Source organism: Mobula birostris, chromosome 1 (assembly GCF_030028105.1).
Source record: "Mobula birostris isolate sMobBir1 chromosome 1, sMobBir1.hap1, whole genome shotgun sequence".
Classification (NCBI taxonomy): domain Eukaryota; kingdom Metazoa; phylum Chordata; class Chondrichthyes; order Myliobatiformes; family Myliobatidae; genus Mobula; species Mobula birostris.
The window spans coordinates 35,225,542-35,297,630 of NC_092370.1; the positions used below are offsets into that span (position 1 = coordinate 35,225,542).

Genomic DNA, 72,089 nt, shown 5'->3' on the forward strand with positions numbered 1-72,089 from the left:
ATCTCCGCTCAAGGTAGCAGCAAACAGCCAGACCTACCCAGTGGAGGCGAGGGCACAGAGAGACATTTCCCAACACAAGGTAGCAGCAAATGACCAGGCCTACCTAGCGAAAGCGTGGACACAGTGACAGTTCTGAACTCAAGGTAATGGCAAACAGCCAGACCTACCTAGTGAAGGCGACGACAGAGAGATATTTCCAAACAACACAAGACAGCTCCTTACCTAGACACAGCAAGGCCCCAGTCTTGCCCTGGCAGTTGAACCTGACAGCGTAACAAGTGAGACTTCAGTCGAAGGTAGCAGGCGAGGCTTCAGTCGAAGGTAGCAGGCGAGGCTTCAGGCGAAGGTAGCAGGTGAGGCTTCAGGCTAAGGTAGCAGACGAGGCTTCAGGCAAAGGTAGCAGGCGAGTCTTCAGGGGAAGGGGAGGGAACAGTCCAGCAAATGAAGCTGAACCCAAGAGCTATTTACATAGCCAGCCCAAAATGAGAATCATGTGCCTCAATTAAGGTACATGACAAGGGAAACCGGAAAACCTGGAATACGGATCGATGGACTAGACCATGAAATGGAATGTGGATTTCACAGACCGGACCATGACATTCAGGGTGTACGCTATCCTTATTTGGAAACATATTGTCGTTCTTTCCACATTTGTGTCTCCTTACATCATACAGGGAGCCCTCCGAGCCTATGCTGCTCATAGAAAAATCCCACTGCCCCACAAACTTTCCTTGTAACCTATTCTCAATACAGTCCCATCAATTCTTGGCCCAATTCTACCATTCACCTACACACCAGGGCAATTTACAGAGACCAAATCCATGAGCTTGGGAGAGGATATTTAGAACAACACAGCGCAGGAACAGGCCTTTCATCCCACGATGTCTGTGCCAAACATGATACGAAATTAAAATAAATCTCCCCTGCCTGTACACAATCCACATTCCTCCATTCCCTGCAGTTTCATATGTGCATCTGAAACCCTCTTAAATGACGCAATAGTTTCTGTATCCACCACTACCCCTGGCAGTCCATTTCAGCACCCACCACTCTCTGCATTAAAAACTTGCCCTTAAACTTTCCTCTCATGTCTCAAGTGCATATTCTCTAATATCTGGAATAGAAGAACTAAGAAAATCCAGAGAGATTTTAAAAAACATGGTCATAAGGAGAACATGCAAACTCCACACAGACAGTACCAGAGGACATGATTGACTCTGGGTCTCTGGAGCTATAAGGCAACAATTCTCTCAGCAGTGGTACAGTGTTGCTGGCTCTACAGCCAGGAGCTGTAAGATACAAGATACAAGATGCTCATAGGCGGCCTTAGCTATGTTTCACCCGTTTCAACTGTAATGGGCCCAACCCTCCCAGAAGCCCCCGACTGACATGCAAAAATTTAATGCACAGCTCCCAGATGCCACAATATTCTCCTGCTATTGCCAGCCAAACCACCAGTGGGCGCTCGCTGATTGACATCTGAGAAAATACATTAAAATATTTACTTCACTTGTAAACATAGCTCCTAGCAAAGAAAGCTACTTTTCAATGAGAGGAAAATGAAACGCTCCTATCCTAGTGGTGCTGAAAAATGGAAAATATTAGACAACAAAACAAAATGTCTAAATAGTCTCCCAAAAGTTACATCGTTCTTTGATCCAGCATCTGTAAAAGGCCCGCTGACTGCAGTTGCTACTGCACCATTGTCACAGCATGGGGCTGCAGTGCCAAGTGACAGTGTAATCGGTACAGGAGGTGTTGATAATCAGGGCAATGAAAATGAGAAGAACAATTCTACTCAAACAGATGGCGATAATGATGACCAATCTTTGTTTGAAGAACAAGCGCCACAGCATGATGACAGTCCTGCAACTGAGACAGGTGAGGGAGATGCCGTCACCAGCACACCAGACAGACAGAAAGCCCCAATAACATTCACAGAGACTGATCCAGCACGTTGGTCAACGCATATTACCAGTGACCAACGGATCAACATTGTTCAGTTAGAGGAAATTAACTTCCCACAGAGCCAATCATGCCGTTGTTTTACCAAGGACAGATATCTTATGAAGATGAAAAATGGAGAAACCATTCATAGGTCGTGATTAGTGTACTCAGAATCATCTGATTCAATCTTCTGTTTCTGCTGTACCCTATTTGGCAAGCGAAATCACAGTCTCACTTGTGGAGGTTTCAGAGTGTGGGAGCAACTCACTATCACACTCCAGGATCATGAGAAGTCAAATGCACACAGTGCCAACATGGATAGCTGGCACGAGCTGGAAACACACTTAGGAACACACAGTGCCATTGACAGCACTTACCAAGAAATGCAAATGCTGGAAAAAAAACACTGGAATGATGTCGTGAAGAGGTTCATTGCCATAGTCTGTCACCTTGCAGAACAAAACCTTGCTTTCCGTGGCCACAATTCCACCCTACATGAACCAAATAATGGGAACCTTCTAGGTCCAGTGGAGCTGCTTGCCGAGTTCGACCCAGTGATGAGTGGACATATCAGACGAGCACAGAAAAAAGAGATTGCTGACGACTACATGGGGAAAACCATACAAAATGAGTTAATCACACTTATTGGAGACAAGACACTGGAAGCGATAACAGAGAGAATAAAACAATCACATTACTACTTGGTGATAATGGACTGCACCACTGACGCTGCACATATAGAGCAGCTCTCTGTGACACTGCGCATTGTCACGGGCCCAGTAAATGTCGGAGCTACTGTAAGTGAGCATTTTGTCAGTTTCCTATCAATGCTTGAACAACAGGTGCAGGCCGAACCGACATCTTCTTAACGCATATGGAGAAGTTAGGATTAGATATCTCAAAATGCAGGGGGCAGGCATATAATAGTGGGAGCAATATGTGGGGGAAAATAGCGGGGTGCAGAAGAGTGTGTTAGATATTAACAAAAGAGCACTGTTCATGCCATGCGCCAGCCACAGCCTAAACCTAGTCATTGTCGATGCTGCAAAATCAACAGTGGAGTCTGTGAGCTTCTGTGGGGTGCTGCAATGTCTATACACACTATTCAGCTCATCGACACAGAGATGAGAGCTTTTCAAGGAGAACGTGCCACACATAACCCTCAAGGCCATATCCAACATGTGATGGGAGTACCATGTGGAAAGTGTGAAAGTCCTGCGCTACCAGCTTCCCGATGTTGGCAATGTGCTCCTGTCACTGATTGAACATGCCACACGGAAAGGTGACAGTGAAACCACATCTGCAGCCAGAGGCCGAGAATAGGAGATCATGCCATGGAAGTTCCTGCTGACTGTTATCATCTGGTACAACGTTTTACATGAGGTGAAGCGTTATCAGCAAGCTGCTCCAGAGCCCACAAGTGGGAATCGATGTGCTACAGCGCAAGGTGGAATATGTTCTGAAATTTCTCAAGGAATATAGAGAGAATGGCCTTTCATCTGCCCAAACAGATGCCAGAGACATAGCTGAAGAGATAGGGATGCCAATGGTCTTTCCAACTGCATGAATCAGAAAACCAAAATGCCAGTTCCAGTACGAGTCCCAAAGTGCAGATCCTTCCCTGACAGTGGCACGCGAGGAACGGTACAAGAGAGAAGTTTTCCTTCCACTAGTGGACTCTGCCATCACAGGTATTAGTGAGAGCTTCAAGCTGATGGACTCGTTTTACAGTCTGTTTGGCTTCATTTATGGAAGAGAGGAAATGAAAAAAGCCACCCAAAGTCGCACACTGAAAGACAGCTGCGTAAACATGGAAAGGACACTTGGTGATGTGGATGCTGAGGATCTTTTGCACGAGGTGTCGGCTGCTGTCAGTGCCGTGCCTGCAAAAGAAACCACTGGCCTTCAGATTCTGAGCTACATTTACAGCAACAATCTGGTTGAACTGTATCCTAACTTCACCATTGCTCTAAGACTCATGCTGACAGTGCCTCTGACTGTAGCGAGTGGAGAGAGAAGATTTTCGAGGCTAAAGCTCATCAAAACGCATCTGAGGACAGCCATGCTCCAGGAGCTTCTGTCAGCTCTTGCTCAGCTATCAATTGAGCATGAAATAACAAGATCACTGGACAAAGATGAGCTCATTAAAGCATTCTAAACACTCAAGCACAGGAAGGTGGTGAAGTTCTAGTAGTATACCTTTTAACACATTTTTAGCAGAAATAAAGTTTCTAATTAAAATAATAAAATAAACCACGTATTTCACTCAAAATGTGTATAGGCAATTAGGTGGCATTTCCACAAATCATAATTTCTCTCTCCCACTTGCGTCCCATCTCTCTCTCTCACTCTCCTGTTTGCTCTCCAGACCTTACGTGAGCTGTCCGTGGTGCTGAAAGAGCGCGAGACACAGTTTGTCATAAACCTCCAGTAGTTAACTTTCAGACACTGTTCATTGAATAAATAAAGGTTGAATTTTCATTAAATATGACATTGCTTTTGTTATTAATTTAATTAGAGGGAAATTGTTTAAGCTGTTCTAATGTCAGCTGATACCTAACACATAGTGCCACTCAATGCAGACTAGTTGCTGAAAAGGGCGAGGCTTCTCACCCCAAAGCAAAAAATGTCATTGTTTCAGTTTTTAATTAAGAGAATTCTTTGGATTATGATTAGCTGTCTGTCCATTATGCTGAAAGTGCATATAATGCATCAATGTTTAACTCCGAAATTAAACTATTATTGATGCAAACCAACTTGAATATTTGCTTTTTTTCTTTTTTTTTTGGGAAGTGGAGGTAGGGCCCCACATTAACTCTGGAAATGGGCCCCCAGATGCTTAAGGCCGCCTATGAAGATGCTAGTATCTTTTCTATAACACCATGGGCTCTTACCTTGACATGTGGCACCTTGTCAATAGCCTTCTGAAAATCCAAGTAAACTTTCCAACAGAAAGCTGCAGCATTTAAGAAGGTGGTTCACCCATATACAGTAACTGGATTGGAAAATATATCCTGGCAAGAAACGTGCAGATCCCAAAAAAAATTAGTTAATAGTAAAAAGTTATTGATGGAAGTACTCAAAGGGAGATGAGCAAGGTTAATAGGAATCTGGAACTCACTGGGGCTCATGATAATGTAGCCATTAGTGAGAAGCTATTACAACTCCGGACATTGGAGTTCAGAGTTCAATTCTGGTGTTCTCTGTCAGCAAGTTGTTACCTCCCTTCCTGTGTGCGCATGGGCTTTCCCCAGATGCTCCAGTTGCTCCCACAGTCCAAAGACATACCAGTTAGTTTGTTAATTTATCATTGTAAATTACCCTATGATTCAGCTAGGGTTAAATCAGAGGGTTGCTGATGACCAGGAGGACCTGTTTCGTGCTGTATCTCTGAAGTTCAAAAAATTAATTAAGAGTGGTAGAGGCAGAAACCCTCATTACGTTTAATAAGTACCTGGATGAGCACTTAAAGAACCACAGCATGCAGAGCATTGGGCTTAATGCCACAAGATGATACTGAGCTATCTGACTTCTTTTTCTGACCTGCACAGATGCAATGGACCAAATAGCCTTCTCTTCTGCCACATACTTAGTATATTCTACAATTTTATTAAACTGAGAAACATGAACATGTATATACAAATTAAGATTTTATTGCTTATATTTTCCTCAGTCGGGTCTCTATGTGTAAAGAATAGCACACAGCAGCTTCACACAAGTGATGAAAGCATCACAAGATCTATTGAAACTGTGTCAGTGCAGTCATTCTCTACAGTTCTACATTTCACCACAAGATGTCACTTGATGCTTGCTACGTTATGAACTCACCAGGTTATTTCACCAAAAGACCATAAGATATAGGAGCAGAATTAGCCCATTTGGCCCACCACATCTGCTCCAACATTTCATCATTGCTTATCCAATTTTCCTCTCAGTCCCATTCTCCTGCCTTCTCCCAATATCCCTTCATATCCTTTCATTCCCCGACCAATCAAGAATCTATCAACCTCTGCCTTAAATATACAATATCAATATACATACAGACTTGGCCTCCACAGCTGCCTGTGATTCACCACTCTCTGGCTAATAAAATTCCTCCTCATCTCCATTCTAAAAGGACGTCCCTCCATTCTATTCTCAGACGTTAGTCCTCGGATAAGTGCAGATGTTAGAAACCAGGTGCCTCTGAAACTGTGCCTCCCTACATGCAGCATGCTGAAAAGAATTCTACAACTAGATCCTGGATTGCTTTCCACTATTCCCCCTAACAACTTCCTACAGCCTGTAGTAACAACCATAGAATCTTAGATCTCCTTTCTACAGCCTCTGAACTCGTAGTTCCCCAAGACCAAACTGCCCATTTCTACCTCCTACCCATGATCCACAATCCTAAAGGTCCATTTGGTCCATTGTTTCTGGCTGCTCCTGCCTCACTGAACTCATATCCTTCTATTTTGACTCCACTTTGTCCCTCTTGGCTTATCTCCTAACCACCTGCATTTGTGATATTTCACATGCTCTCCACCACTTCAACTATTATCAGTTCGTTGGCTCTAACTGCATCATTATCACCATGGACATCCAGTCCCTGTACCCTTCCATTTCCCCATCATGAAAGCCTCAATGCTCTCCACTTCTTTCCTGACAATGCGCCTCCTACTCTCCATCCCTCTCCATCTGGTGGAACTGGTCCTCACTCTTTTGGTTTCTCACCCTTTCTCCAGATCAAAGATGTGTAACCATGGGCACACACATGGGCCCCAACTATGCCTGCCTTTTTGTCAACTACCTGGGACATTCCTTATTCCAAGCCTACATCAATAATTCTCCCCAACTCCTCCTGCACCACACTGATGACTGCATTGGTGCCATTTCCAGCACCCATGCTGAGCTCTTCAATTAATCATCTTCGCCTTCAACTTCCACCCGGCCCTCAAAGTTATTTGATCCATCTCTTGCACCTCTCTCTCCTTTCTTGATCTCTCTGTCTCCACCTCCATTATCAGCTATCCTACCAACACCTTTACAAACCCACTTGACTACTCTTCCTCCCACCCTGTCTCTTGCAAGGGTGCTATTCCCTTCTCTCAGTTCCTCCATCTCCACTACAGCTGTTCTGATGGTGAGACTTTCCCTTCCAGGAGATGCCCTCCTTTTTTACTTCCATTGCTATCAATGCAGCCCTCACCCCTGACATAACAGGGATAGTGTTCCCATTGTCTTCACCTACCACCCCATGAGCCTCTGCATCCAACATATCATTCTTTACAGCCTCTGCCAACCCCAACAGGGTTGCATCCCCAAGCACATCTCCCCCTTCACTCCCCTAACCACTTCCCACAGGGGTCCATCTTTGCGATTTCCCTGTTCATTCCTCACCGCCAACACACCTCCCGTCCCAGCACTCAACTCCACAACCATTGCAAATGTTATACCTGGCCCTTCACCTCCTCGCTCACCACCATTCAGGACCCTAAACAGTCCTTCTGGCTGGGACAGCACTCCCCATGTGAATCCATCAGTTTCATTTACTGCAGCCATTGATGAGACCTGACACAGGTTGGGGGATTGCTTCGTCGATCACCTTTACTCTGTCTGTTATAGCCAGGAGCCACCCGCTTTAATTCCACTTTCCATTCCCACACTGACATGTCTGTCCACGGCCTCCTCTACGGTCCAGATGAGTCTAGATGTAGATTAGAGGGACAGCACCTCATATTCCGACTTGATAGTTTTCATCCTGATGGCACCAACATCAATTTCTCTCACTCCTGTTAACCACTGCCCTGCCCCTTTATATTTTCCCTCATCCCTTTAGCCCCTCCCCACCCTCAAGGCCTGCCCATTTTCCACATCTTCCTCTCTCTTGTTTCCTGCCTCCCCTTTTATTACACAGTCTAATATCCTCTGCTGTCAGAGTCCATCTTCTTCGGTCCTTTGCCTCTTCCGCCTATCACCAGCCAGCATCTCATGTGATTCCCTATTAAACATTTGATGAGAAGGAATTAACCCAAGACTCAGTGCAGGACTCCGTGGTCTCAGACTTCATCAGATATATTCCATTATGTCATGACATAGCAGGTCTCCTAAGTGTTGAAAGTCCTGCCTCTGCCTGGATGAACCTTGCCATCCACAGACTACATACACGACACAAAAATCAAGGACAAGGCAACCACCCTGCACTGCCTGTCACTGGACAGCACATGCAGGCCAGACCTTTCTCCCTGTGTATGAGGCACACAGAGGAAAGCATGGAAAACTGTAGATTCTAAAGAACACACAGGCAATCCATATTTCATACACTTGAAATGGTTTCTGGATAAGTAATATTTTAATTTAAAACCCCTTATCTCTGCTTTTGGTTTGTTCATAATGGAAATAAGGGCTGCTTTTGATAAGCACATAAAATGACTCTCCTGTGTTTTATTCAAAAAAATCCAACAATATTATCAGCATTGCATAACATGTCTATTAGATATGTTGAGGATGTTTTATTTATCTTGTCGGTTCGCCAGCATGACTGCTTGTATCCATCCCAGCTGTTGTATATGTACTATTTCCACAATATTTGAGTCGCTCTGTGTACGTATATATATATTTTTTAGATTATGAGGGCACTCAGTCCTCTTTTTATTGTCATTTAGAAATGCATGCATGCATTAAGAAATGATACAATGTTTCTCCAGAATGATAGCACAGAAAACAGGACAAACCGAAGACTAACACTGACAGAACCACATAATTATAACATATAGTTACAGCAGTGCAAAGCAATGCCATAATTTGATGAAGAACAGATCATGGGCACGGTAAAAAAAGTCTCAAAGTCCCGAGTCGATCGACTCCCGAGTCCCCGATAGCTGGTGGCAAAAGGGAGAAACTCCCTGCTATAAATCTCCAGGCACCGTCAACTTGCCGATGCCTTGGATGCAGCCGACCACAGCCGAGACTGAGTCCATCCGTCCGAAAACTTTGAGCTTCCGACCAGCCTCTCCGATGCAGCCTCCCGAGCGCCTTCCTCTGCTGAGCGCCTTCGTCCTTGCCCCGGCCACTGAAACATGCAAAGCCAAGGATTTCAGGACCTTCTGCTCCGGAGATTCCGTTTACCACACAGTAGAAGCGGCAGCGAAGCGGGTATTTCAGAAGTTTTCCGGATGTTCCTCCGTGCTCTCACGTCTGTCTCCATCAAATCAGAATTGTGCATAGTCCCCTACTTGACAGATAACAGACATAACCACCAAAGTGGCCGCACATGCTGTTGTTTGATTAAGCAATATTGTTTGTTTAAATAATTAATTATGAGTTATATGTTAAAATACATTAATTGCATATGTCATCACACTACCATGTGATACATGTGCACCTCGTTTAAAAGTAAACTCGAACTACACCCATATTTTTGGCCTCCCACAAGTTTCTTTGAATGAGTTTAATGTTTTGAAGTCATAAAAAATAACATTGGCGATGAAGTATTTTAAAATGAACCCAACATGGCTACCGACCTGTTAAAGTGCAACAAGACATTTGAACTAAGGAAAATGCGGAGGAACGTCGAGTAAAATACCTAGTCCAGCACATGCAGCAAGATGGCCAAGTTTAAAAAAGCAGCACAACACATATTCTTCGGTAGGGAAGACACAACCAAGTTTTTTTTTTAAAAAGTAAGAAAGCAGAAGAATTCCAGGTTTATTAACTGTGAGTACTGGGTGATACTAATCATTAAAAAATTCAGAAATGATTGGCTACATTGGAAAGATCAATAAGTTTGAATACACAATGGGAATTTGGCTCATGTATATTGAACTATTGGAACTGTATTGGCAAATGAAATAGCCAATGCCAATTTTGCTGAGTGCATTAGGTTTAAAGGCTGCCCCAACCAAACGATCAGAAATGAGCTTTGCTACTGTAGTCAAAGTGATACAGGAACACTTAGAACCCAACCCATTGTTGATTGCAGAGTGCTTTAGGTTTCATAGTGAAATCAAAAAGAAGGGAAATCGATTTCAGCATATGTGACTGAATTGAAGAGATTGTCTGAGCATTGTCAGTTTGGTAACGGGCTTAATGATTACTGAGAAATAATTTAGTTTGTGGAACCTTAAAAGAAAGCATTCAAAAATAACTGCCAGCTATTGGAAATTGCTATTTCAATGGTGACTGCAGACAGAGACAGAATTGAGGAGTATTGTCTACACAGAAACCGGCCTGCCTAAACAAATCGTGTTATCGTTGTGTCAGAGGCTCACATACACCAAGCAAATCTAGATTTAAATTGAAACTTGCAGAAAATGCAACAAAGTAGTACATGTACAAAGAGCAGTCAAAAATAAATGGACTGCTCAGGTAGAGTCAAGCAGCAGTTTCTAAAAGAGCAATAATCCACGCGCCATTGATGAAAATTCTGACAATGATGAGAGTGACACAGGATTGTGTCGCCTTGAGATTAACAGTGTGAATATTAACAATAGCCAAGAAATATGGCTTATGCCAGAAGTGAATGATAAATTAAATGGAATCAGACACTGGTTCAGACGTTTCAGTCATTCCTCAAATGAGTTTAAATGACATTTCAAAGATACTGTACTAAACTGAAGCCTGCAGATTTCAAAGAACCTGTTCTGAAGAAAAGATAACTCCTGTTAGATGACATTCACAGCAGTGAAATACAACCACCAGTAAGCCACATTGAGCTTGTCTGTGGTAAAAACAGGAGGGACAGCATTGTGGGGGCATGATTGACTGAGACATCTACAACTTGATTGGAGATCCATCCACTATTTGCATGCAACATCTCCTGCAATGAAACCAACCGAAAGCAAATTAAGAAAGGTACTGGATAATGCCACAACTGTCTCCTTGAACTGTTGCCCAACAGAGGACAAACGGGTGTTGGGGCCAACCTTTGTGTCTCTGGTTAGAAAGCATATTGAACCAAGGGAGGACCATGCCGCTCAGTGGAAATGTGAAAGTGACAAAAGCAGTGGTGAGACTACAAGTTTTTCTAGGCAACGTATCCGAAAAAGCTTCTGATTTATTGATTAGGCAGTTAATTGTGAAATGTGGCTATGTTTCAAGCTGGAAGAAAGTTCAAGGAGCTTCAGGAAAGTTGCAAGCTCTTGGTTTTTGTGAGTACATAGAACAAGTGACTACTCTGTGTACGTTATTGTTATTGTATGAACTAAAATGGAAGGCTAAAAGGAAAGGAGTCAATGGAGATACGAAAACAGAGAATCCGTCAGATGATGTTATGGATGAGGAACCAGGAGGAGTGATCAGATCGTAAAGGGAGCAATAGAAGGATTAGTCAGAGAATATTCCAGAGAACTTAATGCATCTTCCCAAGATCAAGATGCACAAACTAGAAGAAAAAAAGGGAAGTGATGGACAGTAAGAAAGTGAACGAGAAACAGAATGGTGTTAAAGATGGACAGAATGTGAGAAAGGACATGACAAAGAAAAAGAAAGTGATCGAAGTAGATCCAGAGAAAGAAAAGAAGAAGAAAGATCTACATAGATGTTAGAACCACTTTATGCAGTCTAAGAGTCAACTCCTACAACCACCACAGAGGAGACCCCAGAACCTGAGGTTGTGTCTCAGCCACAAGTCTTAGCTGCCAAGTAGAGTGATCCACCTTGTCAGGAAAGACTTTATCCCACAAGAGTATGAAATCCTCCACAGCAATTAAATCATTACGCCTGAATAGGACAGTTTAAAATTTACTATGCTGTGAATGTCTGTATGTAGTAGTTGTATTATATTATATACTATGTATATAGTTGAGATGTATTCTCCATTGAGTTGGAGTTTATAGCTAAGCTGGGAGGAGCATTTTGATAACACGAGTAACCTTGTATATATTGCTTGATTAAACATTCTTGCTCATTCAAATAATTCATTATATGTTATATGTAAAAATACATTAACTGCATATGGCATCAGACTACTATGTGATTCATGCATGTCTCCCTTAAAAGTAAACTCAAACTACACCCATATTTTTGGATTCTTGTGAATTTCTTTGAATTAGTTTAATGTTTTGAAGATACGAAGCATAACACCAGCCTTGACTTGCTTTTCTGGGCTGAGACTCTTCCACAGCAGGATCTGTCAGTAATCAAACATGTTTACAAGGTGGCTCGGAATACTATGGGCAAGGTGCCACGTGTTGCTCAAGTTCTGCAGCTGGCAGAATAAAATGATGATGGAAATTCACACTACCCAAAGACTCTTGCAGTGCTTTGGTAGTAGCGAGCAGTGGAAAGTCCATAATCGAGGTGACTTTTGATGGCAGGGATGTCGCACCTTCTGCGGTGATGTAGGGGCCGAGAAAGTCAATAGTAGACAACCCGAATGGGCATTTAGTGAGGTTAATAATTGGCCCATGTTGGCTCAAGGGCTTGAAAATGGCATGCGTAGAAACTCAACTAGACCAAACATGGCATGCGTAGAAACTCAACTAGACCAAACAGGGTTATAACAGCAGTTTTATGAACGTCCTCAGCGTGCCCAGGCACCTGGTGGTTGCCCCCGACTAAGTCCACTTTAGTAAAAAAACGTTCTTACAGGCTAAGTGTGTCACTAAGTCTTGAATATGTGAGACTGGGTAATGATTTCGGGTGGTGGCCTCACTAAGGCTGTGGTAATCGCCGCATGTATGACAACCACCATCGAGCTTAAGGACCATATGGAGAGGTGAAGCCCAAGGGCTATTCAACCTGCAAACAATGCCAAGCACTTCCGTGTTCGCAAACTCAGAAAAGCTGGCTAGCACAAAGGCTGAGTCCAGTGTATGTTCACAGGCATGGACAGGATGCGGAAATGTCGGTGTTCAACCCCATGCTTTGTGATCATCGTGGAAAATGTGGACTCAGTGAGGTTATGGAATTCACCCAACATGTGAGTGAATTCACGTGCAGCTGAGCATTGTGGGGAACATACTGGGGGTACAGTGTAACAATCCAAAGTCCTTTTCATCTACAAGCCGGCAGTTCTTAAGATCTTAGGCGCACAGGACAACTGAGCTGTACCAACCAGCAATCTAGTAACTTTAGCCACGATAAAGTCCCATGTATAGTGTCACCCACTGAAGCAGAGTGTCACAAGTCATGTCCCATAAGTCCAGATCCTGCTGCCATTGTTGGCTTCCAGTGAGGAGTCGTCACTCTATGTCTTAGCGGGCAATGCTGGCAGCACACTCACATAGGTGCCCCTGTCACACAGGAAGGGCTGCCCCCTGAAAGGATAGCCAACTCTGGCAGCTGGAACCCATGGTGTTCACAGATCATCAATGTCCCAATGTGTTGGCACTGTCGAGGTTGCATGGCAGTTGGCACTTCTTGGCATTCATGTCAAAGCAAGTGTGTTAAAAACAGACCCGTTGTTGTCTGGTTCGGAGCCACGGGCATGAGCCTGCTGGAGGCTCTGCTGACAGGACTTACTGGGACAGGGAAAGGAGGAGAAACGATGTACTTCTACCTGGCCTAGTGCAGACTATCGGCCATTTTAGCAAGCTCTCTATAGATCTTCACGGGTGTATTAGTGAGGACTACGCGAACTTGATCAGGCATTTGTTGCATAAAGAGTTCTTTAAAAATCAAACAAGGATTGTGATTGCCTGGGAGAGATAGCATATACTCCATTAAGGCCTAGCATCACCCAAGCCAGGCAAGGAGAGTGACTGTTTGGTGGCGCACTCAAACAGTCCAGAAGTCTGGAATACATGTGTTTTCAGGGTGACATCTTTATCACATGTAGACGGGTCTTCCAGTAGACTTACCACTTTGGCTGCAGTGGAAGTACTTAGCGATGCAACGGCATAGTAAAATTTGGTATTGTCTTCAGTGATTTCTCGCAACGCAAACTGGGCTTCTGCTGTGCAAACCACATGGTAGCATGCTAGTCCCCAAACTCCAGCAGCTTCAAAGCAACTGTGTAGGTCAACACATTGCTGAGTAACTCTGGAATCGTCTAAGGGTGTCAGGGTCACTAATGTAGGATTTTCTGAATAATCATTTTATATGCTTAACAAAAGCCACAGCCCTTTACTTCCATTACAAACGAACCAAAAGCGGTCGCCTTACGTTGACGACATTATGTCAGACACCATCTCATAAAAAGTGAACACAACTCAATGACAGTGTTTGGGAATTCTGTAGAGCAGCTTCTATTATGAACAATGTGTCATCTGTCACCCATTGCATTACCCTATAATATGACATCTTCATGAACAATGAAATTAACTATTCTTTGCCATTTATCTTAGGGTGTGAAATATTATCACTAGATAGCTAACACTGTTATTTGACTTAATTTCATTATCAATTTCATGTGAACAACTTCCACCAAATAATTTGCATAGATAATACTTAAATTTTAATGCTGTTAACTGAATTGATAAGGTTATTATTATAGAAACATTAGCACATAACTTTATCAGAGCTTAGCTGCAGAAACTTAGCAAAACAATTTGCTCGGTAACTTACAGAATACATGTGCCAATAGAATTCAGCAGTGTAAAAGAGAGAGAGAAGCAGACGAAAGATTTGCAGTTAAAGAAAAGGCAGGAGAGAAGATTGGGGAGCTGTTGCATCAGGAATTAGGGATGAGGATGAAGTGAAGCCCTGCTGTCAAGAAGAAACAGTGAGGAAGCATGGACAAGCAAGAAGACAGGAAGCAGAGAAGAAACAAGAACTTAAGGGTGAATTATTTTTTTAAAGGAACAACAGGAATAATTGGCTTAAATCAAGATTGCACAACCTCAGCAAAATCTAATCATTGCTTAACATGGGAAGCAGATATGTCAGCCTTTAGACTTGGGACCAAAATCTAAGGCGCACAAGTCCAGATACATAGCACATCTTTTTGTGCAATTAAAGTCCTATGGTGGATAGGACACACTACTTCCAGTTGTACATGTATTTGATACACATATGGAATGTTCAAGAGTGACATCAATCCTTATGAAATGATACCATTCATCATACCCACCGTGTTTTCTTTCACTATCAACACTCCATTGATATTTTCCTCCCAGATAGTTATTAACTTCAGATTTATGCCTTCAACAACCCAGAGTGACTTAGATTAACATCCTGATTCTAACTCAAACAATTATGCACACAACATTCTTCAGCCTTCTATTCAAGTACCGAACACTGTGGAGGCCAACTCATTGGGCATATTTAAAGCAGAGGTTGATAGGTTCTTGATTATAAGGGTGTCAAAGGTTTAAGGGAGAAGGCAAGAGAATGAGGTTGAGGGGGATAATAAATTAGCCATGATGGAGCAGACTTGGTGGGGCAAATGGCCTAATTCTGCTCCCATGCTTTATGCTCTCCTCAGCAAACAATGCAGTCCACAGCAGTCCTAATCAACATTCGGTCATATGAGCATCATATAAGCAGGTAACATCCATGCCAAACAATATCCAGTTCAATGAGAGTACACGAACCTTCCATGAGCATTCAATGCTCTTACCATTGTCAAATCCCCAGATTAACACACGGATGGTCACTGATGACCAGCACCAAAGAAGTGTGACTATGACAACACTTCTGGTTGGGTATCCTGAAGAGATACTTCACATCCCACCTCCTGACATCCCAAAGCCTCTCTACCCTCTACAAAAGTGATGGAATTCTAACCACTTACCTAAAGTAGTACAGCTAAAACAACTTTCCTAAAGCTTCACACAAAGCAGCCCATTTGATTGATACTCTTTTCATCAACCTAAACATTCAATACTTCTTCAACTGGTGCACTACAACTCTAGTCCAAACTGTCATTGTCATAGAGCCAGAAAGCTACAGCACAGAAATAGGCCCTTCAACCCATCTAGACCATGCTGAACTATTTTAACTCCCGTCGACCTACATCCAACCATAGCCCTTAAAGTGCACAAAGTGTCTACAAAGTGTATTGAGTTTCTATTCCAACAGTGCCTCCCAATGAATGACCTGAACAAGAATGACAAGGCCAACAGCAACCACTATTGATTCCCATTTTATCCATCTATTTCATTGTAACTAAATGTTTTTACACATATACATACACACATACACATCACACACACACACACACACACACACACACACACGATATACGTGATATATCTTTCTAACTCCCTCTGGTTCTAACCTAGACTAAAAACTGCACTGAAGACAAAGCATGAACACACGACTATACTCTTCACACCTATCATGCCTCAACCATGTGACAAGCTACCCATAATAATGCATAACACAAAATAAAATACAGACAGAAAATAGATATGAGGCTCCTACTGATGATAATAATTAAAAGAAGTGATTCTAATCCCACAATATATTTGATTTCTATTCATATTTAATTAAACGACTGGTGAGAAATTGGTAAGTCAATTCAAAATTCCAACCACTAAATAGCTTTCTGACTGATTGGAGAGAGAACTCTGTGTTTCCATGGTATTATTTTATTCATTATTTGCTAAATTTACCTCTTCATTTGGCTACTTATTTTCCAGTTCATTTTTAAATCTCAACTTCAGACCAAACATGTTTGCAATATTCAAGTTTTACTTTCTTGTTTATTAAAATAAATTATTTCAGTGGTGCTGATAATAACATTGTACAATAAAGTCAGAATACAGGCCGACCTTCACTTATCCGGCACCATTGGGACCTGAGCAGTGCTGGATTAATGAAAATGCCGAATTACAGAAGGATCACATTAAGCGTAATCAGTGCTGGATTATCGAAGGAACCGAATTACAGTTAGTCAGATTAGTGAAGGTCGACCTGTACTTAAAAAAAAAACAATAGGTTTTCTGTACAGATTCAAAGCAGCCACAGTGGAAAATTGCACCTTTACCTGTGTTTGTACTTTGCATGGCCACTAAAAATTATATTTACAGTTTATCAATTCTAAAGCATATTTGTGATCTCTATTCAAAATTAACAGCAGAAGGGTATTTATAATCTATTAAATGGATTGCCACCATCCTTTGAATTGCATTTATTTAGCACATTGCCATATTGCAAAGCATTTCATTTTCCAGTTATCTGTTGCCATGCTTTGATTATTATGCAAACAAATGCTACACAAGATCCCAAAATGAGATGAGCAACCGTCAGTTGTTTACCTTGGTTGAGCAAGGAGATACTTTAGTCCTTGTGTCCAGAAAGCTCCCTGTTATTTCGTAAACCATGCATAGAATCTTTAACATATGCCTAAATTGACAGGTAGAGCTTCATTTTAAAAACTTGCTCATTTTCCATCTATGGATTATATACCTTATAAATTAGAAATACAATCCAATGGAAAAATGATGATGTGCAAAATGTTTTTTTTAAAACACCAAATATAACAACCTCCATGTGTAGAGGAAAGTCAAGTTCATTCCAGTGTTGGTTTATTCTAAATTAAATGCTTAAACATTTTTTTATTCTATAATTTATATTTCCAGATTTAGTATCTGCTGAATTTATCATAATGCTACTTTCATTTTTATTCTTCAGTATAACTGTTGAGTTTTTTTCAGTTGAGTATCCATCAATTTCATCACAAGATAGGGGTAATTGTACTGCATTGTCAGTATGATTAATGTCTCTACCAGTTGGATGGCAACAACTGTAGTACAATACAAGACAAATGATCCCTAGAATTAGTGAGAACACAATGGTAAAACCAACAGGGAGACTGTAGCTTTTAACATCTATAAAATCCTTCAGAAGCCAGCAGATGGCAAGTACTGCAACAGTTTCAACAAATCTAAATACATAATAGATCGGCATAATTATTCTCGTGTTCTTATCTTTTATGTTGAAAAAGGTGAAAACTAAGATGATGGCAACCACTGCCCTGTAAATGCCTTCCTGGATCTTGGATGAACAAAACTTGGTCTTCTGCACACAGACACAGATGATCATGATCAGCCATGAAACAAACAAGTAGACAATCATAATGTTGATATTAATCGTAGTCAGAAGGGTTATGAGCAAAATTCTTGCATTTAGTGTCAATAACTTATAGAAGAAGTACAGCAAATAAGGGAATCCACAAATTAGTGTTGAGTGGTCAGGTAAAGATTTCTTTAGTGCTGCATAGTAGTCCAAAATAGCCCATGAAATGCTCATGCATGACAAAATCACAGACACATCTGCAAAAGAAAAGGAACACAGTGTCAAATATAATTCAGTATCTTTCAGAATTTCAATACTAATTATTAATATTAATAAACTGCAATCTTTCGCACTCTACAACTTGTCATTGTACATTCTGAGAAAATACAAAAATGTTTCATAGTGTGTTATCATCACTCACTATGCTTTCATCTAGCATTTAATATACTATTAAATTATTGTCAGGATGATGTTGAATTGCAGCAAGGTGAGTTAGGAATTGATGAGCAAAGTTGAGTAAGACCATTGCCACTATGGGTTTAGTTAACAACTCAAGTGAAGAATCAGATTTAATGTCACAGTATGTACAGTAAAATTTGTTAACTTTCTACAGCAGTACATAATAGAGAAAAAGCTGAATTACATTAAGTATATATTAGATAAATTAAATAAGTTGTGCAAAAAAATAGGAAATAAGAAATTAGTGAGGTAGTGGTCATGGGTTCAATGTCCATTCAGAAATCAGATGGCAAAGGGAAAGAAACTGTTCCTGAATCGTTGAGTGTGTGCCTTCAGGCTTCTTTACTTCCCTCCAGATGGCAATGAGAAGAGGACATGAGGGTGGTGGGGGTCTTTAATGATGGACACTAAGGCACTGCTCCTTGAAGATGTCCCGGATACTATGGAGGCTAGTACCCATAATACCACTGACCAATTTTACAACTCTCTGCAGTTTACTTCAATCCTGTGGCACAGCACCACCCCAACCCCCCCAATACCAGTTAGAATGGTCCCCACGGTACAGCTACAGAAATTTGGTGACATACCAACATCTCCTCAGACACCTATTGAAATATGGCCACTGTCTTGCCATTATGGCTGCAGGCGGGAAGAGAGAGTGCAGTGCGCCGCGCGTGCGCAGCCCTCCAGTGAAAAATGATATTGTATCCGCCAAATAGGGGCCATGGACAATTCTGATTTGATGGAGACAGACGTGAAAGCACAGAGGAACATCTGGAGAAATTTCTGAAATGCCTGTTCGCTGCTGTCATTACTGCATAATCGTGTATCTTCCGGAGGGAAGGCCTCAAAATCCCCGGCTTTGCCTGCTGTTGGCGACCAAGATTGAGGTTGAATCACTCCGATAAAGATGGTGCTCGGTACTCGGTGTTGGAGAGCTGATTGACGGCTCGAAGTTTTCGGACGACTCAGAGTCGGACTGTGGTCGGGCATGGCAGGGAGAGTTTTCTTCCTTCTCCCGTCTGCGTGAGATTTGGGACATTTGAGAGACTTTGAACTTTTTACTGTGCTCATGGACTGTTCTTCATCAAGTTATGGTATTGTTGCACTGTTGTAACTATATGTTATAATTATGTGTTTTTTTTTTGAGTTTTTTCCATCTTGGTCTGTCCTGTGTTTTGTGATATCACACCGGAGGAAATATTGTATCATTTCTTAATGCATGCATTACTAAATGACAATAAAAGAGGACTGTGTGTCTTCAAAATCTAATAAATATGATGGGACCAGGTTAGATCCTCAGAGGTATTGACAACCAGGGACTTGAAATTGCTCACTCTCTCCTCTTCTGCTCCCTCTATGAAAACTGGTGTGTGATTCCTCATCCTACTTTTTCTTTAGTCCACCATCAGTTCTTTGGTCTTACTGATGTTGAGTGCAACATTTTTGCTGTGACACCACTCAACTAGTTGGTATATCTCACTCCTGTATGCTCTCTCAACTCCATCTGATGTGCATCCCACCCCCCATCACCATCTGAGATTCTTCCGACAAAGGTTGTATTGTCAATAGATTTATGGATGGCATTTGAGCTGTGTGTGTCATGGGTATAGAGGAAATAGAGCAGTGTTCTAAGCACACATCCCTGAGATGTGCCGGTGTTGATTGTAAGTGAGGTGGAAATCTTATATCCAATCCACACACATTTTGAACTTCCGGTTAGGAAATCGAAGATCCAGTTACAGAGGTGGGGTACAGAGGCCCACGTTCTGGAGCTTTTCGATCAGGACTGTAGGAATGATGGTGTTCAATGCTGAAATGTAGTCAATAAACAGCATTCTGACATAGGTATTTGTATTGTCCAGATGATCCAAGGCTGCGTGGAGAGTCAGTGAGATCGTGTCGACCGTATTGCTATTTTGGCAATAGGCAAACTAAGACAGGAGTTGATTATAGACATAACCAACCTCTCAAAGCACCTTATCAGTATAGATGTGAGTGATACTGGACAATGGCCATTAAGGCAGCTCACACTGCTCTTCTTGCTTACTGGTATAATCGCTGCCTTTTTGAAGCAGGTGGGAACTTCTGACTGTAGCAATGAGAGAGTGAAAACATCTTTGAAGCACCACCAGTTGGCTGGCACATGTTTTCAGAGCCTTAGCATGTACTCCATTGGGACCTGTCACCTTGCAAGGGTTCACCCTCTTGAAAGACAGTCCGACGTCAGCCTCCGAGACAGAAATCACAGGGTCACTGGGTGCTGCAGGGATCCCCATACCGTAATTTTATCCTCCCTTTGAAGGAACTGTTTCTTAGCTCTCGAAATAGCCCTCCACAAGTCATACCTGGTTTTCATGTACAGACAGCCTTTGTCCCTAGCAGTATAAGGCTCACATCAGCAAATGCAGAGTTTCACCTCCTTAGTCAGAGTTGCACCATCAGCAAAGGAACACGTGCTGATCCATGCATAAAATATGTGACCATGAAATTCTCCAGTACATACCTGAAAGAGCATATTGAGTGGGTGGTGCGACACCAAAAGGCAAAGAAAGAAGAACAGCAAGTCACGGGTCCAGAATATCATGGAAGTGGTCAGGGGAAAGACGTTAAGGACACTGATGGTCAGGTCAGGTCAAAAATGCTGATCCACAATCAGATGAGGAAGAGGGTGGTGGTTTACAGAAACAATCAGCTGCTTTAAGATTAAGATTTAGCTATAATTGTCACATGCACAAAGTTTCAAAACAGACAGTTACAAGGATTAACCCTCAACCATAATGATCAGTTAGGCACAGAGAAAATCTGTATTCATTGACCAGTACCTTTATTGTCTCAATTAGCAAGCATATTCATTTGCAAACTAACAGTGTGCATATCCATGAGGTTTCCCTGGCCCTCCAAGAACAGTCAAAAACCCAGGGGGGAAAATAAAGGTCGATGTTCGGACTGCTTCTTTTTACATGTCAATGATTCAAAGGATGGAATTGATGGATTTCTGGCCAAGTTTGTGGACGATGAGGACATGTGGATAGGTAGGTAATTTTGAGGAAGTAGAGAAAGTTTAGAGGAGCTATAAAAGTGCTTGGAAGTAGGTACAGAGGAGTTGTCAGGGGTAAGATTTTTTTTAAACGCAGAGGTGGTGAGTGCGTGGAATGGGGTGCCAGCGACAGTGGTGGAGGCAGATACGATAGAGTCTTTTAAGAGTTTCCTGGATAAGTACATGGAGCTTAGGAAAATAGAGGATAACCCTAGGTAATTTCTAAAGTAAGTAAATGTTCGGCATAGCATCGTAGGCTGAAGGGCCTGTATTGTGCTCTAGGTCTTCTATGTTTCTATGACTTAGATTAGGAGAATGGGCAAAGAAGTGGCAGATGGAGTAGTGTCAGGAAGTGTATGGTCATGCAGTTTCATTGAAGGAATAAAAGCTTAGACTATTATCTACATATGGAGAAAATTCAAACATCCAAAATGCAAAGGGATTTGGGAGTCCTCGTGTAAGATTCGCTAAAGGTTAACTTGCAGGTTGAGTCCATGATGACGAATGTAAATGCAATGCTGGCGTTCATTTTGAGATGACTAAAATATAAAATCAAGGTTATAATGTTTAATAAGGCACTGATGAGGCTTCAGTTGAGGTACTGTGAGCAGCTTTGGCCTATCTAAGAAAGGATGTGCTGACATCGGAATGGGTTGAAAGGAGGTTCTCGAGAAGAACTCCAGGAATGAAATGCTTACCATACTGTATGTGGAATATTTGATGGCTCTGGGCCTATACTCACTGGAATTTAGAACAACAAAGGGGGAATCTCACTGAAACCTATCGAATGTTAAAAGGCCTAGATAGAGGGGATATGGAGAGGAAGTCCCCTGTAGTGGGGGAGTCTAGGACCAGAGCACAGATCCTAAGAATAGAGGGACGTCCCTTCAGAAGGGAAATGAGGAGGAATTACTTTAGCCAGACAGTGGTGAATCTGTGGTGTGGAACTTATTGTCACAGGTGGCTATGGAGGCCAGGTCATTCAGTGTAATTATGGCAGAGGTTGATAGGTTCCTGACTAGTCACGGTATGAAAGATTTTGTGGAGAAGGCAGGAGAATGGGGTTGAAAGGAATAATAAATCAGCATGATGGGATGGCAGAGCAGATGTAATGGGCAAAATTGCCTAATTCTGCTCCTGTCTTATGGTGTTGCTCCTCCATTCTGAGAGTGGCCTCGTCATTGAAGAAGAGGAAGAACATGTCAGAACAGGATTGAAGACAGGAATTAAGATGGGTAGCTACTGGCTGTTACCTCACCTGGAAGGACTGCCTGGGGCCCTGAATGATGGCAAGGGAAGAGGTGAATGGGCAGGTGTAGAATTTCTGTCATTTGCAGGGATATGTGGCAGGTGTGAGATTAGTGGGGAGGGATGACCAGACAGGCCAATCATGGAAGGAGCAATCACTGTGGAAAGTGGAGAATGGTGGGGATAAGGGAGATAAAGATTTTTTTGATCGTAGGATCCTGTTGAAGATGGCAGAAGTTGTGGAGACTCACTGGGCGGTAGATGAAAACAAGAGGAACTCTATCACTGTTAAGGCCCTGGGAAGATGGGGTGAGTGCAGATGTAAAGGAACTGGAGGAGATGCGGTTGAGGGCAGCATCAATGGTGGAGGTAGGAAAATCCCGTTCTTTGAAGGAGGACATCTCGGATGTCCTGGAAAGGAAAGCCTCATCCTGGGAACAGATGCAGCTGAGACAAAGGAACTGAGAAAAGGGAATACCATTTTACAAGAGATGTGGTGGGAAGAGGTATTGTGAAGCTATCCATGGGAATTGGAAGGTTTATAAAAGATGTCAGTAGACAGTTTGTGTCCAGAGATGGACACAGAGAGACTGAGGAAGGGGAGGAACTTGCCAGAAATGGATTGAGTGAATTTAACGGCAGGGTGGAAGTTGAAGGCAGAATAGATTAAATTGACAAGCTCAGCATGGGTGCATGAAGCAGCACCAATGGAATCATTAGTGTAGTGCAGGAAGACTTCGAGAGCATTACCAGGGAAGGCTTGGAACAGGGATTGTTCTATACAGCCGACAAAAAGGCAGGCACAGCTGGGGCACATGGTTACCCCTTGAGGCTAGAGAAAGTGGTAAGAGCAGAAGGATAAATTATTGAGGGTGAGGACCAGTTCTACAAGGTGGAGGAGGATGGTGGAGGAGGGGAACTGGTTGGGTCTTGAGCTGAGAAAGAAGCGGAGAGTTTTAAGGCCTTCTGGATGGACGATAGAAGTGTACAGGGACTGGATATCCATGGCAAAAATGAGGCGGTCAGTGACAGGGAATTAAAAGTTGCTAAGGGTGAAAGATGCTCTCAGTCACCCTATCAAGGGCAGAGCTCTTTCACCCTCTCAATGAAAGTGAGAGTGCAGAGTAGCTAATTTACTGTACTTAATCATGAAGGGATTAAAAAGGAAAAGGAAAAAGCAATGATGATAAACCATAAAACACAGGAGCAGTATTAGGCCATTCAGCCCATCGAGTCTATTCTGCCATCATGGCTGATTTATTATCCCTCTCAACCCCATTCTTCTGCCTTCTCCCCATAACCTTTGATGCCCTTACTAATCAAAAAACACAACCTCCATCTTAAATATAACCAATGACTTGGCCTTCTCAACAGTCTGTGCTAATGAATTCCACAGAGTCACCACCCTCTGAATAAACATATTCTTCCTCATCTCTGTTCTAAAGAGACATCCTTGTAATATGAGGCTGTGCCCTCAAGTCTTAGACTCCTCCACTCTAGGAACATCCTTTCCATATCCACTCTACCTAGGCCTTTCAATATGCAATAGGTTTCAATAAGATCCCCTATTATTCTTCAATGCTCCATGAGTACAGGCCAAGAGTCATCAAACACTCCTCATACATCAACCCTTTCATTCCCAGGATCATCCTTGTAAACTACCTCTGGACCCTCTCCAATGCCAGCACACCCATCCAGCCAGACTCTACCAAATAAATGATATCAGTTGCCATGAAAAAGACCTGGAGGGGATACCACTAATCCGATAATCCCCATCCACATTGTAAACTGCAATCAATCTTTGTCTTGAAGTGAATGTTTTCTGGGCAAACCCTTTTTTGAAACTGAGTCTACACTCCACATGTATTTATATCAAGAACATCTGTGACAGCTAAAAAAATTGTTGCAGAAAACTTGATTGAAATATTTAATATTACAACAAAATTACATCATTTTATTGGCCCCAGAACGGCAGTGTACTAGCCACCGTGTTGTGCCTGTATCATAAATGGAATTCTCTATAGAACAATCAGCTATGAACTGACATCAAGGACACAGAAGGACCATCAATGTTATTAGATGAGTCTCACACTAATCAGCTCCTGTGGTGGCAATGGCAATATAATTAGGGATGCCAGAGCAATTACCTAGGTCCTAATGCAGGGCACAATCTGCTGCTTGGATAACTTAAACTCTGGTCCAGATAGACCAGAAAAGCAGGATATCAGACCGATTTCACTCACTCTCCCTATGATGTTCACTTCTCTCTTCCCAGAGCTAGGGCTGTGACATATCGCCAACAGCTGTGCTTTCTGTCTGAGCTTCATAGAGATTTGCCAGGCTAATATGATGAACTGAGACCGAGGCTTTGGGCCCACTCCGGAGATACAAATTTAAGGACTCAATTTGATTCTTTCAGGTTTCTTGCTTTGTGGCTGCCTGTACGCAGACAAATCTCAAGTTGTATAATTTACACATTTTTTGATAATTAATGTACTTTGACAGGAGGTCTTTAGCCAGAGACATTCTCAAGACTGCATCAGCTGTCCTAAGACCTCTTTCTTAACTACTGACGTAATTGTGAGGATACACAGCCAACAAGGCAACTAGCAAAAGTTGGCCTATACAGAGCTAGGCTATGCCACAAATAATGAATGGAAATGCAGAGGTCCGCCAGCATTCTGTTATGTAGGGCAGGACAACTGAATATCTACTGGATGGTTCATTTCCTTCTTTATCAACAGCAGAAGCCAGTACCAAAAGCAGGCTGTATCTATCTTCATTCAGAAGCACCGAGAGGATGATTCACCTCAGCTTCATTTCATTTGATAGGAAGTAACAGCTGAGAGCAATGGATAGAGAGGAGCTGTGCCCAAGACATCATGCCATCTTTAGTCCCATAAACCTGTGCTCCAGAATCAGCCATTTAATACAGCAACATGGAAAATCGCCCAGCTATGAATTGTCCACCAAAAGCAGGGCAAATTCAATGCAAATAATTATCATGGCATTTGCCTGGGCTCACTCATTAAGAAAAAAATATTGAAAGTTTTGTTAACTAAGTGATCCAATTGCATTTATTCCACAACAACCTGTACATTCTGTTGAGGCCACATTACAGAAGCAATCCAAGTTTGTACATACAAATGATTAGAATTCCAAAGACGAGGTGACAATAACTGTTCTTGACATAAAGGCAGAATTTAAGAGGGTATGGTATTAAATAACCCAGGTAAATCGGTTAGAATTAGGAGGAAAGCTGTTCACAAGCCGAAGTTGAAAGGCTGTAGTTGAAGATCAATTATCTTAACGCAGTACATCACTGCAGGAGTTCCTCTGGGGAGTTTATTTGACCCAATCATTAATAACCTTCCTCACATGATAGGCTCAGGGATATGGATATTTACTAATGATTGCACAGTGTACAATTCCATTTGCAACTCCTCAGTAACTGCCTGCACATAGCAAGTTCTAGACATTCAGGCAGAAGCCGAGAAGTGACAGGTTAAATTTACCAATACTAACGCCAGGCTACAACCATCTTCAACAAGAGAGTGGAACCACCTACCCTTGATGTTCGATGTAACTGGCATCACTGACAACCCACCTGGGGATGGCTTTGATCAGAAACTCATCTAGACTAGACATACAAGTGACATGCCACAAGAGCAGGCTAAAGGTTAGGTATCGTATAGCAAGTGTTTCACTTCCTCAGACAAAGCTTTTCCATCTTCCACAAGGCACGAGTCAGACATGTGATGAAAATGCTCTCCAATTGCTGGGATGGGTGCTGCTCCAACAATACTGAATACATTTGTTAGGCAGTTGAACATGAGTTTCTCAGGGGTAACTCAAGTTGGTATAAATGCTGACTCTGCTACCTGTACCCATCTCCCATTAATAAAATACAAAAAGTTTGCTATTGCTCTACCTAGGCCATAAGGACAAGTCACATGCTGAGAATTGAATCCTCTCAAACATAAACTAAAACATTACTGCTTCAATTCCAGCAGCCAGAAATGGAGAGTCAGTTGCCACTCTAAGCTATATTCATTTCTTACCAAGTGCCAGAAATAAAATACACCAACAAAGAAGAACACAAAAGCTGTACTTAATTGTTAAGGTATAAAGCAAATTGGAAAATTAATTAGATATTGGTAAATTTATGGCTGCCAACATGAATCTTTTGGTGTATCAAAGGAGAACCATGAGACAGGACTGTAGAATATAGCATATGGACCAACTGTGCTTAGACCCAGGAAAATCCACTGTTTAATTCATAAACCAATTTTAAACAATAGTACATAACAGCAATAACAGGTTTAATAAAAGTAAACTTACACTGAATATTTTCTCTATCATCCGATATCAGCAGAATAAAGACCTGAAGAACAAGTTGAGGTGCTGCTTCCAAAAATGCCTCAAACAATCGTAACATGCTTAAATCTGTAGCTGAGTATATGGCAAACAAGGTGGTCTCCTCTTTTTTGAATGCTGCCTTGTATCCATATTTAAGTGCCTCTATAAACCTTTAAAAACAAGGAGGAAAACATTTTTCTAAATATAATAACAAAGTCCAAAAGTCAAAGTCAAGTTCATTGTCATAAGCACAAGTACATAAGTGCACAGGTGCAATGAAAAGCATTAAATTTTCATGCTGACAACTAATGTAATGTGCTTTACATTTAAAGGATTTGAAATAAAGAATTTAGAATCATGTCCAAAACAAAACTACCAGAGCTTCTGGATGTTACTAAAGAAAAACAGATTCTGTAATTATTCAGAATATATTATTAAATATAGGATTTGATAGATTAAGAAGGGCCCTGTAGGGCAACAGATTTTTATCATGTAAATACTGCAGGGAATCGGAATAAACAAATGAAACAGAACACATGTATGTTCCACATTCTTGCCATTAAGAACACATTAGAAAGAATGGTTCTGCTAGGTTGTTTTGGACAGGGGCGGTAGTGGGGGAGAAGCTCCCACTGCCTATTAAATGCTCCCAATGGTCTGCATCTCAAATGGCCTCTAACAATCAAGCCCAGCTCCTGGCCTTCACGTGTGGCTTAGCTGCTAAGCCTGGCAGAACCATTTCTGCTGGCAGGAGAAGGGGAAAAGGTGAGTTACTGGCACCTTAAAACCAATCATTTTGGGCTCATCGGCCATGGTTGACACCTCACCTACGAGAAGGAAAACTCTGATTTCAAACCTCTGCTGCCTTGTGGCTATACCCATTCTTGGGGAAGGCTAGAGTAAACCCAGAGGAAAAATCTGGAGCTGAAGTCTCTTAGTCAGTGCTAGCTCGAGTTCAATGCTGACTGGCAACTTCTGTGGGGTCGCTGGTGCCGAACCGTATCGGTCTCTGCTGTATCAGCTGTGCGGAGAGGGGGAGCCTGCTGCATGGGCAGCAAATTGTTCTCCATATTGTACTGCCCTGGCTTGCATATCACCTGGGCAGCTGGGATGCAACATCCATGGCTGAGCCCAGCAGAGGGCCTCAAGGACTCAAAATAAAAAGCTTAATTTGATTTTAATTACTACTTAACCGTCACATTCAGTCATCTGGTCTCAACATATCAAATACATTCCCGTTGTTCTGTCCAGACATCCACCACCTTCACAGCTAACCAAACTAATTTTGTTTTTCTTTTCCTTCTTTCCTGATGATGGGTCCTGTAATGTTACCCATTTCCCTTTCCACAAAAGTTGCCTGAGCTGATGAAGAGTTCCAGCCAGCCTGGGTGCAAGGGTGGATCGCTCCAAGTGCCGAGCCAATTTGGAGAGGTCAAGAATAGATTCTTTGGCAACAAAATCTAGGCCCAAAGCAATTCACCGTGATGAGGCCCGGGTCCTAGTGTGAGGTGTGATCTGTGTTCGGACAATTTAAACACCAGCCCAGATAGACTGGGGACTCCTCTCTCCGCAATGCTACAGCTGTGAAACTGCCCCTGGCTGCTGTGCTTCACGTCTGCGAACTTTGCAGCGATTTGCCTGGCTAATCTGATGAACTGAATCAACTTTGGCCTTACTCGGGGCTGCTCTGGGGATTGGCATCTCAGGACTCAATTTGGTTCGGAATACTGTTGTTGTTGCTCAGTTTTATTGTTTGCATGATTTTTTGTCTCTCTTTCTATGTGCACATTGGGGGTTGGTCTGATTTCAAAAACTGCGTTCTTTCAGGTTCCTTGCTTTGCAACTGCCTGTAAGCAAACAAATCAAGCTTGTGTAATTTGTACATTCTTTGAATACTTCAAATATTTCAGACACTGGATCTAGAATCTATAATTTATCTTCATTAGGAGCATACATGTCAGTATAACAACAATTCACCAACCAAGACCCTCTGATAATGGGTTATTGATAGGAAGGGAGATTGAGTGTACCAGAACCATATTCACTGGAAGTTAAACTAATGGTGATGTCAGGGAAACTTAGTTCTCTATTTCTGTTGCGATCTTTCCAATTTCCTGACAAAGTTCTGCTCATTCTTGATGTCAGATAACCAATATGACAAATTACAGACAGGGAAGAAAAGGAGGTAAAGACAGACATAAGTCTAGTGAAGGTGAAAGTTGAATTTTTCATTGCATTTTTTGATAGTTTAGTAAATGGCAAAGCGGCATCAAATTAAACCCTTCAGGTATTTTCAATGTACATTATGGTAGCTGGCATAAAAATGGTTGCAGGGTGTTAACTGGGGTTTAACTCCGTGTGTAGTCAAGTTAACATTGTCTCAAATTCATTCAGCAGATTAAATGCTTATCCTGGCAATCATTGACAGGATCCTCTTGTAGGCAAACCTAGCAGCAGCATCTCCACCAGAATTGATCCTCACCTCCTACACAACACCAGCTACTCATTCAATCTGACAGCAATATCACAATGCCCAATGCTGCAGTATCAAATGACAAACAAGATGTCATCACCCTGATGATCATGACATGCCCATGTCCTTGATCTAACCTTGAGGTTGTTACAAGGATCTACCCCTTAGTAATAATGATCAGAGAGGCATAGAGAGAATCTGTAATTGTTGCCAAGTACCTTTACTATCTCAACAGAAGCTTATTACACAACAGAACACCTCTGTGCACACCTACTTCGTTTTCCTGAGCCTCCATGAAGAGTCAAAGAATAGAAAAAGGAAATGCCAGTAAAAGGAGTCTATGCTGGCCATGCATTCCTCATGGTCCTGCTCTGATCCCCATGTGATGGTTGGTCTCTGGAGAGTTGTCTCTGCTTTGCATTCGAAGCCTTTGCATTTATACACTTTTCTTACCAGTTCAAGAGTCACATTTCAGTCTTGTTGGCCGTGGGTCATCTGAGTGACCTATATCACCTTCTTATTGGCTTTGGTCCAAGCCAGCATCCATTTATTGCCCACTTCCACAAGAGATACCTGGTAATTTATGGCTCCTTGTTCTAAATCAGTTACCAAACCAGTAAACAGCTCGAATCACTCAGACCTCATCATTCAAAAAACTGCATGTTATATCATAGCAAAGAACACCTCACAAGTAATTTTTTATTTGGAATTGATCTCTAGTCCTGCATATTTCCTGGAGCATCATTGTCTCTGCTTTAAAACACTGATTCGACCAAGCAAAGCTATTTCACAAAATGGAGGATGCAGACCAGCTTCACAAAATGGCAGCTTACATTCCTCCAATTTCATGGCAAGAACAAAGACAATTGGCTTGATTACTTCCACTGTCCTTGATTCATTTGAATTCACTGATTTGTATGTAAACTGTAGCTCTTTCTGGCCAAAGTGAAAGAAAGACTTTTGTCTATAATTATTATCCAGAGCGGATTTTTCTTTATTTATTTAGAAATACAACACAGTAACAGGCCCGTCTGCGCCAACAAGCCCGTGCTTACCAATTACACCCATGTGACTAATTAAACTAACCTGTACACCTTTGAAATATGGGAGGAAACCCACCCACACAGTCATAGGGAGAATGTGGTGAGACATTCAGTGGTAGGAATTGAACCTGTGTTGTTGGTACTGTGATAGTATTACCATTTTTGCATGTGATCCTTTGAGCTTCATGTACAATTGAATCAGAATCAGGATTATTATCACTGACATGTGTCATGAAATTTGTTTTGTAGTAGCAGCACAGTGCAAGACATAAGTTGTAATAAAAAATTAAGTAAGCCATGTGGAAAGATGAATAATGACCTATATCTGTAGGGTCCATGTACAAAACATGTTGGTCCATCAACACTGAGTGATTCAGCACAACTTTCCTAACTCTCAACAATTTCCAATCGTCAGTAATTCTGGTGAGCAGGTACTAACTGGGGACACTAAATCAACACTCTTTACAGATTTTGCAAATAACATTGGGGCCAGGCACTTGGAAACCACAGCTAACAGACTAAATGGGTCCAAGGAAAAGATCCTTAACACTGCTATTGTGATAACATATAACCATATAACAATTACAGCACGGAAACAGGCCATCTCGGCCCTTCTAGTCCATGCCGAACTCTTACTCTCACCTAGTCCCACCGACCTACACTCAGCCCATAACCCTCCATTTCTTTCCTGTCCATATATCTATCCAATTTAACTTCAAACGAAAATATCCAACCTGCGTCAACCACTTCTGCTGGAAGCTCATTGCACACAGCTACCACTCTCTGAGTAAAGAAGCTCCCCCTCATGTTACCCCTAAACTTTTGACCTTTAACTCTCTACTCATGTCCTCTTGTTTGAATCTCCCCACCTCTCAATGGAAAAAGCCTATCCACGTCAACTCTATCTATCCCCCTCATAATTTTAAACACTTCTATCAAATCCCCCCTCAACCTTCTACGCTCCAAAGGATAAAGACCTAACTTGTTCAACCTTTCTCTGTGACTTAGGAGATGAAACCCAGGCAACATTTTAGTAAATCTCCTCTGTACTCTCTCAATTTTATTGACATCTTTCCTATAATTTGGTGACCAGAACTGTACACAATACTCCAAATTTGGCCTCACCAATGCCTTATACAATTTTAACATTACATCCCAACTCCTGTACTCAATGCTCTGATTAATAAGGGCCAGCATTCCAAAAGCTTTCTTCACCACCCTATCCACTTGAGATTCCACCTTCAGGGAACTATGCACCATTATTCCCAGATCCCTCTGTTGTACAGCATTCTTTAATGTCCTATCATTTACCATGTATGTCCTATTTTGATTAGTCCTACCAAAATGTAGCACCTCACATTTTTCAGCATTAAACTCAATCTGCCATCTTTCAGGCTACTCTTCTAACTGGCCTAAATCTCTCTGCAAGCTTTGAAAACCTACTTCATTATCCACAACGCCACCTATGACATAGGTAGGAAAAGGGGAGAGGTCCTGAAAGGAGAATATAGGGAGTTAGGAAGGGAGTTGAGAAAAAGGACTGCAAAGGTAGTAATCTCGGGATTAGTAGGAATACAATGAGGTGGAGGATGAATGCGTGGCTGAGGGAATGGAGTGGGGGCAGGGATTCAAGTTTTTGGATCATTGGGACCTCTTTTGGTGCAGGTGTGACCTGTACAAAAAGGACAGGTTACACTTGAATCCTAGGGGGACCAATATCCTGGCGGGGAGATATGCGAAGGCTACTGTGGTGACTTTAAATTAGAATGGTTGGGGGGTGGGAATCAAATTGAAGAGACTAGGAGAGAGGAGGTTAGTTCACAAATAGAGAAAGCTAGTAGACAGTGTGTGAGGGAGGATAGGCAGGGGACAGAGATCGGGAGCACTCAGACCGAAGATGTAGGGGAGAAGGAAGAAAAAGATAACAAAGTTGTTTGCTCCATTAAGGATAAACAGAGAGTAAGAGGTGGACAGTTTCTTAAATGCATCTATTTTAATGCTAGGAACATTGTAAGAAAGGTGGATGAGCTTAGAGCATGGATTGATATCTGTAAATATCATGTTGTAGCTATTAGTGAAACGTGGTTGCAGGAGGGGTGTGATTGGCAACTAAGTATTCCAGGATTTTGTTGCTTCAGGTGTGATAGAATAGGAGGGGCAAGAGGGGGAGGTGTTGCGTTGCTTGTCAGAGAAAATATAACAGCGGTGCTGTGGCAGGATAAATTAGTGGACTCGTCTAGGGAGGCTATTTGGGTGGAATTGAGGAATAGGAAAGGTGTAGTGACGCTTATAGGGGTGTATTACAGACCACCTAATGGGGAACGAGAACAGGAGGAGCAAATTTGTAAGGAGATAGCAGATATTTGTAGTAAGCACAAGGTTGTGATTGTGGGAGATTTTAATTTTCCACACATACACTGGGAAGCCCATTCTGTAAAAGGGGTGGATGGTTTGGAGTTTGTCAAATGTGTGTAAGATAGTTTTTTGCAGCAATATATAGTGGTACCAACTAGAGAAGGGGCAGTGTTGGATCTCCTGTTAGGGAATGAGATAGGGCAGGTGACAGAGGTATGTGTTAGGGAGCACTTCGGGTCCAGTGATCACAATACCATTAGTTTCAATATAATTATGGAGAAGGATAGGACTGGACCCAGGGTTGAGATTTTTGATTGGAGAAAGGCTAACTTTGAGGAGATGTGAAAGGATTTAGAAGGAGTGGATTGGGACAATTTGTTTTATGGGAAGGATGTAATAGAGAAATGGAGGTCATTTAAAGGTGAAATTTTGAGGGTACAGGATCATTATGTTCCTGTTAGGTAGAAAGGAAAGGTTAAAAGTTTGAGAGAGCCATGGTCTTCAAGGGATATAGGAAACTTGGTTCAGAAAAAGAGAAGGTTCTACAATAAATATAGGCAGCTTGGAGTTGATGAGGTGCTCGAGGAATATAAAGAATGTAAAAAGAATCTTAAGAAAGAAATTAGAAAAGCTAAAAGAAGATACGAGGCTGCTTTTGCAAGTAAGGTGAAAATAAATCCAAAGGGTTTCTACAGTTATATTAATAGCGAAAGGATAGTGAGGGATAAAATTGGTCCCTTAGAGAATCAGAGTGGACAGTTATGTGTGGAGCCAAAAGAGATGGGGGAGATTTTGAACAGTTTCTTTTCTTCGGTATTCACTAAGGAGAAGGATATTGAATTGTGTAAGGTAAAGGAAACAAGAAAGGTAGTTATGGAAAGTATGACGATTAAAGAAACAGAAGTACTGGCACTTTTAAGGAATATAACAGTGAATAAGTCTCTGGGTCCGGACAAGATATTCCCTAGGACCTTGAGGGAAGTTAGTGTGGAAATACCAGGGGCTCTGACAGAAATATTTCAAATGTCATTAGAAATGGGGATGGTGCCGGAGGATTGGCGTAGTGCTCATGTGGTTCCATTGTTTAAAAAGGGTTCTAAGAGTAAACCTAGCAATTATCGGCCTGTGAGTTTGACGTCAGTGGTGGGTAAATTGATGGAAAATATTCCTAGAGATGGTATATATAATTATCTGGATAGACAGGGTCTGATTAGGAACAGTCAACATGGATTTGTGCGTGGAAGGTCATGTTTGACAAATCTTATTGAATTTTTTGATGAGGTTACTAGGAAAGTTGACATCTACACTCCCTTAGCCAGTGTTATTGTCAAACAGATTTCCATATGGGTAACAATGGCAGACATCCCACCTCTCCCGGAAGTTCCGGGAGTCTCCCGCATATCGATAGTGGTTCCCTAACGCCCGGAAATTATATACAATATCCCGGAAATAGATTTTTTTGAGAAAGAGAGGGAGAGCGAGCATCCTGATTGGTCTCTCTTCATACTAAGAGTGTTCCCATCCACCGGGCCGCGAGGGAACGATATGATTTGGCGATATGAAACGAGATGAGTCAGCGACACCTTTCCTCATTCCCTGTCACGCACTGTTGAGCTTGAACACACGTGAGATCATTACCCGCGCTTCATCCATGTCAGCGCGGGAAGGAGATCAACTCCTCGAGCTTGCTAATGACGGTGGGCTGAAAAGTATGTTTTACATAACATCTCTGCCGGCATTCTGGATCAAAGTCAAGGCTAAATATCCTGAGATAGCCATGAAAGCACTGAAAACGCTGCTTCCATTTCCAACATCATATCGCTGCGAAGCGGAGTTTTCTGCAATGAATGCAACAAAAACTAAATTGCAGAGTAGACTGGACAGAAGGAATCCCCTTCGAGTATCGCTGTCTCCCGTCACCCTTCAATGGGACCGTCTTGTTGCAGGAAAACAAGCCCAGGGCTCCCACTGATTCAGCGATATTGGTGTGTTGCAATGATTTTATATGTTCATACAAGGAAAATATGCGTTGCGTGTTTAATATCCAAACGTTACTTAAAATGTTTTGATGCTATTGACTTATAATTGACTTATCACCTATATTCCGGTTGTGATTAACACCGCCCCCTCCCCCCGGGTCGGCCGGTCCGCCAGTCCGCAAGAATGTTGTCAATATTAAACCGGTCCACGGTGCAATAAATGTTGGGGACCCCTGCTAAGTAGACCTATCACTTTTCTGTGGGCGGGCTTTACAGTCGTCCTCAAAAAATAATGGCAGTGCTGCTCGCTGCACTGTTTGCAACAGTGACTTTTCTATTGTCCATGGTGGGTTAAAATGCAAAAAACATGTTGAGGTGAGTTTAACAGGTGTCATTCGTTTATTAGCATAGCTAACGTTATTTAAACTAGCTGGCTAGCTGCTAATAACTACGCTATTGATGTCCTACGTGATGAGGCCAAATTCCCTGTAGACTTGCTTAAAGTTGTAATAGAATAAACATGATAATATAATATAAGTACCTATTTTAATGTCACATTTTCTGCATATACCCAACTTGGTTTACAGATTAGACAAAATCACTAAACAAAGTACTACATACGCACTTGAAGGCCGACGGGGGAGGGGAGGGATATGGGGTTGCGGGGGGCGGGGGTGCTACTTCCTTGATAAGGTAGTGATACCTCCCTGAAATAAGTTTTTGCAGGGTGGGATGTCTGCAATGGGGTGTGGGAGGTGTTTCTGCAATTTGTGATCATTGTCAACCATGCTGAACTACCAACAGCCAATATCATTTTCATGATGTGCTGTATGAATCCCCCGAACTGGACCTTTTCTACGTCCTTTCAAAGTGTAAAACAATGTGGTTTCCAGCTGAGTGAGTGATTTTTGCTCCGGAAAAAAATAGTGAGCCTTGATGGGCTAGGAAATTAGCAAATTGCCAATAAACCCCGCCCAATTTCACAAACTTTTCATAGTTAAGATAAAATATGCCTCCTCTCCAATTCCCAGTACAGGTAATTCCAAATTTGCCACGTTTGCCCAGTCAGCTAAACTTCCCGATCATTCGCACCAGCTAGACGAATATTATTAGAAATGGATTAAGCGAACTGGCCGAACGGGAGACAAATTTGGCGGAGTGGTACTCACCGTAGCAGCACGCCCATCTGGAAAACATGCAGTACACCGAACCACGAACAGCAGCCTCGGGCGTGCGGACCGTGACGTCCATCTGAACTGTTCTCATCATCTTTGTACCACGACCAGCTGAAACTCTGCAGGATTATAGCAGAGACAAGCATCACAGACACCACCAGAATACACCACACAATATGTCCGTCTTTAAGGTACACTGCAGCAACCCAGAGATCGGTCCCAATGTCGGTCAGGTACAGCAGAAATCCGAGTAGGGTCAGCGCAAAGCTGCACTTGTCAAAGTTTGGCTCGACTGCCATAATCCACCGTTAATCCTCCCTGCTTTCAATCTATATCCTTTCCATTTTCTATGACCCGGTTCTCAGAAATGACGCTTTAATTGATTCATCGTTAAGATTAGTTTACATTTGGGTTGGGACGAGCGTGAGCGTCAAATGACACAGGTTACTGTATTTCCAGTGTTGGGGATAAAATCTGTATGTAAACTGACGAGGAAGAGGCGAAGGATTTCAGCGTGTTGTTTCCGTGCGGTTGCTCGTTCATGTGTTTAGAAATCATCTGACATCCTTATAGAGAAGTTTTGCAACTTCTTTTTTTCTTAATTACTAATATGAAAACACTGATGGCCAGTTCCCACAGGCAAACAGTTTCCTACCTCAGTAAAAGCCCTTACAGCGACTCGAACACAAGGCATTAATTTCAGTTTCGGTGGAGGCGGTCTGCTTTCTCGACTTGGAATTACCCGGTTGCGAGAAATCTGACTCCTAGAAAGTCATACAGCACGGAAGCGAACCACTGACACCAACTCTGCATTAATTCCATTCTTTCCTCCACATCCATCACCCCGCCCAGATTCCGCCAATTACTTTCACATCAGAAGCAGTTCAGAATTGCCAATTAATCTACACATCAGCATGACTCTGAAACGCGCGGAGCCACGGGAAAAGTGCAAGTTTTAGCACTGGACGCCAAGACTGAACCTGGATGCAAGAGGCGCGAAACTTTGCGCCGTCAATTACACCAGTTTAGGGTACTGACAGTCTAGCCTCCCATTCCCTCTTCCCCAAAGGGCCCTGACGTTTAAGCAGGGCGTATCAATAATTTCCTGCACAAGTATGAACAGCGTAGGAACCCTCCCAGATAGATTCTCCAAAGATAATACAAGCGTTCCTGGCCTTTAACATTATCATAGAAAAGGATAGAATCAGGGAGGACAGGAAAATTTTTAATTGGGGAAGGGCACATTATGAGGCTATAAGGCTAAAACTTGCCGGTGTGAATTCGGATGATGTTTTTGCAGGGAAATGTACTAAGGACATGTGGTCGTTGTTGAGGTATCTCTTGCTAGATGTTAGGAATAAATTTGTAACAGTGAGGAAGATAAAGAATGGTAGGGTGAAGGAACCATGGGTGAAAAGTGAGGTGGAAAATCTGGTCAGGTGGAAGAAGGCAGCATACATGAGGTTTAGGATGCAAGGATCAGAGTGGTCTATTGAGGAATACAGGGTACAAGAAAGGAGCTTAAGAAGGGGCTGAAGAAAGCAAGAAGGGGGCATGAGAAGACCTTGGCTAGTAGGGTAAAAGAAAACCCCAAGGCATTCTTCAATTATGTGAAGAACAAAATGATGACAGGAGTGAAGGTAGGACCGATTAGAGATAAAGGTGGGAAGATGTGCCTGGAGGTTGTGGAAGTGAGCGAGGTCCTCAATGAATACTTCTCTTCAGTGTTCACCAATGAGAGGGAACTTGACGGTGAGGACAGTATGAGTGAGGTTGATGTTCTGGAGCATGTTGATATTAAGGGGGAGGAGGTGCTGGAGTTGTTAAAATATATTAGGACGGATAACTCTCCAGGGCCTGATGGAATATTCCCCAGGCTGCTCCACGAGGCGAGGGAAGAGATTGCTGAGCCTCTAGCTAGGATCTTCATGTCCTCGTTGCCCACGGTAATGGTACTGGAGGATTGGAGGGAGGCGAATGTTGTCCCCTTGTTCAAAAAGGTAGTAAGGATAGTCTGGGTAATTATAGACCAGTGAGCCTTATGTCTGTGGTGGGAAAGCTGTTGGAAAAGATTCTTAGAGATAGGATCTAAGGGCATTTAGAGAATCATGGTCTGATCAGGGACAGTCAGCATGGCTTTGTGAAGGGCAGATCGTGTTTAACAAACCTGATAGAGTTCTTTGAGGAGGTGACCAGGCATATAGATGAGGGTAGTGCAGTGGATGTGATCTACGTGGATTTTAGTAAGGCATGTGACAAGGTTCTTCAGAAAGTCAGAAGGCATGAGATCCAGGGAAGAATTGGCTCGTCTGCAGAAAGCAGAGGGTCGTGGTGGAGGGAGTACATTCGGATTGGAGCGTTGGTGACTAGTGGAGTATCACAAGGATCCGTTCTGGGCCCTCTGCTTTTCGTGATTTTTATTAATGACGTGGATGTGAGGGTAGAAGGGTGGGTTGGCAAGTTTGCAGACAACACAAAGGTTGGTGGTGTTGTGGATAGTGTAGAGGACTGTCGAAGATTGCAGAGAGACATTGATACGATGCAAAAGTGGGCTGAGAAGTGGCAGATGGAGTTCAACCCAGAGAAGTGTGAAGTGGTACACTTTGGAAAGACGAACTCCAAGGCAGAGTACAAAGTAAATGGCAGAACACTTGGTAGTGTGGAGGAGCAGAGGGATCTGGGGGTACATGTCCATAGATCCCTGGAAGTGGCCTCACAGGTAGATAGGGTAGTTAAGAAAGCTTATGGGGTGTTAGCTTTCATAAGTCGAGGGATAGAGTTTAAGAGTCATGGGGTAATGATGCAGCTCTATAAAACTCTGGTTAGGCCACACTTGGAGTACTGCATCCAGTTCTGGTCGCCTCACTATAGGAAGGATGTGGAAGCATTGGAAAGGGTACAGGAGAGACTTACCAGGAAGCTGCCTGGTTTAGAGAGTATGCATTATGATCAGAGATTAGGGGAGCTGGGGCTTTACTCTTTGGAGAGAAGGAGGATGAGAGGAGACATGATGGAGGTATATAAGATATTAAGAGGACTAGATAGAGTGGACAGCCAGCACCTCTTCCCCAGGGCACCACTGCTCGGTACAAGAGGACATGGCTTTAAGGTAAGGGGTGGGAAGTTTAAGGGGGATATTAGAGGAAAGTTTTCTACTCAGAGAGTGGTTGGTGCGTGGAATGCACTGCCTGAGTCAGTGGTGGAGGCAGATACACCAGTGAAATTTAAGAGACTACTAGACAGGTATTTGGAAGAATTTAAGGTGGGGGGGGTTATCTGGTAAGGTAGGGTTGAAGGGTCGGCACAACATTGTGGGCCAAAGGGCCTGTACTGTGCTGTACTATTTATGTTCTATGGTCTATGTTCACTTCAGCCATCCATTGCTATTATCAAAGTTTATTATTAAACCGGTGAAGCCGAGAGGGGGATCTTGACGACTGGGCATCTCAGGATTTCCTTCCATCCCTTCCACCCAGGCTTGTGAAGATCATCATCATCACCCATTGTCCTTCGAGACAGACGGATGCCAACCAACCTTTATTAAAGTACGTACTGTATATGTCATATAATACCTTGAGATTTATTTCTTACAGGTATTTACAGGAAGATAGAGTACAATAGAAAAACAAATAAAAACTATATATAAGCAAAGACTGAGAAACAAGCAACGTGCAAAAGTTCAGTGACCTCACAAGTATCACCTCAAATATATTTTCAAGTGCACTATCCATCAAATGCACCACCTCTTCGTCACACATTCTACACGTGTCTCTCACAGAGACTCGTTCCTGCATTGATCCAGGTTACTCGCATGCACTTGGCTCGGAAAGAAATAACGTCACGGCCGCGGGCTGAAGGTAGAGAGCTCATCTGCAGGTCACTGGCTGTGTCAGAAGAAGGTACTTCGGTGTTGTGAAGGCCCAAACATTCAAGACTCCAAATCAGTGAGGGCAAGAAATGTGGGTGAACTCGGAGACAAGCATTCAAAACATCTGTTGACACTTTAAAGATTATGACTGCAGTCACAATGACTGGCTATTTCTGCCCTTGCCCTGCTCTGATGTCTGCAGCAGGTTTTTGATGTCCTCCCTGCTGAAGATCAAACGTTTCATTGCTGTGGCTCTAATAGGAAATGTGTGTGTTGCTCGGATTTCCAGCACCTACAGATTTTCTCTTGCTTGAGCAATTTTCCCATTGGCTTTTACTCCTCCTCCTCCCTCTCCTTCAAGAAGCATCCTCCTCAGTGTGCCCTCTGTATGGTATGGGTTCTAACGTGAGTGTGTATTAAAGAACCCATATTGGCGAGCAATTGCTGGTGCAGATGCCTTGAAATTAAGGTAAACATATTCAGTGCACCCACATCACTTCCTAAAGACTTTAGGAATTATCCAGAACTGTAGAAACCACCAAGCACTTGAGAAATGTGACATCAACCAGCAGAACTAAATTAGGAACTAACCTTGGATTTGGACGTGACCTCCCTAAATAAAACAGGTTGGAGTTGCAGGGGAGTTAAATCACTTAATAATCCTGACACAGCCTTCTGAGTCTATACCTGTGCTATGTTGGAAATCCTACCTAGATCACACCTCTTCTTACTTTCCTTTCAGATACAGTGTCTTGAAAAAGTATACAGACCCCATAATGTTTCACATTTCACTGTCCCATTTTCTAAATGTAAAATATGAAGTAGGATTTTTGAACTAATCTCCAAAATGGTGTGCAGCATGTCAAATCAAAAGAAAAATTCCAAAACCTGTCAACAATTTACAAAAAAAATTAAAATCCAGAATTGTGAGGCTGAAGAACTGTTCATCCCCTTTGTAATTACTAAGCTAACTTCCCTCAGGTGCAATATTACCTTACCAACTCACTCACTCAATTGTTGATGTAGAAAATCAGAGGATCACCCGTTCTCAATGCATTCATAAGAATAAACATCCCTTCTCTCTGCAAGGTCCAATGGTATGGTAGATTTTCAACAGACTGATCCAAAATGAAAACAAAAGAACATTCAAGACAAGTCAGGGAAATGAAAATAGAGAAACACAGATCTGGGGAAGGCTACAAGACCTTCACAAAGGCACTGAACATACCTCGGAGCTCAGAGCAATCCATAGTGAAAAAGTGGAAAAATATGAAACCACAGCCACAATGCCTGGGTCAGATGTCCCCTCTAAACTTAGTCGCCAAAGAAGAATTGCACTTGAAAGAGAGGCTACCGTGATGCCGACAGTCACTCTGAGTGAGCTGCAGAAGAAGTCAGTGGCTGCAACTGGCGATAGGGTTTATGGCTCCACTAACTTGCACAAAAAGGGTATTTATGACAAGAAAGAAACCCTGGCTGACAGCTACCAGGAGAGTGCAGTGCAGATAAACAATAAAATGTAAGATCATAATGAGGTGGATTGTGAGATCAAGAGTCGATATAGATTGCCTTTACTCTTGATTACACTATTGGGCATATCTATGCGAAGCATTGTTGCAGGAAAGCAGCATCCACCATCAGGTAACCACACCACCCAGATCATACTCCCTTCTCACTGCTGCCATCAGGAAGAAGATACAAGATGCTCAGGAATCACACCACCAGGCTCAGGACCAGTTATTACCCCTCAGGCATCAGGCTCTTGAACCAAAGGGGTGAGATCGCTTAACTTCACTTACCCCATCATTGAAACGTTTCCACAACCTATAGATTCACTTTCAAGGATTCTTCATCTCGTGTTCTCGATATTTATTATTTATTATTACTATTATTTCTTTTTTCTGTGTTTGCAAATGAATAGTTGTCTTTTGCACACTGTTTCAACATCCAACTTGGTGTGGTCTTTCATTGATTCAATTATGGTTATTATTCTATATGGACTTATTGAGAATGCCCGTAAAAAATGAATCTCAGGATTGTATATGACAACATATACAGTATATGCTTTGATAATAAATTTACTTTGAACTTTGAAATCACCCATTCTTCCAACCCTTAGCATGTTTGATCACAGCATCTTCTATAGGGTCAACAAAGGGTGCTACTGTCCTTTTTAAACATTTTTTATGATCTCAAGATTGTGCTAGACATCAAGAACTTCATGACCTGCAGGTCTACCCCATCAGTGAGTTTCTCATTGGTAAAGAAACTGAAGGTGCTGGACTTGGTGCAGATCGTGCTGCTGCTTGCATCAGAGAGACTTCGGGGGAGTCGGTGCGCGAAGGCAGCGTGCAGTCTAATAGTGAGTTATTGTCTTAGTCACTCTTCTTGTGATCGCAAGACCCTTTTGTAGCAAGTCTGATTCACTAATTTATTGGCAGACAGTCATTTACTGCAGCCATTGATGAGACCTGACACAGGTTGTGGGAACTGTGTGTGACCTCGATCATAGCAAGCCCTAGGCCTCAGGCCCTGGTGTCACCTGTTTACGGCTGCCAGGAGAGGGTCGTCGGAGCCAGTGTCCTCCACCAGAGCGTCCAGGCTGGAGTCAGTGCTTCCCAATCCCCCCCTACCCTGTATTTGCTCGGCAGAAGACAAGCTGAATTACGGTCAACTGCAGATTTCTGTGGCATTCGTGGACTCAGGGACTGGATTATTTTTTTTGCGTGACAATATTTTACTGATATCTTACACATGTTTGCTGTCTTGTATATGGCATGTGTGCTTTTTGCTGTGTGTGACTGTTAGTACTGTGCTTTGCACTTTGGCCCTGGAGTAACACTCTTTTTTGGCTGTGTTGATGTATGGTTGAATGACAATTAAAATGGAATTGATTTGAATTTTCTTTCTGACTTTGGTCACCTTCCATTCACATTTCCATTCCTACTAGCCTCATTTGCCCTTGTTTTGTCATTCATTTCTCTCTTACTTCCATTCATCACTTTCTCTTCACCTCTCAATTCATTTATTTGCTTCATTGTATGTATGCTTCTTTGAAGAAACAAAAGGCTCAAATTATAACTCATTACTCCTTGATTACCATCTGTTCTTCTTTCTCCTCCCTGTTCTTTTGCCATTTATTTATCTTCTTGTTAATAATTCTTCATTCCATCTGCTCCCTTTGTCCTGCTAATAGACTCATCTCTCCAGCATGAACATGAACCCTTATATCCAAAAGACAGGGCCTGATTAGGGATAGTCAATATGGCTTTGTGCATGGTAGGTCATATCAAATCAATCTTACAGAGTTTTCTGAGGAGGTTGCCAGGAAGGTTAATGAAGGAAATGCAGTGGACTTTGTCTACATGCGTTTTAGCAAGGCCTTTGACAAAGTCCCATATGGGAGGTTGGTCAAAAAGGTTCTATCACTTGGCATTCAGGATGAGGTAGCCAATTGGATTCAACCTCAGCTTAGCGGGAGAAGCCAAAGAGTAGCAGGAGATGGTTGTCCCTCTGACTGGAGGCCTGTGATGAGTGCTGTGCTGTGCTGCAGGAATTGGTACTGGGTCTATTGTTGTTTATCAGCTATATTCATGATTTAGATGGTAATGTGGTAAACTGGACAGGCAAATTTGCAGACGACACCAAGCTTGGGGATGCAGTGGACAGCGTGAAAGACTCTCAAATCTCACAGCAGGAACTGAATCAGCTGGGAAACTGGGCTGAAAATGGCAGATGGAATTTAACGCAATAATTTAATTTAGGGGTGTAGCACTTGGGAGGACAAACAAGGGTGAGACTTGCACAATAAATGGTAAGGCTCTGAGGAGTGCCATAGAGCAGAGGGATCTGGGAATACAGGTCCATAATTCCTTGAAAGTGGCATCTCAGGTAGATAGGATTGTAAAGAAAGCTTTTAGCACATTGGCCTTCATAAATCAGGATACTGAGTACAGGAGTTGGAATGTAATGTTGAAGTTGTACAAGATGTTAGTAAGGCCGTATTTAGAGTACTATGTGCAGTTCTGATCACCTATCTATGGGAAAGATATTAATAAGTTTGAACGAGTACAGCAAAAAATTGACAAGGATGTTGCCGGGACTTGAGGAACTGAGTTATAGAGAATGGTTGAATAGGTTAGGACTTTATTCCCTGGACCGTAGGAGAATGAGGAGATCTTATAGAGGTATACAAAATTACCAGGGGTATAGATAGAGTGATTGCATGCAGGCATTTTCCTCTGAGGTTGGCTGAGACTAGAACTAGGGTCATAGGTTTAGGGTGAAAGGTGAAATATTTAAGGGTAACCTGAGGGGAAATTTGAATTTAGAGAGTGGTGTGAGTGTGGAACAGGCTGCCAGTGGAAGTGGTAGGTGCAGGTTCAATTGCAGAATTTGAGAGAACTTTGAATAGGCACATGAATGGGAGGAGTTATGAGAGCTAGATTCTGGGTACAGATAGATAGAACGAGGCAGAAAATCAGATCAGCCTGGACTAGATGGACCAAACAGCCTGGTTCTGTCCTGTAGTGCACTATGACTCTATGTGGTGATTTATCCTACTTCATAAGGGCTGTTGGGCTCTGAATTGTGCAGCAATTCCCATCTACTGCAATCAGAGACCACTGGGGAAAACAAAGGAGGAATTGTGACAGAGATCCCTTGATCTTACTCAGGATTGCTCAGCTGAGGCCAATTGCTGTAATTTGGCAGCATGGTAGACCATTCTCACTGATAGATTCCAGTTACTTGGAGCACTCAGGACATGACATAACCTGATTTTGGTGTCTCTAGCCCACTCTTGTCCTGAATCAACCCACTCTTTCATCACTCCGTTTCCAATAATTGGAAACTTGCCATAAAGAGGCCCATGGAAATAGCTATGAGGCCCACATGAAGCATCCTGTTAACTCTGATACACCTACTGAAGTACTGCAGAAGGTGGAAGTCTTTGAGCTACTGAAGCAAGTATGTAGACTATATGAAATGATGTGCCCGTCCCAAATTGATTAACTGTGGAGTATAAGTGAAAAAGATCTAGTGCTTTCTCGGCGTATATGACAAATAAGCTCTTCTTGGGCTTCCAGCCAGGTACAGGTATGGATTATAATCAACGTTTTGATAACAAACTCCGCCATCATCATCAGGGATGATCCCTGATGAAGATGGCAGAGTTGGTCATCGAAACATCTTTTGCTTTAAATTTGAAGCTTTCTTCTTTGTCCTATCCAGGCCCCCTCCATCTTTACCACTAAATAAGATTTTCTCTCTTTTGTTGTTCTAACAAAGGCTCTTCAATCTGAATCACTAACTCAGTTTCTCTCTCCACAAAAGCCACCTAACCTGCTGATTTTTTGCAGCATTTTCTGATTTTTGTTTTAACTGTTGTTTTTCTTTTGCATTTTCATCGCTGCAGTAAGGTGTCAGTTGAGGCCAATACTATCCGCAGTACCACCGATATGGCAGAGAGGGCCTCAAGATGGCTGTGGCTCAAATGAGGGGAGTCATGGAGTCATAAGTAGCTAGCCATCTGGACACAAGCTGGGGTCTGATCAGCCCCGGCTGGGTCACCTGGAGGAGGTTGTATGATGTTGAAAGACCCGAAACACCCAATGATTCCAGGAACATCACTGAAGATGTGTCCAGAAGCATCAATAGATGTATGTACAGGGAGGATTTAATCTAGTGTTGCAGGGGAAATGGGAGTTCACAAGAAATTTAAGGACAGAAAAAAAGCATAAAGAGGATGTTAAAAAAATAGGAAGGTAAATAAACAGACAGCACAAAAAGGCAAAGAGTATTGAAGTATTGAAAATATGAAAGTTATAAAATTAAATATGCTCTATCTGAATGTTTTTGGGATTCATAACAATATAAATTAACTTATGGTGTAAATAGAATTACAAAGTAGATTAGATTATATTCGAATATGTGATACACATGAAATGCTGGACTGCCAAAGAGTCTCGGCCAGAAACGTCAACTGTATGTTTTTCCATAGATGCTAACTGGCCTACTGAGTTTCTCCAGCATTTTGTGTGTGTTGCTCAAATTTTCTCTTGTCTGTAAATGGGTGTGATCTCATTGCAATTATGGAAACATGGCTGCAGGGTGACAAAAGCTGACAGTTAAATATTCCAAGATAACAAACACAAAATGCTGGAGGAACTCAGCAGGTCAGGCAGCATCTATGGAAATAAATAAACGATTGACAATTTGGGCCGATACCCTTCCTCAGGACTGAAAAGGAAGGGGGAAGGCGCCAAAATAAAAAGATGGAGGAGGGGAAGGATGCTAGCTGGAAGATATAGGTGAAGCCAAGTGGGAGAGGTCATAGGCTGGACAAGGAGGAATCAGACAGGAGAGGAGAATGATCCATAGGAGAAAGGGAAGGAGAAAACCCAGGGGGAACTGATAGGCAGATGAGAAGAAGTAAAAGGTCAGAGTGGGGAACAGAGGAAGTGAGAAATTTCATTTCACTGGAAGGAGAAATCGATATTAATGTCATCAGGTTGGAGGCTACCCAGATGGAATGTAAGGTATTGCTCCTCCACTTTGAGGTGGCCTCAGCTTGGCACAAGAGAAAGTCACGGACTGAGATTTGCAACATTTAGGAAAGGTAGGGAAAAAGGTACAGCAGTACTAGTCAGAGAGATTAGTGCATTCGTGAAACATAAACCTGGCATGATAGATCAAGATTTACAATTTGAATCATTTTGGGTTACACTAAGAAATAGCAATTGGTCACCAAATAAGGAGTTAATATATTAGAAGTGACATAAATCAAGAAACTAGAGCTGCTTGTAAAAGGGGCCGTGAAGTAATTATGGGTGATTGCATGGAATATAAGATACATTCATGGAAATTGAGACAGTTTATTGAGCAATCAATCAGGGAAAAGAATATTTACATCTTGGTTTCACAATCTATTTCAATGATTTAGCTGCAGGAACGAAATGTCCCATTTCCAAGTTTGATTATACCTGTCGTGATATAATTCATATTCACTGTTCTGGCTCCAGTCCCTGATCAGGCCTGTTGCGGTTGGCTGCCAGTGACAAGTGGTTTTATGCAGGGGGTAGGACGGCTTCTTTTCACGTTACATGTCAACAACTTGGGTGATGGAATTGATGGTTTTATGGCCACATTTCCAGATGATGCAAAGACAGGTGGAAGGGCAGGTGGGGTTGAGGATGCAGAGAGTCTGCAGAAGGACACAGGCAGATTGAGAGAATGGGCCAAGAAGTGGCAGATGGAATATAGTGTAAGGAAGTGGTCATACACTTTGGTTGGAGAAATAAAGGCAGAATATTTTCTAAATAGGGAGAAAAAACGTGATGTGCAAAGAGACTTGGCAGTTCTCATGCAGGATTCCCTGCTGGTTAGCTTGCAGATTGACCAGTGTTTAGGAAAGCAAATGCAATGTTAGTATTCATTTCAAGATGACAGGAATATAAGAGGACAAATGTGATGCTGAGTCTTTATAAGGCATAAAAGATGTACTGGGATTGGAGAGGGTCGAGAAGAAATTCACAACAATGATTGAGGAATTAAAGGGTTAACGTATGAGGAGCATTTAATGGCTCTGGGACTGTACTTGTTCGAGTTTAAAAACATAAGAGGGGATCTCATTGAGACCTATGGAACGTTGAAAACCCTAGCTAAAGTGCATGATGAGAAGATGTTTCCTGCAGCGGGGAAACCTGTGACCAGAGGGCAGAGCTGAGGAATACAGAGATGTTCATTTAGAATGGAGTTGAGGAGGAATTTCTTTAGCCCGATGGTGGTAAATCTGTGGAATTCATTGCCATGAATGGCTGTAGAGGTCAAGTCATTAAGTGTATTTAAAGTGGAGGTTGATTCAATAGGATCTTGATTAGTAAGGGCAGCAAAGATTACAGGGAGAAGGCAGGAGAATGGAGTTGAGAGGGATAACAAATCACCCACAATGGAATGCTAGAACACAATGTCTTATGTTGTTATATTTACAAAACAGCACTGTAGTTGTTTGCCAAGACTACTTCAACAGCACCTGATAAACCAATACCCTGGACACAGTTGGTACATGGAAACACTACGTGCACGGGTTTACTCCAGGCTGTACACGATCCTGATTTGGAAACATATTGTCCTTCTTTCTATATTTGTAACTCCTTACATCATACTGGGAGCCGTCCGAGCCTACGCTGCTCATAGAAAAATCCCACTCCCCCACAAACTTTCCTTGTAACCTATTCTCAATACAGTCCCATCAATTCTTCCCCCGATTCTACCTTTCACCTACACACCAGGGCAATTTACAGAGACCAATTCCATGAGCTTGGGAGAGGATATTTAGAGCAACACAGCACAGGAACAGGCCCTTCATCCCACGAAGTCTCTGCCAAACACACTACCAAATTAAAATAAATCTCCCCTGCCTGTACACGATCCACATTCCTCCATTCCCTGCAGTTTCATATGTGCATCTGAAACCCTCTGAAATGACACGATTGTTTCTGTATCCACCACTACCCCTGGCAGTCCATTTCAGCACCTATCACTCTCTGCATTAAAAACTTGCCCTTAAACTTTCCTCTCATGTCTCAAGTGCATATTCTCTAATATTTGGAAAAGAAGAAACAAGAAAGCCCAGAGAGATTTTAAAACCATGGTCATAAGGAGAACATGCAAACTCCACACAGACAGTACCAGAGGACGTGATTGACTCTGGGTCTCTGGAACTATAAGGCAGCAATTCTCTCAGCAGTGGCACAGTGTTGCTGGGTCTACAGCCAGGAGCAGTAAATACATGATACAAGATGCTAGTATCCTTTCTGCAACACCATGGGCTCTTGTCTTGATGTGTGGCACCTTGTCAATAGCCTTCTGAAAATCCAAGAAAACTTTCCAACAGAAGCCTGCAGCATTTAAGAAAGTGGTTCACCCATTTACAGTAGCTGGATCGGAAAATATATCCTTGCAAGAAACACGCAGATGCCAAAAAAATTAGTTAACAGTAGAAATTTAATGGTGGAAGAGCTCAAAGGGAGATGAGGAAGGTTAATAGGAATCTGGAACTCACTGGGGCTCATGATAATGTAGCGGTTAGTGAGAAGCTATTACAACTCCAGACATTGGTGTTCAGAGTTCAGTTCTGGCGTTCTCTGTCAGCAAGTTGTATATTCTACAATTTCATTAAACTGAGAAAGCCTCAGAAATGTGTATACAAGTTAAGGTTTTATTGCTTATATTTTCCTCAGTCGGGTCTCTATGTGTAAAGAATAGCACACAGCAGCTTCACACAAGTGATGAAAGCATCACAAGATCTATTGAAACTGTGTCAGTGCAGTCATTCTCTACAGTTCCACATTTCACCACAAGATGTCATTTGATACTTGCTACGTTATGAACTCACCAAGTTATTTCACCAAAAGACCATAAGGTATCGAAGCAGAATTAGCCCATTTGGCCCAGCGCATCTGCTCCACCATTTTTCCTTTCAGCCCCAATCTTCTGCTTATCCAATTTTCCTCTCAGCCCCTATTTCCTGCCTTCTCCCCAAATCCATTCATGCCCCGACCAATCAAGAATCTATCAACCTCTGCCTTAAATATACAATATCAATACACATACAGACTTGGCCTCCACAGCTGCCCGTGGCAAAGAATTCCACAGATTCACCACTCTCTGGCTAACAAAATTCCTCATCTCCATTCTAAAAGGACGTCCCTCTATCCTATTCTCAGACGTTAGTCCTCAGATAAGTGCAGATGTTAGAAACCAGGTGCCTCTGAAACTGTGCCTCCCTACATGCAACATGCTGAAAAGAATTCTACAGCTAGATCCTGAATTGCTTTCTGCTATTCCCCCTAACAACTTCCTACAGCCTGTAGTAACAACCATAGATTTTTAGATCTCCTTTCTACAGCCTCTGAACTCGTAGTTTCCCAAGACCAAACTGCCCTTTTCTACCTCCTACCCATGATCCACAATCCTAAAGGTCCATTTGGTCCATTGTTTCTGGCTGCTCCTGCCTCACTGAACTCATATCCTTCTATTTTGACTCCACTTTGTCCCTCTTGGCTTATCTCCTACCCACCTGCATTTGTGATATTTCACATGCTCCTCACCACTTCAACTATTATCAGTTTGCTGGCTCTAACTGCCTCATTATCACCATCGACATCCAGTCCCTGTACCCTTCCATTTCCCCATCAGGAAAACCTCAATGCTCTCCACTTCTTTCCTGACAATGCGCCTCCTACTCTCCATCCCTCTCCATCTGGTGGAACTGGTCCTCACTCTTTTGGTTTCTCACCCTTTCTCCAGATCAAAGATGTGTAACCATGGGCACACACATGGGCCCCAACTATGCCTGCCTTTTTGTCAACTACCTGGGACATTCCTTATTCCAAGCCTACATCAATAATTCTCCCCAACTCCTCCTGCACCACATTGATGACTGCATTGGTGCCATTTCCAGCACCCTTGCAGGGCTCTTCAATTAATCAGCTTTGCCTCCAACTTCCACTCTGCCCTCAAAGTTATTTGATCCATCTCTTGCACCTCTCTCTCCTTTCTTGATCTGTCTCCACCTCCATAATCAGGTATCCTACCAACATCTTTACAAACCCACTTGACTACACTTCCTCCCACCCTGTCTATTGCAAGGATGCTATTCCCTTCTCTCAGTTCCTCCATCTCCACTACAGCTGTTCTCATGGTGAGACTTTCCGTTCCAGGAGATTCCCTCCTATTTTACTTCCACTGCTATGAATGCAGCCCTCACCCACGTCTCCTCCATTTCCTGCACACCTGCCCTCACCCCTGACATAACAGGGATAGTGTTCCCATTGTCTTCACCTACCACCCCATGAGCCTCTGCATCCAACATATCATTCCTTACAACTTCTGCCAACCCCAACAGGGTTGCATCACCAAGCACATCTCCCCCTTCACTCCCCTCTCCACTTCCCACGGGTCCGTCTTTGCAATTTCTCTGTTCATTCCTCACCGCCAACACACTTCCCATCCCAGCACTCAACTCCACAACCATTGCAAATGTTATACCTGGCCCTTCACCTCCTCGCTCACCACCATTCAGGACCCTAAACAGTCCTACCGGCTGGGACAGCACTCCCCATGTGAATCCATCAGTGTCATTTACTTCAGCCATTGATGAGACCTGACACAGGTTGGGGGATTGCTTCGTTGATCACCTTTACTCTGTCTGTTATAGCCAGGAGCCACCCGCTTTAATTCCACTTTCCATTCCCACACTGACATGTCTATCCACGGCCTCCTCTACTGCCCAGTTGAGCGTAGATGTAGATTAGAGGAATAGCACCTCATATTCCGACTTGATAGTTTTCATCCTCGTGGCACCAACATCAATTTCTCTCACTCCTGTTAACCACTGCCCTGCCCCTTTATATTTTCCCTCATCCCTTTAGCCCCTCCCCACCCTCAAGGCCTGCCCATTTTCCACATCTTCCTCTCTCTTGTTTCCTGCCTCCCCTTTTATTACACAGTCTAATATCCTCTGCTGTCAGAGTCCATCTTCTTCGGTCCTTTGCCTCTTCCACCTATCACCAGCCAGCATCTCATGTGATTCCCTATTAAACATTTGATGAGAAGGAATTAACCCAAGACTCAGTGCAGGACTCCGTGGTCTCAGACTTCATCAGATATATTCCATTATGTCATGACATAGCAGGTCTCCTAAGTGTTGAAAGTCCTGCCTCTGCCTGGATGAACCTTGCCATCCACAGACTACATACACGACACAAAAATCAAGGACAAGGCAACCACCCTGCACTGCCTGTCACTGGACAGCACATGCAGGCCAGACCTTTCTCCCTGTGTATGAGGCACACAGAGGACAGCATGGAAAACTGTAGATTCTAAAGAACACACAGGCAATCCATATTTCATACACTTGAAATGGTTTCTGGATAAGTAATATTTTAATTTAAAACCCCTTATCTCTGCTTTTGGTTTGTTCATAATGGAAATAAGGGCTGCTTTTGATAAGCACATAAAATGACTCTCCTGTGTTTTATTCAAAAAAATCCAACAATATTATCAGCATTGCATAACATGTCTATTAGATATGTTGAGGATGTTTTACTTATCTTGTCGGTTTGCCAGCGTGGCTGCTTGTATCCATCCCAGCTGTTGTGTATTTACTACTTCCACAATATTTCAGTTGTCTTGTGTATATATATTGTTTAAGCAATATTGTTTGCTTAAATAATTAATTGAGTTATATGTTAAAATACATTAATTGCATATGTCATCACACTACCATGTGATACATGTGCACCTCGCTTATAAGTAAACTTGAACTACACCCATATTTTTGGCCACCCACAAGTTTTGTTGAATTAGTTTAATGTTTTGAAGTCACAAAACATAACACTGGCGATGAAATATTTTAAAATGAATCCAACATGGCTACCGACCTGTTAAAGTGCAGCAAGACATTTAAACTGAGCAAAATGCTGAGGAACGTCGAATAAAATACCTAGTCCAGCACATGCAGCAAAATGGCCAAGTTTAAAAAAGCAGCACAACACATATTCTTTGGAAGGGAAGACACAATCAACTTTTTTTTAAAAAAGTAAGAAAGCAGAAGAATTCAGGCACAAGGAATTCTGCAGATGCTGGAAATTCAAGCAACACACATCAAAGTTGCTGGTGAATGCAGCAGGCCAGGCAGCATCTCTAGGAAGAGGTACAGTCGACGTTTTGGGCCAAGACCCTTCGTCAGGACTAACTGAAGGAAGAGCTAGTAAGAGATTTGAAAGTGGGAGGGGGAGGGGGAGATCCAAAATGACAGGAGAAGAACTGAAAACTGGGTGATACTAATCATTAAAAAATTCAGAAATGATTGGCTACATTGGAAAGATCAATAAGTTTGAATACACAATGGGAAATTGGCTCATGTATATTGAACTATTGGAACTGTATTGGCAAATGAAATAGCCAATGCCAATTTTGCTGAGTGCATTAGGTTTAAAGGCTGCCCCAACCAAACGATCAGAAATAAGCTTTGCTACTGTAGTCAAAGTGATACAGGAACACTTAGAAACCAACCCATTGTTGATTGCAGAGTGCTTTAGGTTTCATAGTGAAATCAAAAAGAAGGGAAATCGATTTCAGCATATGTGACTGAATTGAAGAGATTGTCTGAGAATTGTCAGTTTGGTAATGGGCTTAATGATTACTGAGAAATAGTTTAGTTTGTGGAACCTTAAAAGAAAGCATTCAAAAATAACTGCCAGCTGACGGACAGCTTACATTCAAACGAGCAGTGGAAATTGCTATTTCAATGGTGACTGCAGACAGAGACAGAATTGAGGAGTATTGTCTACACAGAAACCGGCCTGCCTAAACAAATTGTGTTATCGTTGTGTCAGAGGCTCACATACACCAAACAAATGTAGATTTAAAAGTGAAACTTGCAGAAAATGCAACAATGTAGTACATGTACAAAGAGCAGTCAAAAATAAATGGACTGCTCAGGTAGAGTCAAGCAGCAGTTTCTAAAAGAGCAATAATCCACGCGCCATTGATGAAAATTCTGACAATGATGAGAGTGACACAGGATTGTGTCGCCTTGAGATTAACAGTGTGAAAATTAACAATAGCCAAGAAATATGACTTATGCCAGAAGTGAATGATAAATTAAATGGAATTAGACACTGGTTCAGATGTTTCATTCATTCCTCAAAATCAGTTTAAATGGCATTTCAAAGATACTGTACTAAACTGAAGCCTGCAGGTTTCAAAGAACCTGTTCTGAAGAAAAGATAACTCCTGTTAGAATGACATTCACAGCAGTGAAATACAACCACCAGTAAGCCACATTGAGCTTGTCTGTGGTAAAAACAGGAGGGACAGCATTGTGGGGGCATGATTGACTGAGACATCTACAATTTGATTGGAGATCCATCCACTATTTGCATGCAACATCTCCTGCAATGAAACCAACCGAAAGCAAATTAAGAAAGGTACTGGATAATGCCACAACTGTCTCCTTGAACTGTTACCCAACAGAGGACAAACGTGTGTGGGAGCCAAACTTTGTGTCTCTGGTTAGAAAGCATATTGAACCAAGGGAGGACCATGCCGCTCAGTGGAAATGTGAAAGTGACAAAAGCAGTGGTGAGACTACAAGTTTTTCTAGGCAACGTATCCGAAAAAGCTTCTGATTTATTGATTAGGCAGTTAATTGTAAAATGTGGCTATGTTTTAAGCTGGAAGAAAGTTCAAGGAGCTTCAGGAAAGTTGCAAGCTCTTGGTTTTTGTGAGTACATAGAACAAGTGACTGCTCTGTGTACGTTGTTGTTATTGTATGAACTTCACGTGGAAGACAAAGCTGCTTGTAAAAGTAGATGCAAAGACCAAAGCCTAGCAGGATAAATGGAAGGCTAAAAGGAAAGGAATCAATGGTGATACATAGAAACATAGAAAATAGGTGCAGGAGTAGGCCATTTGGCCCTTCAAGCCTGCACCGCCATTCAGTATGATCATGGCTGATCATCCAACTCAGAACCCTGTACCTGCTTTCTCTCCATACCCCCGATCCCTTTAGCCACAAGGGCCATATCTAACTCCCTCTTAAACATAGCCAATGAACTGGCCTCAAATGATTCCTGTGGCAGAGAATTCCACAGACTCACCACTCTCTGTGTGAAGAAGTTTTTCCTCATCTCAGTCCTAAAAGGCTTCCCCTTTATCCTCAAACCTTGTGAACCTATGCTGCACTCCCTCAGTAGCAAGAATGTCCTTCCTCAAATTTGGAGACCAAAACTGCACACACTACTCCAGGTGTGGTCTCACCAGGGCACTGTACAGCTGCAGAAGGACCTCTTTGCTCTTATACTCAATTCCCCTTGTTATGAAGGCCAGCATGGCATTAGCTTTTTTCACTGCCTGCTGTACTTGCATGCTTGCTTTCAGTGACTGATGTACAAGAACACCTAGAACTCGTTGTGCTCGAATGGGCATTTAGTGAGGTTAATAATTGGCCCATGTTGGCTCAAGGGCTTGAAAAGTGTGTGGAGGTGTGATAAGTGTTCGGTTTTGGATGCGCTGCTGACAAGCATGTCATCCAGGTAAATAAAATCAAAACAACACACATCAAAGTTGCTGGTGAACGCAGCAGGCCAGGCAGCATCTCTAGGAAGAGGTACAGTCGACGTTTCAGGCCGAGACCCTTCGTCAGGACTAACTGAAGGAAGAGTGAGTAAGGGATTCGAAAGTGGGAGAGGGAGATCCAAAATGATAGGAGAAGACAGGAGGGGGAGGGATGGAGCCAAGAGCTGGACAGGTGATTGGCAATAGGGATATGAGAGGATCATGGGACAGGAGGTCCGGGAAGAAAGACGGGGGGGGGGGGGGAACCCAGAGGATGATCGCAAGATCCTACATGTACGGACTCCGGAGCCTGCCGGCCCCGACGCTAGCAGGCATGAACTTCAGATTGCGGCTCCTGCCATTGATCTCGCCGGCTCCAACACCTCAGGGCATATTCAAAACCCGGACTCCAGCAACGACCATGGACACCTTCACAGCAATTGCGCAACCAGCAACTGCGACGCCAGCCTTGAACTCCAGGCCGGGTCTTTATGTGCTGCTATTGTGACTCCCGTCTCCCCTTCCCCCACCAATACTCTGCAATCCCGTCTCCTTCAGATCCCATCGTCAGCTCCTGGGTACTCAGAGGCTCCATCTTCCTCTCACCCCAACCCTCCCCTCTCCATTGACACCCCTAGCCTCCCCCCTCCCCCCTCTGATCCCAGCTCTCATCCGTGCCAGGTCTTTACCATCCCCTCCGACTTTCAACTGTCGGAGGCAGAGCGCTCTGTTCTCAGTAAGGGCCTCACGTTTGTCCCCCTTCGCCCACACCTCAGCGAGTTCCGTGTTCACCATGATGCGGAACTTTTCTTCCGCCGTCTCCGTCTCCGAGCCTACTTCTTCGGCAAGGACTCTTCCACCCCCACCGATGACCCCTTCTCCCGTCTTCAACCCTCCTCTTCTTCATGGACACCCCACTCTGGTCTTCTGCCTGCTCTGGATCTCTTTATCGCTAACTGCCGACGGGACATCAACCGTCTCGACTTCACCGCACCTTGTCCCCATTCCAACCTCACTTCTTCGGAACGCTGTGCTCTCCACTCCCTCCGCACTAATCCTAACCTTATTATTAAACCCGCTGATAAGGGGGGTGCTGTTGTAGTCTGGCGTACTGACCTCTACCTTGCCGAGGCACAGCGACAACTCGCGGATACCTCCTCTTATTTACCCCTCGATCGTGACCCCACTAAGGAGCACCAGGCCATTGTCTCCCACACCATCACCGACTTTATCCGCTCAGGGGATCTCCCATCCACTGCTACCAACCTTATAGTTCCCACACCCCGCACTTCCCGTTTCTACCTCCTACCCAAGATCCACAAACCTGCCTGTCCTAGTCGACCTATTGTCTCAGCTTGCTCCTGCCCCACCAAACTCATTTCTGCATACCTCGACACTGTTTTATCACCCCTTGTTCAATCCCTTCCGACCTATGTTCGTGACACTTCTCACGCTCTTAAACTTTTCGATGATTTTAAGTTCCCTGGCCCCCACCGCTTTATTTTCACCATGGATGTCCAGTCCTTGTATACTTCCATCCCCCATCAGGAAGGTCTCAAAGCTCTACGCTTCTTTTTGGATTCCAGACCTAATCAGTTCCCCTCTACCACCACTCTGCTCCGTCTAGCGGGATTAGTCCTTACTCTTAATAATTTCTCCTTTGGCTCCTCCCACTTCCTCCAAACTAAAGGTGTAGCTATGGGCACCCGTATGGGTCCTAGCTATGCCTGCCTTTTTGTTGGGTTTGTGGAACAATCTATGTTCCGTGCCTATTCTGGTATCTGTCCCCCACTTTTCCTTCGCTACATCGACGACTGCATTGGCGCTGCTTCCTGCATGCATGCAGAACTCGTTGACTTTATTAACTTTGCCTCCAACTTTCACCCTGCCCTCAAGTTTACCTGGTCCATTTCCAACACCTCCCTCCCCTTTCTAGATCTTTCTGTCTCTGTCTCTGGAGACAGCTTATCCACTGATGTCTACTATAAGCCTACTGACTCTCACAGCTATCTGGACTATTCCCCTTCTCACCCTGTCTCTTGCAAAAACGCCATCCCCTTCTCGCAATTCCTCCGTCTCCGCCGCATCTGCTCTCAGGATGAGGCTTTTCATTCTAGGACGAGGGAGATGTCTTCCTTTTTTAAAGAAAGGGGCTTCCCTTCCTCCACTATCAATTCTGCTCTTAAACGCATCTCCCCCATTTCACGCACATCTGCTCTCACTCCATCCTCCCGCCACCCCACTAGGAATAGGGTTCCCCTGGTCCTCACCTACCACCCCACCAGCCTCTGGGTCCAACATATTATTCCCCGTAATTTCCGCCACCTCCAACGGGATCCACTAAGCACATCTTTCCCTCCCTCCCTCTCTCTGCATTCCGCAGGGATCGCTCCCTACACAACTCCCATGTCCATTCGTCCTCCCCATCCGTCCCCACTGATCTCCCTCCTGGCACTTATCCGTGTAAGCGGAACAAGTGCTACACATGCCCTTACACTTCCTCCCTTACCACCATTCAGGGCCCCAAACAGTCCTTCCAGGTGAGGCAACACTTCACCTGTGAGTCGACTGGGGTGATATACTGCGTCCGGTGCTCCCGATGTGGCCTTTTATATATTGGCGAGACCCGACGCAGACTGGGAGACCGCTTTGCTGAACATCTACACTCTGTCCGCCAGAGAAAGCAGGATCTCCCAGTGACCACACATTTTAATTCCACATCCCATTCCCATTCTGACATGTCTATCCATGGCCTCCTCTACTGTAAAGATGAAGCCACACTCAGGTTGGAGGAACAACACCTTATATTCCGTCTGGGTAGCCTCCAACCTGATGGCATGAACATCGACTTCTCTAACTTCCGCTAAGGCCCCACCTCCCCCTCGTACCCCAACTGTTACTTATTTTTATGCACACATTCTTTCTCTCACTCTCTTTTTTCTCCCTCTGTCCCTCTGAATATACCTCTTGCCCATCCTCTGGGTCCCTCCCCCCGTCTTTCTTCCCGGACCTCCTGTCCCATGATCCTCTCGTATCCCCTTTTGCCTATCACCTGTCCAGCTCTTGGCTCTATCCCTCCCCCTCCTGTCTTCTCCTATCATTTTGGATCTCTCCCTCCCCCTCCAACTTTCAAAGTCCTTACTCACTCTTCCTTCAGTTAGTCCTGACAAAGGTTCTTGGCCTGAAACGTCGACTGCATCTCTTCCTACAGATGCTGCTTGGCCTGCTGCGTTCACCAGCAACTTTGATGTGTGTTGCTTGAATTTCCAGCATCTGCAGAATTCCTGTTGTTTGCAAGTAAAATCAAAACCTAGGTCTTAACAGAGCCCATTAGTCACGAGAAAGTCTTGTGCTGCATTTCTCAGCCCAAATGGCATGCGTAGAGCCTCAACTAGACCAAACAGGGTTATAACAGCAGTTTTAAAAACAGACCCGCTGTTGTCTGGTTCAGAGCCACGGGCATGAGCCTGCTGGAGGCTCTGCTGACAGGACTTACTGAGACAGGGAAAGGAGGAGAAACGATGTACTTCTACCTGGCCTAGTGCAGACTATCGGCCATTTTAGCAAGCTCTCTATAGTTCTTCACGGGTGTATTAGTGAGGACTACGCGAACTTGATCAGGCATTTGTTGCATAAAGAGTTCTTTAAAAATCAAACAAGGATTGTGATTGCCTGGGAGAGATAGCATATACTCCATTAAGGCCTAGCATCACCCAAGCCAGGCAAGGAGAGTGACTGTTTGGTGGCGCACTCAAACAGTCCAGAAGTCTGGAATAGGTGTGTTTTCAGGGTGACATCTTTATCACATGTAGACGGGTCTTCCAGTAGACTTACCACTTTGGCTGCAGTGGAAGTACTTAGTGATGCAACGGCATAGTAAAATTTGGTATTGTCTTCAGTGATTTCTCGCAACGCAAACTGCTTCTGCTGTGCAAACCACATGGTAGCATGCTAGTCCCCAAACTCCAGCAGCTTCAAAGCAACTGTGTAGGTCAACACATTGCTGAGTAACTCTGGAATCGTCTAAGGGTGTCGTGGTCACCAATGTAGGGTTTTCTGAATAATCATTTTATATGCTTAACAAAAGCCACAGCCCTTTACTTCCATTACAAACAAACCAAAAGCGGTCGCCTTACATTGGTGACATTATGTCAGACACCATCTCATAAAAAGTGAACACAACTCAAAAAGTGTTTATGAATTATGTAGAGCAGCTTCTATTATGAACAATATGTCATCCGTCACCCATTGCATTACCCTATAATACGACATCTTCATGAACAATGAAATTAACTATTCTTTGCCATTTATCTTAGGGTGTGAAATATTATCACTAGATAGCTAACACTGTTATTTGACTTAATTTCATTATCAATTTCATGTAAACAACTTCCACCAAATAATTTGCATAGATAATACTTAAATTTTAATGCTGTTAACTGAATTGATAAGGTTATTATTATAGAAACATTAGCACATAACTTTATCAGAACTTAGCTGCAGAAACTTAGCAAAACAATTTGCTCGGTAACTTACAGAGTACATGTGCCAATAGAATTCAGCAGTGTAAAAGAGAGAGAGAAGCAGACGAAAGATTTGCAGTTAAAGAAAAGGCAGGAGAGAAGATTGGGGAGCTGTTGCATCAGGAATTAGGGATGAGGATGAAGTGAAGCCCTGCTGTCAAGAAGAAACAGGGAGGAAGCATGGACAAGCAAGAAGACAGGAAGCAGAGAAGAAACAAGAACTTAAGGGTGAATTATTTTTTTAAAGGAACAACAGGAAAAAATTGGCTTAAATCAAGATTGCACAACCTCAGCAAAATCTAATCATTGCTTAACATGGGAAGCAGATATGTCAGCCTTTAGACTTGGGACCAAAATCTAAGGCACACAAGTCCAGATACATAGCACATCTTTTTGTGCAATTAAAGTCCTATGGTGGATAGGACACACTACTTCCAGTTGTACATGTATTTGACACACATATGGAATGTTCAAGAGTGACATCAATCCTTATGAAATGATACCATTCATCATACCCACCGTGTTTTCTTCCACTATCAACACTCCATTGATATTTTCCTCCCAGATAGTTATTAACTTCAGATTTATGCCTTCAACAACCCAGAGTGACTTAGATTAACATCCTGATTCTAACTCAAACAATTATGCACACAACATTCTTCAGCCTTCTATTCAAGTACCGAGCACTGTAGAGGCCAACTCATTGGGCATATTTAAAGCAGAGGTTGATGGGTGCTTGATTATAAGGGTGCCAAAGGTTTAAGGGAGAAGGCAAGAGAATGAGGTTGAGGGGGATAATAAATTAGCCATGATGGAGCAGACTTGGTGGGGCAAATGGCCTAATTCTGCTCCCATGCTTTATGCTCTCCTCAGCAAACAATGCAGTCCACAGCAGTCCTAAACAGCATTTGGTCATCATAGCATCATATAAGCAGGTAACATCCATGCCAAACAATATCCATTTTCCAATGAGAGTACACGAACCTTCCATGAGCTTTCGATGCTATTATCATTGTCAAATACCCAGATTAACACACTGAGGGTCACAGATGACCAGTCCCAAGGTAGTGTAACTATGACAACACTTCTGGTTGGGTATCCTGAAGAGACTGATTCACCTCCTGACATCCCAAAGCCTCGCTACCCTCTACAAAAGTGATGGAATTCTAACCACTTACCTAAAGTACTACAGCTAAAACAACTTTCCTAACGCTTGACACAAAGCAGCCCATTTTATTGATACTCTTTTCATCAACCTAAACATTCAATACTTCAACTGGTGCACAACTCTAGTCCATACTGTTATCGTCATCGAGCCAGAAAGCTATAGCACAAAAATAGGTCCTGCAACCCACCTAGTCCATGCTGAACCATTTAAACTCCCATCGACCTACATCCAAACCATAGCCCTCAAAGTGCACAAAGTGTCTACAAAGTGAACATAGAACATAGAATAGTACAGCACAGTGCAGGCCCTTTGGCCCACAATGTTGTGCCGACCCTCAAATACTGGCTCCCATATAACACCCCACCTTAAATTCCTCCATATACCTGTATAGTAATCTTTTAAACTTCACTAGTGTATCTGCCTCCACCACTGACTCAGGCAGTGCATTCCACACACCAACCACTCTGAGTAAAAAACCTTCCTCTATTATCCCCCTTGAACTTCCCAACCCTTACCTTAAAGCCATGTGCTCTTGTATTGAGCAGTGGTGCCCTGGGGAAGAGGCGCTGGCTATCCACTCTATCTATTCCTCTTATTATCTTGTACACCTCTGTCATATCTCCTTTCATCCTCCTCCTCTCCAAAGAGTAAAGCCCTAGCTCCCTTAATCTCTGATCATAATGCATACTCTCTAAATTAGGCAGCATCCTGATAAGTCTCCTTTGTACCCTTCCAAAGCTTCCACATCCTTCCTATAGTGAGGTGACCAGAACTGGACACAGTACTCCAAGTGTGGCCTAACCAGAGTTTTATAGAGCTGCATCTACATCGCGACTCTTAAACTCTATCCCTCGACTTATGAAAGCTAACACCCCATAAGCTTCTTAACTACCCTATCCACCTGTGAGGCAACTTTTAGGGATCTGTGGACATGTACCCCCGGATCCCTCTGCTCCTCCACACTACCAAGTATCCTGCCATTTACTTTGTACTCTGCCTTGGAGTTTGTTCTTCCAAAGGGTACCACCTCACACTTCTCCAGGTTGAACTCCATCTGCCACTTCTCAGCCCACTTCTGCATCCTATCAATGTCTCTCTGCACTATCTACAACACTACCAACCTTTGCATCGTCTGCAAACTTGCCAACCCACCCTTCTACCCCCACATCCAGGTTGTTAATAAAAATCACGAAAAGTAGAGGTCCCAGAACAGATCCTTGTGGGACACCACTAGTCACAATCCTCCAATCTGCATGTACTCCCTCCACCACCACCCTCTGCCTTCTGCAGGCAAGCCAATTCTGAATCCACCTGGCCAAACTTCCCTGGATCCCATGCCTTCTAACTTTCTGAATAAGCCTACCGTGTGGAAACTTGTCAAATGCCTTACTAAAATCCATATAGATCACATCCACTGCACTACCCTCATCTATATGCCTGGTCACCTCCTCAAAGAACTCTATCAGACTTGTTAGACACGATCTGCCCTTCACAAAGCCATGCTGACTGTCCCTAATCAGACCATGATTCTCTAAATGCCCAGAGATCCTATCTCTAAGAATCTTTTCCAACAGCTTTCCCACCACAGACATAAGGGTCACTGGTCTATAATTACCCGGACTGTCCCTACTACCTTTTTTGAACAAGGGGACAACATTCGCCTCCCTCCAATCCTCCGGTACCATTCCCGTGGACAACGAGGATATAAAGGTCATGGAGTTTCTATTCCAACAGTGCCTCCCAATGCATGACCTGACCAAGAATGACAAGGCCAACAGCAATCACTATTGATTCCCATTTAATCCATCTGTTTCATTGTAACTAAATGTTTTTATACATATACATATGCATAGACACACACACACACACACACACACACACGATATATGTGTTATATTTTTCTAACTGCCTCTGGTTCTAACTTAGACTAAAAACTGCACTGAAGACAAAGCATGAACACACAACTATACTCTTTACACCTATCATGCCTCAACCATGTGACAAACTACCCATAATAATGCACAACACAAAATAAAATACAGACAGAAAATTGATACAAGGCTCCTACTCTTGATAATAATTAAAAGAATAGTGATTCTAATCCCAAAATCTGTTTGATTTCTATCATATTTAATTAAACAACTGGTGAGAAATTGGTAAGTCAATTCAAAATTCCAACCACTAAATAGCTTTCTGACTGATTGGAGAGAGAACTCTGTGTTTGCATGGTGTTATTTTATTCATTCTTTGCTAACTTTACCTCTTCATTTGGCAACTTATTTTCCAATTCATTTTTAAATCTCAATTTTAGACCAAATATATTTGCAATATTAAAATTTTACTTTCTTATTTATTAAAATAAATTATTATTTCAGTGGTGCTGATAATAACATTGTACAATAAAGTCAGAATACAGGTTGACCTTCAGTAATCCAGCACCATTGGCACCTGAGAAGTGCCGGATTAATGAAAATGCCGAATTACAGAAGGATCACATTAAGCATAATCAGTACCGGATTATTGAAGGTCGATCTGTACTTTAAAAAAAAACAATAGGTTTTCTGTACTAATTCAAAGCAGCCACAGTGGAAAATTGCACCTTTACCTGTGTTTGTACTTTACATGGCCACTAAAAATTATATTTACAGTGTATCAATTCTAAAGCATGTTTAAGATCTCTATTCAAAAATTATTAACAGCAGAATCAGTATTTATAATCTATTAAATAGATTACCACCATCCTTTGAATTGCATTTATTTAGCACATTACCATATTGCAAAGCATTTCATTTTCCAGTTACCTGTCGCTATGCTTTGATTATTATGCAAAGAAATGCTACACAGGATCCCAAAATGAGATGAGCAACCGTCAGTTGTTTACCTTGGTTGAGCAAGGAGTTACTTTAGCCCTTGCTGTCCAGAAAGCTCCCTGTTGTTTCATAAACCATGCCGTAGAATCTTTAACATATGCCTAAATTGACAGGTAGAGCTTCATTTTAAAAACTTGCGCATTTAAACACCTTATAAATTATAAATACAATCCAATGGAAACATGATGATGTGCAAAATGTTTTTGTTAAAAACACCAAATATAACAACCTCCATCTGTAGAGGAAAGTCAAGTTCATTCCAGTGGTGGTTTATTCTTAATTAAATACTTAAACAATTTTTTATTCTATAATTTATATTTCCAGATTTACTATCTGCTGAATTTATCATAATGCTATTTTCATTTTCATTCTTCAGTATAACTGTTGAGTTTTTTTCAGTTGAGTATCCATCAATTTCATCACAAGATAGGGGTAATTGTACTGCATTGTCAGTATGATTAATGTCTCTACCAGTTGGATGGCAACAACTGTAGTACAATACAAGACAAATGATCCCTAGAATTAGTGAGAACACAATGGTAAAACCAACAGGGAGACTGTAGCTTTTAACATCTATAAAATCTTTCAGAAGCCAGCAGATAGCAAGTACTGCAATAGTTTCAACAAATCTAAATACATAATAGATGGACATAATTATTCTCGTGTTCTTATCTTTTATATTGAAAAAGGTGAAAACTAAGATGATGGCAACCACTGCCCGGTAAATGCCTTCCTGGATCTTGGATGAACAAAACTTAGTCTTCTGCACACAGACACAGATGATCATGATCAGCCATGAAACAAACAAGTAGACAATCATAAATCTGATATCAATCGTAGTCAGAAGAGTAATGAGCAAAATTCTTGCATTTAGTGTCAATAACTTATAAAAGAAGTACAATAAATAAGGGAATCCACAAATTAGTGTTGGGTGGTCAGGTAAAGATTTCTTTAGTGTTGCATAGTAGTCCAAAGTAGCCCATGAAATGCTCATGCATGACAAAATCACAGACACATCTGCAAAAGAAAAGGAACACAGTGTCAAATATAATTCAGTATCTTCAGAATTTCAATACTAATTATTAATATTAATAAACTGCAATCTTTCGCACTCTACAACTTCTGTCATTGTACATTCTGAGAAAATACAAAAATGTTTCATAGCGTGATATCATCACTCACTATGCTTTCATCTAGCATTTAATATACTATTAAATTATTGTCAGGATGATGTTGAATTGCAGCAAGGTGAGTTAGGAATTGATGAGCAAAGTTGAGTAAGACCATTGCCACTATGGGTTTAGTTAACAACTCAAGTGAAGAATCAGATTTAATGTCACAGTATGTACAGTAAAATTTGTTAACTTCCTACAGCAGTACATAATAGAGAGAAAAAGCTGAATTACAGTAAGTATAGATTAGTTAAATAAGTTGTGCAAAAAATAGGAAATAAGAAAGTAGTGAGGTAGTGGTTGTGGGTTCAATGTCCATTCAGAAATCAGATGGCAAAGGGAAAGAAACTGTTCCTGAATCGTTGAGCGTGTGCCTTCAGGTTTCTTTACTTCCCTCCAGATGGCAATGAGAAGAGGACATGTGGGTGGTGGGAGTCCTTAATGATGGACCACCTGTCTGAGGCACTGCTCCTTGAAGATGTCCTGGATACTAAGGAGGCTAGTACCCACAGTGACACTGACCAATTTTACACCTCTCTGCAGCTTGCTTCCATCCTATGGCGCTGCACCACCCCCACCCCACAATACCAGATGGTGATACTGCCAGTTAGAATGGTCTCCATGGTACTTCTGCAGAAATTTGGTGACATACCAAAATCTCCTCAAACACCCATTGAAATATGGCCACTGTCTTGCCATTATGGCTGCATAGATATGATGGGTCCAGGTTAGGTCCTCAGAGATATTGACACCCAGGGACTTGAAATTGTTCACTCTCTCCTCTTCTGCTCCCGCTATGGCGATTGGTGTGTGTTTCCTCATCCTACCCTTTCTTTAGTCCACCATCAGTTCTTTGGTCTTACTGACATTAAGTGCAAGTTTTCTGCTGTGACACCACTCAACTAGTTGGTATATCTCACTCCTGTATGCCCTCTCAACTCCATCTGATGTGCACCCCCTCATCACCATCTGAGATTCTGCCAACAAACAGGCAGAACGGTCAGGCCAATCATGGAAGGAGCAATCCCTGTGGAAAGTGGGGAATGGTGGGGATGAGGGAGATAAAGATTTTTTTTGGTCGTAGGACCCTATTGAAGATGGCAGAAGTTCAGGAGAATCGTGTATTGGCTGTGGAGGCTCATTGGGTGGTAGACGAGAACAAGAGGAACTCTATCACTGTTAAGGCCCTGGGAAGATGGGGTGAGTGCAGATGTAAAGGACTGGAGGAGATGCGGTTGAGGGCAGCATCAATGGTGGAGGTAGGAAAATCCCGTTCTTTGAAGGAGGACATATTGGATGTCCTGGAAAGGAAAGCCTCATCCTGGGAATGGATGCAGCTGAGACAAAGGAACCGAGAAAAGGGAATACCATTTTACAAGAGATATGGTGGGAAGAGGTATAGTGAAGGTATCCATGGGAATTGGAAGGTTTATAAAAGATGTCAGTAGACAGTTTGACTCCAGAGATGGAGACAGAGAGACTGAGGAAGGGGAGGAACATGCCAGAAATGGATTGAGTGAATTTAACGGCAGGGTGGAAGTTGAAGGCAGAATAGATTAAATTGACAAGCTCAGCATGGGTGCATGAAGCAGCACCAATGGAATCATTAGTGTAGTGCAGGAAGACTTCAAGAGCATTACCAGGGAAGGCTTGGAACAGGGATTGTTCTATACAGCCGACAAAAAGGCAGGCACAGCTGGGGCACGTGGTTACCCCTTGAGGTTGGAGAAAGTGGGAAGAGTAGAAGGATAAATTGTTGAGGGTGAGGACCAGTTCTGCCAGGTGGAGGAGGATGGTGGAGGAGGGGAACTGGTTGGGTCTTGAGCTGAGAAAGAAGCAGAGAGTTTTAAGGCCTTCTGGATGGGCGATAGAAGTGTACAAGGACTGGATATCCATGGCAAAAATGAGGCGGTCAGCGACAGGGAATTGAAAGTTGTTAAGGGTGAAAGATGCTCTCAGTCACCCTATCAAGGGCAGAGCTCTTTCACCCTCTCAGTGAAAGTGAGAGTGCAGAGTAGCTAATTTACTGTACTTAATCATGAAGGGATTAAAAGGAAAAGGAAAAAGCAATGATGATAAACCATAAAACAGAGGAGCAGAATTAGGCCATTCAGCCCATCGAGTCTATTCTGCCATCATGGCTGATTTATTATCCCTCTCAACCCCATTCTTCTGCCTTCTCCCCATAACCTTTGATGCCCTTACTAATCAAAAAACACAACCTCCATCTTAAATATAACCAATGACTTGGCCTTCTCAACAGTCTGTGCTAATGAATTCCACAGAGTCACCACCCTCTGAATAAACATATTCTTCCTCATCTCTGTTCTAAAGAGACATCCTTGTAATATGAGGCTGTGCCCTCAAGTCTTAGACTCCCCCACTCTAGGAACATCCTTTCCATATCCACTCTACCTAGGCCTTTCAATATGCAATAGGTTTCAATAAGATCCCCTATTATTCTTCAAAGCTCCACAAGTACAGGCCAAGAGTCATCAAACACTCCTCATATATCAACCCTTTAATTCCCAGGATAATCCTTGTAAACTACCTCTGGACCCTCTCCAATGCCAGCACACCCATCCAGCCAGACTCTACCAAATAAATGATACTAGTTGCCATGAAAAAGGCCTGGAGAGGATACCACTAATCCGATAATCCCCATCCACATTGTAAACTGCAATCAATCTTTGTCTTGAAGTGAATGTTTTCTGGGCAAACCCTTTTTTGAAACTGAGTCTACACTCCACATGTATTTATATCAAGAACATCTGTGACAGCTAAAAAAATTGTTGCAGAAAACTTGATTGAAATATTTAATATTACAACAAAATTACATCATTTTATTGGCCCCAGAACGGCAGTGTACTAGCCACCATGTTGTGCCTGTATCATAAATGGAATTCTCTATAGAACAATCAGCTATGAACTGACATCAAGGACACAGAAGGACCATCAATGTTATTAGATGAGTCTCACACTAATCAGCTCCTGTGGTGGCAATGGCAATATAATTAGGGATGCCAGAGCAATTACCTAGGTCCAAATGCAGGGCACAATCTGCTGCTTGGACAATTTAAACTCTGGTCCAGATAGACCAGAAAAGCAGGATATCAGACCGATTTCACTCACTCTCCCTATGATGTTCACTTCTCTCTTCACAGACCTAAGGCTGTGACATATCCCCAGCAGCTGTGCTTTCTGTCTGAGCTTCGTGGAGACTTGCCAGGCTAATATGATGAACTGAGACCAAGGCTTTGGGCCCACTCTGGAGATACAAATTTAAGGACTCAATTTGATTCTTTCAGGTTTCTTGCTTTGTGGCTGCCTGTAAGCAGACAAATCTCAAGTTGTATAATTTACACATTTTTTGATAATTAATATACTTTGACAGGAGGTCTTTAGCCAGAGACATTCTCAAGACTGCATCAGCTGTCCTAAGACCTCTTTCTTAACTACTGACGTAATTGTGAGGATACACAGCCAACAAGGCAACTAGCAAAAGTTGGCCTATCCAGAGCTAGGCTATGCCACAAATAATGAATGGAAATGCAGAGGTCTGCCAGCATTCTGTTATGTAGGGCAGGACAACTGAATATCTACTGGATGGTTCATTTCCTTCTTTATCAACAGCAGAAGCCAGTACCAAAAGCAGGCTGTATCTATCTTCATTCAGAAGCACCGAGAGGATGATTCACCTCAGCTTCATTTCATTTGATAGGAAGTAACAGCTGAGAGCAATGGATAGAGAGGAGCTGTGCCCAAGACATCATGCCATCTTTAGTCCCATAAACCTGTGCTCCAGAATCAGCCATTTAATACAGCAACATGGAAAATTGCCCAGCTATGAATTGTCCACCAAAAGCAGGGCAAATTCAATGCAAATAATTATCATGGCATTTGCCTGGGCTCACTCATTAAGAAAAAAATATTGAAAGTTTTGTTAACTAAGTGATCCAATTGCATTTATACCACAACAACCTGTACATTCTGTTGAGGCCACATTACAGAACCAATCCAAGTTTGTACATACAAATGATTAGAATTCCAAAGACGAGGTGACAATAACGGTTCTTGACATAAAGGCAGAATTTAAGAGGGTATGGTATTAAATAACCCAGGTAAATCGGTTAGAATTAAGAGGAAAGCTGTTCACAAACCAAAGTTGAAAGGCTGTAGTTGAAGATCAATTATCTTAACGCAGTACATCACTGCAGGAGTTCCTCTGGGGAGTTTATTTGACCCAATCATCAATAACCTTCCTCACATGATAGGTTCAGGGATATGGATATTTACTAATGATTGCACAATGTACAATTCCATTTGCAACTCCTCAGTAACTGCCTGCACACAGCAAGTTCTAGACATTCAGGCAGAAGTCGAGAAGTGACAGGTTAAATTTACCAGTACTAACGCCAGGCTACAACCATCTTCAACAAGAGAGTGGAACCACCTACCCTTGATGTTCGACGTAACTGGCATTACTGACAACCCACCTGGGGATGGCTTTGATCAGAAACTCATCTAGACTAGACATAGAAGTGATTTGCCACAAGAGCAGGCTAAAGGTTAGGTATCGTATAGCAAGTGTTTCACTTCCTCAGACAAAGCTTTTCCATCTTCCACAAGGCACGAGTCAGACATGTGATGAAAATGCTCTCCAATTGCTGGGATGGGTGCTGCTCCAACAATACTGAATACATTTGTTAGGCAGTTGAACATGAGTTTCTCAGGGGTAACTCAAGTTGGTATAAATGCTGACTCTGCTACCTGTACCCATCTCCCATTAATAAAATACAAAAAGTTTGCTATTGCTCTACCTAGGCCATAAGGACAAGTCACATGCTGAGAATTGAATCCTCTCAAACATAAACTAAAACATTACTGCTTCAATTCCAGCAGCCAGAAATGGAGAGTCAGTTGCCACTCTAAGCTATATTCATTTCTTACCAAGTGCCAGAAATAAAATACACCAACAAAGAAGAACACAAAAGCTGTACTTAATTGTTAAGGTATAAAGCAAATTGGAAAATTAATTAGATATTGGTAAATTTATGGCTGCCAACATGAATCTTTTGGTGTATCAAAGGAGAACCATGAGACAGGACTGTAGAATATAGCATATGGACCAACTGTGCTTAGACCCAGGAAAATCCACTGTTTAATTCATAAACCAATTTTAAACAATAGTACATAACAGCAATAACAGGTTTAATAAAAGTAAACTTACACTGAATATTTTCTCTATCATCCGATATCAGCAGAATAAAGACCTGAAGAACAAGTTGAGGTGCTGCTTCCAAAAATGCCTCAAACAATCGTAACATGCTTAAATCTGTAGCTGAGTATATGGCAAACAAGGTGGTCTCCTCTTTTTTGAATGCTGCCTTGTATCCATATTTAAGTGCCTCTATAAACCTTTAAAAACAAGGAGGAAAACATTTTTCTAAATATAATAACAAAGTCCAAAAGTCAAAGTCAAGTTCATTGTCATAAGCACAAGTACATAAGTGCACAGGTGCAATGAAAAGCATTAAATTTTCATGCTGACAACTAATGTAATGTGCTTTACATTTAAAGGATTTGAAATAAAGAATTTAGAATCATGTCCAAAACAAAACTACCAGAGCTTCTGGATGTTACTAAAGAAAAACAGATTCTGTAATTATTCAGAATATATTATTAAATATAGGATTTGATAGATTAAGAAGGGCCCTGTAGGGCAACAGATTTTTATCATGTAAATACTGCAGGGAATCGGAATAAACAAATGAAACAGAACACATGTATGTTCCACATTCTTGCCATTAAGAACACATTAGAAAGAATGGTTCTGCTAGGTTGTTTTGGACAGGGGCGGTAGTGGGGGAGAAGCTCCCACTGCCTATTAAATGCTCCCAATGGTCTGCATCTCAAATGGCCTCTAACAATCAAGCCCAGCTCCTGGCCTTCACGTGTGGCTTAGCTGCTAAGCCTGGCAGAACCATTTCTGCTGGCAGGAGAAGGGGAAAAGGTGAGTTACTGGCACCTTAAAACCAATCATTTTGGGCTCATCGGCCATGGTTGACACCTCACCTACGAGAAGGAAAACTCTGATTTCAAACCTCTGCTGCCTTGTGGCTATACCCATTCTTGGGGAAGGCTAGAGTAAACCCAGAGGAAAAATCTGGAGCTGAAGTCTCTTAGTCAGTGCTAGCTCGAGTTCAATGCTGACTGGCAACTTCTGTGGGGTCGCTGGTGCCGAACCGTATCGGTCTCTGCTGTATCAGCTGTGCGGAGAGGGGGAGCCTGCTGCATGGGCAGCAAATTGTTCTCCATATTGTACTGCCCTGGCTTGCATATCACCTGGGCAGCTGGGATGCAACATCCATGGCTGAGCCCAGCAGAGGGCCTCAAGGACTCAAAATAAAAAGCTTAATTTGATTTTAATTACTACTTAACCGTCACATTCAGTCATCTGGTCTCAACATATCAAATACATTCCCGTTGTTCTGTCCAGACATCCACCACCTTCACAGCTAACCAAACTAATTTTGTTTTTCTTTTCCTTCTTTCCTGATGATGGGTCCTGTAATGTTACCCATTTCCCTTTCCACAAAAGTTGCCTGAGCTGATGAAGAGTTCCAGCCAGCCTGGGTGCAAGGGTGGATCGCTCCAAGTGCCGAGCCAATTTGGAGAGGTCAAGAATAGATTCTTTGGCAACAAAATCTAGGCCCAAAGCAATTCACCGTGATGAGGCCCGGGTCCTAGTGTGAGGTGTGATCTGTGTTCGGACAATTTAAACACCAGCCCAGATAGACTGGGGACTCCTCTCTCCGCAATGCTACAGCTGTGAAACTGCCCCTGGCTGCTGTGCTTCACGTCTGCGAACTTTGCAGCGATTTGCCTGGCTAATCTGATGAACTGAATCAACTTTGGCCTTACTCGGGGCTGCTCTGGGGATTGGCATCTCAGGACTCAATTTGGTTCGGAATACTGTTGTTGTTGCTCAGTTTTATTGTTTGCATGATTTTTTGTCTCTCTTTCTATGTGCACATTGGGGGTTGGTCTGATTTCAAAAACTGCGTTCTTTCAGGTTCCTTGCTTTGCAACTGCCTGTAAGCAAACAAATCAAGCTTGTGTAATTTGTACATTCTTTGAATACTTCAAATATTTCAGACACTGGATCTAGAATCTATAATTTATCTTCATTAGGAGCATACATGTCAGTATAACAACAATTCACCAACCAAGACCCTCTGATAATGGGTTATTGATAGGAAGGGAGATTGAGTGTACCAGAACCATATTCACTGGAAGTTAAACTAATGGTGATGTCAGGGAAACTTAGTTCTCTATTTCTGTTGCGATCTTTCCAATTTCCTGACAAAGTTCTGCTCATTCTTGATGTCAGATAACCAAT

At 42.6% G+C, this 72,089-nt stretch overlaps 2 protein-coding genes and 1 pseudogene across 2 annotated transcripts in view; 1 reads left to right on the top strand and 2 right to left on the bottom strand.

Moving 5' to 3' along the window:
* The first annotated feature begins 9,533 nt into the window (after window positions 1-9,533).
* On the top strand, window positions 9,534-11,331 carry LOC140187613 (RNA-binding protein 25 pseudogene; annotated as a pseudogene).
* A 6,018-nt stretch (window positions 11,332-17,349) lies between these two features.
* LOC140195257 (XK-related protein 9-like) lies at window positions 17,350-36,413 on the bottom strand. Its single transcript, XM_072253351.1, has 3 exons — window positions 35,955-36,413; window positions 26,918-27,105; window positions 17,350-18,086 (listed from the first exon to the last, which is right to left on the bottom strand). Exons 1-3 carry the CDS (start codon window positions 36,257-36,259, stop codon window positions 17,350-17,352), a joined length of 1,230 nt encoding a protein of 409 aa, XP_072109452.1. The 5' UTR covers window positions 36,260-36,413.
* A 26,550-nt stretch (window positions 36,414-62,963) lies between these two features.
* The window catches only part of LOC140195319 (XK-related protein 9-like), a 16,450-nt gene continuing 7,324 nt past the window's right edge, over window positions 62,964-72,089 (bottom strand). The window contains exons 2-3 of the mRNA XM_072253475.1: window positions 69,918-70,105; window positions 62,964-64,532 (exon numbers count right to left, since the gene is read on the bottom strand). Coding sequence (XP_072109576.1) covers window positions 63,796-64,532; window positions 69,918-70,105 — 925 coding nt within the window. The 3' untranslated portion in view covers window positions 62,964-63,795. The remainder of the gene's footprint in view (window positions 64,533-69,917; window positions 70,106-72,089) is intronic.

What these genes read in the sequence shown, in the direction of transcription:
- LOC140195257 (XM_072253351.1), bottom strand. Translation starts at nt 36,259, where the DNA reads ATGGCAGTCGAGCCAAACTTTGACAAGTGCAGCTTTGCGCTGACCCTA. An exon ending in CAGATGGGCGTGCTGCTACG is followed by an intron (nt 27,106 to 35,954) that starts GTGAGTACCACT and finishes TTGTTTTTAAAG; the next exon opens with GTTTATAGAGGCACTTAAAT. An exon ending in TGATAGAGAAAATATTCAGT is followed by an intron (nt 18,087 to 26,917) that starts GTAAGTTTACTT and finishes TTTCTTTTGCAG; the next exon opens with ATGTGTCTGTGATTTTGTCA.